Source organism: Dufourea novaeangliae, unplaced genomic scaffold (assembly GCF_001272555.1).
Source record: "Dufourea novaeangliae isolate 0120121106 unplaced genomic scaffold, ASM127255v1 scaffold110, whole genome shotgun sequence".
NCBI classification, from domain to species: domain Eukaryota; kingdom Metazoa; phylum Arthropoda; class Insecta; order Hymenoptera; family Halictidae; genus Dufourea; species Dufourea novaeangliae.
In genome coordinates, this window is record NW_015373985.1 from 539,480 (window position 1) to 605,544 (window position 66,065).

The window sequence follows — 66,065 nt, forward strand, 5'->3', positions numbered from 1 at the left end:
ACTGCTATAGTTGTTCAGGGTTAATATTTCATTACGTATGCATTCCGGTCAACTGTAGAACGTATTTCTAACTGAAGACGTGTATCGATCGCATCCAGTGTATCACTTTCTAAAATATAGGGAATTACATAGGAAAATAAAATTTCTACAAAATCTGCAGTGTAATGGAAAAAATATTTGCACAGTCAGCTCTTTTATAATATTCCATTATGGAAATAAGTTATTTAATAAAGTTATTTAACGTAAATGAAGCCATCATGTAGTTATAATACTTTTTTACGATGTAATATTTATTTGAAACATTTTTCTTCTTTTATAATTACAGAGATACCGAATGTAGTGACTTTTAGCGGTACACTCTGTATACACTAAATCCTGAAAGGAATGAACAATATAAAATGGTAAAAAATATAATTTATGAAAAAGCTTACAACAGGTAAGATAAAGTAAGACAATGTTTCTTTTTTAAAACATAGTTTAAGACATTGCAAAATTAAATGTAAAACAATGGGTCTGTGCAAATATTTATTTTAGATACAATTAGTTTATGTACGTAACGGCGAGTAAATATCGAAATAAATGTGAAATTTAATTGATTAAATGTTTTGCAGTTTGTACATTTGTCACGATCTCATATAACAATTGGAATATTGAGTCATAACTTGATGTTACATTCATGTCTTCTCGGTTATTGATCGTTATTACATCATTGTGCCAGCAAATGCGTTTTCATTATTCTATTTATGTAACAAAAATGATAGCATTGTTCAAGGTGAACAAGAAAGCTATCTGTGTAACACTATACAAGCATAATAAAAACATAAAAATCATAAAATCTGCTGAAGCGTTCGGTAACGTTTCTAACATGCACATTAAATACTAAACAATAATAACGTTGGTTTAATAATTTTCTTAAATAAAGATCGAAATTGGCGATTATTTCGTGGGAAAGAATGAATAGTACGACATTAGGTCAAGTTTTACACCTTTGATAATTTTAAAATATTTTACATAAAGAATAGATAAATTTGTACAATCAAATTCTCACAACTAGCCTGTAGAAATTTATGAAAATTCAAAATCTCAAATGCTAATATGCAAAAATTAAAACAGGACTAATTACTATTGTTAAAGACAACGCATATATAGTATTAAACATTAGTAAAATCTTAATTTTAGAATGCTATAAATGCATAAACATTCACAGTCTAATTATAATTAAGTAGTTTTGAACGTAATTTCACGTAAGCTTTCAATGATTTATTTTCGAACACTGTACAGTTCGTTTATATATTTCATTCAAGTAAGTTTACATTTCTTTGTAGATGCAGTATATATTATCTGAAAACTAATATTGTCGCACACTAAGACAAACCAGTCAACTGGTTGCTGGATCAAGGATTCGAACCCGGATCTTTCGCTCGACTGCTCTAACCAATTAGGCTACCCAGACCATCAACGAATTCTTCTCCAGTCTTCATACGCTCACAATGGCCATCTTCTAACATTCAGAATACAATTACTAGACTGCAGATTTTATGCACCTATAGTGGATATGACGGTTTAAACCTCAGTATACAAAAATATTGAATGAAGTTTGATGACTGTTTCCTTTGTTTCTGGATTTCGTGGAACTCATAATAGAATTAACAGAATTCTGTTAGATGCCAGTTTTTGTGAGATGGACAAGAAGAATCTGTATTCGAAGGAAGATTCTATACTGGAGAAAGTTTAGATACAAGTAACATATCAGTGTAGGTATGATTTAAATGTAAAGTTGGATGAAACAAAGCTATGGATGGATGAATGGAAAATCTTATTTTGTAGGCCAAACCCCATTTTGTAGCTAGCAGGCAAAAATTAATAATAAATAGTAACAATACATAGTTCTTTAAGTTGGTTATTACGATTTATACTGTCAGACTTACGCCAATGTTCATAAGTACAGTAAATCTTAGATTAATGCTCGAAACTCGGGACTGCGATAGCATAGTTATCGTAGAGGGACATTATTTCCGCATCTCATACATTTCAAGACAAGATTAAAAGTAGTAGTGGGAATGAAACAGAAAGCACTTAACGTAGAGATCTTTCCGGGCATTTATCGAGAATTTACTGTATTAGGACACCTGATCTGTAGAAAGAAAATGTGTTGTTTCGTAAAAATTATATATTTTCGGCCACTTTTGTTACTTCATAGTAGCATAACCATTGTCCATCGAGATTTAACCCTCTATAGCCTGAATGGTTCCTGTGACTATAAAAAAATTAGATAACGTGAAACTAATAAATATCAACCTCTGAATACAAATTAACAATGAATTTACAATTTTTAAACATTTAATTAGTACTCCGATATCTCAAGCTAGAGTGGTTGATAATCGCTACAAAGAATCTTATCAGTAACCAAAGAGAGGTTATAGAACACGATATGTATACCATACAGTGGCAAAAAATTTAATTAGACCAAAAAATATCGATATATCAGTATGTGACTTCAAAGTTACACGGGACTACAGAGGGTTCTGTAGTATCCTCTAAATAATATTTATTTCAAACTTAAGACCAGTAGTGTATACAGTAAATCATCGATGAGTGTTCGAAGGCTATTTGGTACTGACAATAGGAGGTCCCCACGTGTAACGCTGAGTTTTTCATGAGATGTAGCACGATGATACAGCTTAGAATTCCTAAGCCAATGATATTTGTTTCAGCCGCATATGACCATTAGTTTATGAAATATTTAATATTCAGCATCGAGGAGCTTTCGAATACTCATTGAGGATTTACTGTATGTCTCACACCTCGAACACATATAACAGGGTGGACGGACACTTCTATGAGAAACTGTACATAGTATTAAAAGTCACTAAAGTGCAAAGGATGAGATTCAAAGCCAAGAACCCACGGTAAATGAATAAACAGAATCACAGTTAAGAAACATCGTAAAGTCTTGATGCGAGTCGCGAGACCTTTCCCCCCTAAAATTTCTGCCTCGAGGCGTGAAGCAGAGACGCTTCTGTCTGCGCCAGCGGTGAAAAATTTCACGACTTCGATGTATCCCTTCCAGCTGAAGTCTATAGAGATCCAAGACAACGAGCGAAGCGTTGATAATCGATGAGATCACGAGCGCACGGTGTAATAAGAACAGCCGGCAAAGGTGCAGCAGCTTTTGGATGCTGAGCGTTCATCGCCTAGAACTCGACTTTCACTCGGCTGCGGCCAGGGCGAACGATGCGCCGTGCCAGATAAAAGCGACGCCGGGTCGACGTGGCAAAAGCCGCCAGTCTGTCCACCCCGTTTCAGAACATTCTATCCTCGCCGCCTAGCGATGGGATCAAATTCAATATTTACTCACGAATCCAAGTCAATGCAAGAGTTTCACTTCACAGGATTCGATTGCTACTCGTAAGAAGTGACGCATCATTTTCGGTGGTTAGAAAAGGCTCGGACTGTACCCAGATAGCACGTGACGCCTTAAAGACGCCTATTTTACGGCTATTCTTAGGTCTAAGGCGCCTTTAAGTCGTCTTTAAGGCGTCGTGTGTTATCTGAGTACCCATATAGCACATAACACGAGATATAGCGTTAGCAATAAACTTGACCGACCCTAAAGTTTATGTGTTTTGGGAGCCGGATTCTGTAACTATTGAGACTCTTGATTTGTAAAAACTGTGCTCGACCATCGTTCAAGAGCGTACAGCTTGAATTTAGGATCGTTTCTTCCGTTTTAATGTAATTGTTCACACAAATGATGTTTGGAATTTCAGATTTAAAATACTTTTGACCCTTTTATTCTTGATAAAAGCTTACGAAAACGGAAATTTCTTTGAAGTATTCCAATCTTTCTCGTTTTATTCCTTGGAACTCTATAGCTGAAAGTAGTATATGACTGTGAGTGCGGTGGAACACAAGAGACGCCCGTTTATCAAGGACTAATGGTTTAAGAGTCGGTCAAGTTCATGGCTAACGCTATATCTTTGAAGCAACTATACCTGTAGGGTTTGAGAATATACTTAGAAGTAGTTTGACTCTTGGAACAATAGTACTATAACTCATTCAACGAGACCAGTCGGTGACTATAAACAAAGGGAGATGATGACCATTTGGGTGGGACAAGAATAGAGACAGTAGCTAATGATTAGCTGACCTTAGCACGAGAAATATTGGTTATTCTACGGCAATATCGTTCGAGTTCTCTGTTATGGACAGAAAGCTACAGTAAATCCTCGATGAGTGTTCGCAGGCTCCTGGGCACTAACAAAGAAAGATCCCCAGATGTAACACTAACTTTTTAATGAGGTTTACCTTGGCGATAGATCTTGGAATTCTGAAGCCAATGATATTTGTTTCAGCCGCATATGGCCATTTCTTTATGAAATATTTAATGTTCGATATCCAGGAGCCGTCGAACACTCATCGAGGATTTACTGTATAGCGTAGATATCGATATGGAAGAAATAGATATTGAAACCAAAACTTGTCGATCAGGTATTATTTTTGAACAGTATTTCTCAAATAAAAGTAACTGTTCGGTAAGAGTAATGAAATTTTATTGCAAAGTAAATGTTCAGAATAATACAATTAAGTAAATGATATGTGTACTACTTGTTTCTATTTTTCACCGAAAACAAATCACAAAATTGTACGCGAATAAAAATCGTCTAATTAAAGTCCTCGTAAAAGGCTCAAAATTGCTTTCAGTCAAGATTCATTTATACTTTGAGATGCCTATTACTTATAAAAAGTTCAAACCTGTCTCATCTAGATTCGAGTCTACTTAAAAGTATTTTATTTTTTTCCTGAAGTATTCTTGAGGTGTTCGAAACCGTACAGTTAGATTCGAACCTACTTGCAATATTCCTGATCCCATCACTACTCGCCGCTCTCGGCAACGACGACCGTCGCGGCCTACCAAGCTCGACACCGCTGTCTCCTCGAGTTATGCAATTCGGCAGACGATGTTACCTCGACTCACCGTAAGTACCTAACCGTGGAAGCTAAAGTCAGAACGTCAAGAGTTGATATACGAATGTGTCATTTTTTTAGTTGATTATGTGTAGCTGGTATGGTATCTTCTCTTTATTTCCCTTATCCATATTAACTGCGTGAGGGTAATGTAGACGTATTAATAACCAAAAGCCCGCCCCGCTCCAGTAGCCCTTGCCATACAATTTTTTTTACGACTTCACTCTCAAGAATGACTTTGTCGTTAATATTTTCCCAGACAAAAAAGGAATTCTATTCTTCTGGCAAATGTTACATTTATTCTAAACCTTAAATATTAATACCAGCGAAACAATATTTCACGTCGACCTAAAAAAACGAATAATATATAAGTTTACTAAATTCACTTTGAAATCGTTATCATGTGTCTGACTCGATGTTGTAAGGCAGTGATGGACAAAGTTGGCCCCCGGGAGTTAAAACTTGTCCCCACCACTGTCCACCGTTACCATGGAGTGACAGAGACAAGAGTCTGGGCTTCTTTGTTTCTACGAAGGCACACAGTGGGAAAGAAAGGTTGGAAGGGGAAACAGACGCGTGAGGTGCCCCTACGCTGCCCAGCGCTATTGTAAGGCAAGAGGGTAAGGATGACCGTGGCTAATTGACTAGTAATGGGGTCAGTTGACTAGTTCGCTCTAACTATTGTATTATAGAATAAATACTCTTTTCATTTGGATATTGAAACATATAAATGACTATCTAAGGTGGCCATTTAATGTACCACCTTTAGTTTTTGAAATAAATTAAAGAATATCAGCAAAAAATGGTGCGTTTTCGGTATCCTTTCCACTTTAAACATTATTTAAACATATTTAGATGTCTATAATATAATAATAATAATTTATATCATTTTATTCGAAAGAGTCCAGAGAATTATATCGTGTCAAAACAAAATTGCATAACTATTACTGTAAAAGTACAACACAGTTCCGAAGTTGAAAATTTGCAATTTTTTGTAAAATTTATTTTTTCAAAAACTGAACGTGCTGGAAAGAAACGGTTTGCAGATTCGTATTCAGCTCATAAATGTCTATCAGAAACGCTTATTAGAAGTTACAAAAACGAAACAAAGTTCAATTTGTTGAACAGTGTAATCTACGATGTATTGTTTCCAAACATTAAAAATATAGCAAACGACGTTACCTCGACTCGCTGCGAATGGCTACCAAGCCATTATGACTAAAGTTGGGATGACCAGAGATGATTTGCAAATTTGTCACCTCTCTACTTGGTGGTACCCAGCAGTAAAAATTGGTTCACACCTTTGACCCTTTCCATGCATTAACAGAACCAAGCGAAAATGCTTTGATTGATAGGAGGAGTGACGTTCCCTCGATTAAACAGAAGATGATCGAGGCAAGAAGAATAATGACGTCACACGTAGCAGCCTATTTCCCATCCTTAGCGAATATAATGTCAGAAAATCGGAGTAAACACTATGGGATGGAAGGGGCGAATGTGTGGTACTTATCGAGGTGGGAGTAGACCAGCTCCCCCCCCCCCGCGCATAACAACTCTGGCCGTTACCATTTTTACGATAGGGCCAAGTTCAACACTTATTCGTGAATATTAATCCAACAAATTACTACTGAACCAGGTTCGTCGGTAACTCTTGAGGAATTGGCGCAAAATTGAAAATATATTATTCATTAATGAGTAACAAAAAGTTAAGGCTTATTTCACTGAATTCAATTGGCACTCACAAAAACAAATGATCTCCGAGTGCGTGGATACGTCTACTGTGGCCGATACTCGCTTCGACAAGACGAGTGCTGAAGAATTTTGTCACGTACCGCCTACTCTATGGAAATACTAATTACCAATGCAATACATAATTATATTCCATCTTTGATCGCGTGTCGTGTATAATTATGTAAGCATTATCGAATTTATTAGTGCTAGGCATAATAACAACGGCCACACCTACGTTGAACTCCGCCCTTTGAACCATGCTATAATTGCAAGTACACTGTTTGTTATTTTTTTTTTTCATTTTCATCTTCATGCTCTTTTTGTGTTCAATACATGTGAACTAATAATGGAACTTCGGTAATCTTAAAATTCTGATTTGCTTGCAACTTTGCATATGCTTGGGGGATCTCAATCGAAGCATCAGAACACTTTTTTGCTACTTTTTGATTCTACACTCTGAAAATATTCATTAACTCTTTGAGGCATAGTAGTATGAAAAACGTCCCACTTTTTTAGTGCTTGAACGTGTGTTAAGACGTTATTCATACCACATTTAAAATAAAACTATATGGTCACATTTTTTAAAAATAAAACTTCTATGCAATAATTTTTTGTTGTGAAATCCTGTGCTTCAAAAAGTTAAAGGTCAATGTGTTTTGGCGGCAAACTGTTGACTTGGAAATGTGAAAAGGAAAGGAGTGGGAGCGTTTCGTCCTGGGCCTGCTAGGGGACTCGTCAGTAAGGCTACCTAGCAGCCCCTGCCTTAGACGCGGGGATATACGATGGTCGGTTAAGGACGTATATATACGAACGAGGAAGGCTTCAGGTAGTTGCGGGAAAGGTGTCAACTCGGGAGACCTCTGATGGCGAATGTAGGAAGGTAGGTAGTGCCGCCACAGTCCCCCCTTGCCAGTGATGAACGATATCAGAGCGAGTTCTTCTTCCTAATGTCAGTTCGTGTCGAATCCTTTGAGTACCAGCGAAGACGGGGACGTTGTGATTGGTGCCCACTCGATGACGATCTGTATGAAACTGCGTTACTTGTAGCGCTCTGGTCATCCGCTGACTCTGCGTCATGTCGTAGCGGATATTGTTGAGGCGCTGTCGCTGTCGTCCAGCTGCAGGAAACCCTGAATGGCGAGCACGTTGCTCGTGCCGAGGATGCAGGATTGTCGTGGCCAGGCGCGTCGCCTTGGAAATTTATCGAGTCGTATATGCTGCTGTCCTAGAGTGGCCATTAGGAGGGTGAAAATTGTGGCGCCGCGTGCTCCTCCGTGCGTTGCTGATGGCCATCCTAGGAGAGGGATTACGTAGTCTCGGCACTTGTAAAGTGATGTCCGTCCATCTTTCTGGTAGGCGCGTCTCTTGCGTTGCAGGCTGCTCCTCGTTATCGGTCGGTCTCCTTCGTCTGCTGCGTATGCTCTTCTCGGGGTCACCAATTTGGCGGTAAACTGTTGACTTGGAAATGTGAAATGGAAAGGAGAGGGAGCGTTTCGTCCTGGGCCTGCTAGTGGACTCGTCAGTAAGGCTACCTAGCAGACCCTGCCTTAGTCGCGGGGATATACGACTAATGTAGGAAGGAAGGTAGTGCCGCCACAGTGTCTTTTCATATTGTTTCGTATATCGTAAAAACTACGGTTGATATGGAAAAATAGTTGCAATCAAAATTTAGTAGCTATTTATGCTCTGTAAAACTGTGAAATTAAATTGTTAAAAATTTATTGTATGAATAAATAAATAAACACATTTTTAAGAACTTTATGGTATAGTTTCACACAGCATAAACAGCCATTAAATTGTTGTGTCAATATTTTTCCATATCTACTATAGTTTTTAAGATACTCAAGGAAATACGAAAATTCACATTAACTATTAAGGGATATCTTCACCGTGAAGAACCAAAAAGTAACAAAAAATTGTGATACTTCAAATAAGATCCCCTACAGACATACAAAGCTTTAAAGAAATCGTAATTTTCGAGTTACCAAAGTTCCGTTGTTAGTGCAACTAACAGTAAAGACATTTTTGAGAACTTGGAAATGGGTCATTCCTTACGAAATCCAACACTTTTTGAAGTAACACTTCGGATTTTGTTGACACTTGGATATGTTGTAATCTTTATTGATGAAATTTTAAAAATTGTTAATTTTGTAGATGTTTGAAATGTAGTGTCAACGTTTTTTCAATAAACCATAATCGTTGAATGAACAAACTGATCAAAATGAGCTCTGTGGGTGCTCATAATGGAGACATAAGAGTACCTACTCAAAATTATTTAAATTAAATAAAATATTTCTTAACCATTTATTTTGCAATTGTTTTAAAGAAATGCAATTTTATAATAGTAGGACCCAAATGAGAAATTTGAAAAAAATCAGGATACAATCCTATTTGTCCTCTTTATAGATAATTTTCAAAAATATGAACATTTCAAAATTGATCAAATGAAAATTAATCGAAGTTAACGCTACGTCTAAGCACATCGACTCGACCGGCCGAATCGACTTCTGTCTCCACTATAAGCACCCACAAAACTCATTCTGATCAGTTTCTTATTTCAACAGTTATGATTTATTGAAAAAAACATTGACACTATATTTCAAACAGCTGTAGGATCAACAATTTTTAAAATTTTCAAAAACCTTCCGATATACATTTATATATCATTAATGACTACACATATCGAAGTGTCAACCAAATCCGAAATGTTACTCCAAGAAGTGTCCAATTACGCATGGAATAACCCAATTACGTTTTTCGATATACAGGGCGTAGCATAAATATTGGAGAATCCGGAAATGGGAGACTCGTGAGGTGATTTGAAACAAGTTTTTCCTTAGCAAAAATGTTATACGAGATTTTGTTAACGAGATATTAACAAAAAAAACCCCGACCAATCAGAGCGCGAGTCTGCCGGCCGAGTTCCCGCGGTAATGTTGGCTACGCGCAGCGATTGGTAGCCGACGTTACCGCGGAAACTCGACGGGCAGACTCGCGCTCTGATTGCCGGGAGTTTTTTGTTAATATCTCGTTAACAAAGCCCCGAATAACATTTTTTCTAAGGAAAAACTTGTTCCAAATTACCTCACGAGTCACCCATTTCCGGGTCCTCCAACATTTATGTTACAACCTGTATGTATTTACATGATATTTTAAGATATCCGTCAAGTCTCGATGCTACTTGCGACGAACTTGGTCCCATCACTAGTAACGGCGGCGACGATGGTGACTCAAGTCTACCGGACCGCAACGTCGCGTGCCGGTCGCAAACGGATGCGCGTCGCCGCACGTGTTGCACGTGCTTGCGATGCAACGAGCTTTTCGAGCATCGAAATCACCCGCTTCTGCTCCTACAGCGCACGCATTTACATCAATCTTCCTACAGTACAGTACCTCAGATAGTAAAACCGAGTGAGAGATCCTAGAATTACCCATAAGAAGATGTGGAAAGACGTTTGTGAAAATTTTATTGTACTACAGTGAGCGAGGATTGCATTCAAATGATAAGGTCTTACAAGATTCACTATAGTTTAACAATTTTTTTTGTATATATATATATGCAACAAAAATTCTTCAAATATTATGTTAAACTGTACAGAATTGTACTTATGATAGCGGATTTGCATTGAATATGTAGAAATTTGAGAAAAGAAATTCTATACATATAATAAAACGTAGACAAATTATTACAAAACTGATTATTATGATGTAAATTTGGAAATTTGTTGTTTCAATATTTTCGTTACTTACTGTATTTGTTCATATACCCTGAAATACGAAATAGAAATAGTCGAGTACAGTAAATCATCAATGAGTGTTTGAAGACTCCTGGGCACTGAACATTAAATATTTCATGAACTAAGGGCCATATGCGACTGAAACAAAGATCATTGGCTTCAGAATTCCGAGGTCTATCTATGTGCTAAATCTCATTGGAGAGTCAGCGTTACGAGTTAATTTCATTTTTCCATTAATTTTTGTACAACGATTCAAAATTTCAACGATTCAAACGAGTCAAAACGACGACTTTCTTACTAGGTGGTAGAAGATAGTAGATTATTGATAATAGAGAAGAAGGCACTAAAGAAAAGACTATAATAGTAATATTTGAGCTAGTAACATAATAAAATATAATGTTTTAGATAATATATCCGGTAAGTTTTGTTAGTTAAATATTTGGGTGACAGTGATTGATACAAGCGTTTCAATAATTTTTTAACTACTGTCATTGCTTACGAAAGCAAAGCATTACGCTATTAGTGTCACCAATATAGTCTGCAGTCACATGCAACCTAATCTAAAAGAATGACAGTATGTAGGTATATGAGGTGACAGTATTTGGTTAGGTGGCAATAACTCGATCGAACTCGTTTTACGGGTCACAGTAGTAGCTTTCGAGATGTATTTTTTGACGACTTGAAGACGGCTTAAAGGCGCCTCAGACGTAAAAGAGCCGTGAAATGAGCGTCTTCAAGGCGTCGTACAGTGGTACGAATCGCAGAAAACGCGATGAAAAATCCTTACGTCTACATTTCACCGTTTATCGTTACAAAAATAGTCATTCGGGGGTTTTTGGGGTCGCAGAATCTGATTTTGAGCTCAAAAATGTTGTTATACTAAAGTTAAGCCCAGTAGGGGGGAGGAAAGGTCGATAAAATAATTTTATAATTTGTTTAACAGTGCTGTCTGATTTGTTTGTAATATTTTAAGTTGATTACAGCATAAAATTTTAAAAAAGTTAACAGAGGTAGCGATTGTATGAGAGAGAAAGCTATTGAGCGCGCGGATCCTAAGAAGTCAATAGTTTTGTATAAATTCACACTTCAGATATTGAACAATTTTTTATTTACTTATAGAATGAAGTGATGCATTCATTTTATGCTATTAAAGTATATAAATAGTTGTAGATAACAGAAATATAAGAAATTATGTGACTATTGTACTTAATCGCATGTTACATTTTTCGGAATCGAGGTGAATCCTTGAAACTTATAGTATTCGATAGCCTATAATATAAGGAATGTAACTGTAAGAGCTGAACTTGCGCATCCTTGCGACTTTGGAGTAATAACCAATTATATTGGTAACAATCACGCGGCTGGGCGCGGCGCTATCTGGGTAATGAATTTATAAACCGAAATAGAGATTTATAAAGTTACAATAAATTTTTCCTTCGATTAATCATATCAAATAATAATAAATACAAATTCAAACTTGTGTTTTTGGTCAGTTAATACAAAAATTACGCAATAATGTCAGTGTCATTTCTTATAGTGTCAGTAATTGGGTCTTTTACCCTATTTACGAACAGAAACAAATTGAAGACTCGCGAGGAATGTCGAGTGGTAATGTTCCACGTACATTGAACTCGCTAAACTCGTGCCCGTAACGAGATCGTCGGCCACGATAAAGGATGGAATCACGACTTTAAATCATACGTAATCTTTCGTAAGTTTCTAAAGCGTTTAGAGGTATGATTTATCGGCAGCACGGTGTCACTGACCATAAATCAAACACTGTGCATGTACCCACACGGTTACGTCGATTACGAATATAATTACGTTGCGCCGCGTACATAATTCTCTGAATCGAGCTTTGATACACCTTCGTAGGTTCCGGTGACGCGAACTGGTATCACCTTGCATACAAAAGACCCACACGTGTAACGGTAACTTTAAAAAAACAGGCGGCTTCTGTTAGCCTTTGTCTGCTAAAAATGTCGTAGACTATTTGCAATGGTAACTCGGTTCACGACATGGTCGGGGCAAGTGTAACGACCTTACTACAAAGATTTGTTGGTTACCAATTGCTTCAAAACGTGACTAATAAACAAGACAAACTAATGCATAGGTACCAATCTTATTGTTAGATAGTTTCTATAAAAGTAAGGTTAAGAGTTCAGATTTAACTTGTCATTAGAGGGTTCAGTAATCGATGCATAATGGGAAAATGTGTCCAGTTACTGCACACGGTAATAAAAACGAAACAAAATTTTGTTTCAACTACTGGATTATTATAAATGAACAAAATATTTTCATCAAATCGATTGTATTATAGACTTTTCCGTTATCTAAACGAGTTTTACGTTTTACGGAGCGATAGTATATTTTTTTGGTTTTGGGATGTATTATTCTTTGTATTTTGTAGCTTCATTTACACGATGTCCCATAAGCTTTTCAGTAAGATTTGTGACGAATCGTCACCACATAATTTCAGTAATTATTATTACTATTCTATAAGTGTTAATAATTTACACTTTCAGTCAATTTTGTTAATTGATAATTATATTTCAATAACAAATTTTAATAAATTCAATTTAATGATTATGTAATTTACTGTACATAAAGATAATGTAAGGGCACAGTAACTTACTATATTAGATACTACCCTATATAGATTACAACCATTTTTCTAATATTAGGGAATACAATTTAGGGAAATTGACTGCCAAGTTGTATACGAAAGTCAAAATAGGCACTTTGGGAACCGTGAATCTGTAAATATCTGGCAAAAATGGTCCAACAAATCTGGCCTTAAATTTTCATCTCAAAAAGTAGAATATTTCTTCCAGCGATCTTTACTCACGTAGAAAATCACTGGAACTATTCCGTCTTTATATTCCTTGGCGTAGAAACCACGAAAAACCCGCGACGAATACAAACTCTACAGTTAATCATACAAACTGTACGTTGCGGCTATTTTCTCTCTATCCATCCTCTGGCCCGGCATTCATGTCTCCAGCTTTCCTAGGTAAAAGACCTTTTCGAGTGAGCGACACCAGCAGCGTGCACGCAGATATACGAGATCTATCAGAAAAGTAACAGAACTGATAGCGTAGAAATTTGTATTGTCAAATTATTTACAAATCAACTTTGTCCCCAATTGAAGTTAAATCGTTCCCGCTTCTGGAAACAGTGCTAGAAGTCTTCACCTGGAATTGGTTTCAGTTAGCCTGCCACAGCCTATTGGATGTCGTCCACAGTTCCAAGATGACAACCTTTGAGATAGTTTTTTATTTTTCAGAACAGGAAGACAGTGTTACCACAGAAATACCCTTTTTGGCCAAAAATTCGTTTGCAGAGAGTTTTCTTGCATGTAGCATCGTGACAAGACTCTTTTCTTGGATATAGCATCCTCGCAACGTCCATTGTTACACTGCACTGTGTGCGAGATCATTGTCAAGAACGTGAACAAGATTTTTGTGTTTGTGTGGTTCCTGTGAATGAAATTTCCTACGACTCCATAGACTCCTTATCTAAGCGTCCGAGATTTTTGTCGAGAAGAATCTTCGTGTGGTTCCACAGCCCCCTTATTCCAATAGCCTGAGTCCATGTGACTTCGTCCTGTTCCTAGAAATATGAAATTATCTCAAAGGATTTTATCGTGGAACTGTGGACAACATTTAATAGCTTCTTACTCCCCTGGTCTGAGTCCGTGTCACTATTTCCTTTTTCCAAAAACAAAAAAACCAATTTCGAGGTCGCCATCTTGGAACTGTGGACAACATCCAGTAGGTTCTGACAGACTAACCAAAGGCAGTTCCAGATGAAAACTTTCAGCACCGTTTCAAGAAGTAGGTGCACGTCTCAAGCGGTCTGTGGCTTTCCAAGAAAACTATCTTGAATGGGATATGGGAACAATCTTGAAGGGGAAATGTTGTCTTGCAGATGACTCGGCAATCGAAATTTCTACGCTTTCAATCTCGTTACTTTTCTGATAGATCCCGTGCACTCAACCAAGCGTTTAATGAACGATTTTTTCCCGTGGAAATGGATTACGCCAATTGACGTCGAGACAAGGGAAATTGTAATAACATCGTAGGAACAGGCCACGCCTGAAAACACAAGCCATGAATATGGAAAGGCAAGTCGGATGAAGGAATTCGGGGCAAGGTGAGAGAAGAGGTCCCAAGGAGGAGGACGACCAGTTGTCCTGCTCGAATCAATCGACATAAGGAGATCGACGAGCCGAATATTAATCGCCAAGAGGCGCGGCATCTGCATCCTTGGGCACGTTGCAGCACGTAACGCACAGACTACCGCCGTCTCGTGCGCGCGCGCGCACGCGGTTCAGTCGTACCGTTATCCGGAAGGTGTTTGTGCATTAGCCATCCGGTGCAATACTTCCTCTTTCATCATCGAGCCGCGTATTCGACTGTCGTCGACGTGCGCGTTCTGATTGTGCCACCAAGATGGGCGTGTATGCCATCCTGATAATTATTTTTTCTTTTTCATTGAACAACGTAACCATTTCCTTCGACTAAAATGAACTTGAATTAGAGAAAATAAAGAAATACGTTTGTGGAATCTTTGTTTCGTAATTTTAGAATCGTCTTTCTTTCTCTACCGTTACATTGTTGTAATAAATTCATTGATGGCGGTACACAATTTCGAGAAATGTTATCTGAAACTGTTACTTGGATTGACCGCGACATTTGTCGTGCTGTTGTGACAATTTTAGAGTATTTGCGAATTAAATAAATGGATTTTAGAGTGAAAATATCGGAGAATATGGACATATTCTTTTCAAATTTTTCAATTTGTAACCTAGGGGTCCAATTTCCATAACAAGAATATTTTTAATATTTTTGCATTGCAAAAATAACTTTCCGTGTAAAACAAGAAATTAGTTTCAAAGAACGATCCTTTACGATCAAAATGAAAAAAGAATCAAGTTCGTGTCTTTAATAGTTACGGAGATAAACATTCTTCTGTAATGGTCGTTTACATGAAAATCGATGAAAGTTGCCATTTCTGAGGTTTGTATTTTTGAAGCCATTTCAAAATCAGCAAAATGATGACCTAACCCGCCCCTATTTTCACATAAAGTATAACATTAGACCAAAGTTTTAGTAACCTTTTGTTTTTCATTATTACTGAGAGTTTGAAATATAAAAATTTATTAGTTTCCCTATGACATTATGCAGTTTCATTTATTCCCATCCTTTACCACAATTTTTTGTTTATCTTAAACAAACTGGTATTCTAAATATGCTGCACTTCCTTTACTCTATTATGAACTTATACCAAATAATCAGACGATTAATCAAAAAATACTGTTTACAACTGAATCACTTAAAATCAGCAATCAAAAAAACGGCCATCACTTCTATGTAGGAAAGGAGTTTAATGACACAACATACAATATTGCAACTTAGTTGAGATGTTTTACTCCACGTACCATATTCATCAGACCTTGTTCCATCTGATTTTCATTCATTTCGTAGATTGTAAAATTTTCTGAATGGAAAATCGTTCAAGAACACCGAAGAAATAAACCTACACGTATCTGAATTTTTTAATAAAAACTATATTTATAGTGAAGGAATACTTAAGTTACCCAAAAAATGGCAGAAAATCATAGAATAAAATTGTACATACATCATACATTAGGTAAGTTTTATATAAAATTAGTTGTACAGTAAATCATCGTAAGTTCTGATTGTTAATTATTAAACATTTATATTATTGATGTTTCAATTTTAAAATTGCTATAACTTATAGACAAAATTATGGAAGACAATTGTATAAGTTTTTCTCTCTATTCCTGGAGACGTGATTTATACTTGAAATTGTGTATATATTACGAAACACCCTGTATATCTGTAATTAGTCTCTATGTAATAGCTTACTCTTTTCGTGACAACTGCGAGCTTCCTATAGCAGTCTAATATATTTCGTAACAGATTTTCTAATAGAGAAGGAGACACTCCGAGATTTCCCAATAGGAAAAAGAAATACACTTAGATTTTCTGATACAAAATTGTCAAAACACCTACATTTCCAAACAAAAAACTGAAATATTCCTAGATTTCCTAATAAAAAGTTAAAATACGATAGAACATAGATTGTCCAGTCACTGATTATCTGAATTTCTTATTATCCTGCAATTATTTTCAGAATTGTTTTGAAATTTACCTGTAAACATATTTGAAGAAACACATTCCCCTTATTTAAATATACTGATTAAACTGCGAATTTTATGCATTTATAGCCTTTGGGGCTTTGTGAAATACAATAAAAGCAAATATTATCATCAGAGGCAACGTAATAAGATGTTTAAGAGAAGAAAGAAATTCCTACTTTTACTCTTGTCTTTATGACTTACTTTACAAAATGTTATTTTGCATAAAAATCCACAGTCTAATGGTGATAAATAGATATGCAATATATCCGTTGTTGAACGCGTATTATACATGCATTTATTATATTGGAAGATGGTACCTAAACCGCAAATGTTTATGCAAATATACAATAACTCTTGTAGATCAATTTATAAAAATTGGAAGCAAGTAGAAATTTGTTTGCCTTATTAAGATTTGTATAAGATTCGACAGAAAATAATAACCTCGCTAAACTTTATTAAAAATTTAATTGCACCGAGTTGTAAACAATCATAATTGCATAAAATCAGCAGTCTAATGATAACCAACCCAATAAAACTTAGAAAAGCCAAAATGTGAATAAAATGAAATTTATAAGGAATAGCAAACAATCTTGAAACAGAACGCAAAGGAGATGAATGTTGAATATGACAAATCGTGTCATTATTGTAACGTAAAGAAGAAAAATACGATGAAAGTTATACCGGAAACTGGGGTAATTTGACAAAAATATACGTTAAACGTTAATCTACCGTGTTCACCTTAGTGATGCATAAACACGCGATCCCTTCATCGTCGATGAGCTAGAAAAATGTTATTTCTATCTCGTGATTGCATCGCTCGAACGTGAGACTCCGTTCCCTCGGTGGAACGGGAATTAATTAACAAGTTCATAAGCGTATTATAGGTTTTGATTTCTATCCGCTTTCATGGCCCTAGCTGATTCATAGAGCCACGACCTTCATTATCACCTTTCTGCGCAAAGACTACGCAATTAATTCTCCCTTCAGAAGTTTCAAGCTTATTATCATTATACCGTTTAAGGAAAAGAAAGGAGTTAATATGAAAAAAAAGAAGCGTCATTTGATTTCTTTAAAATGTTGTACGTCTGTTTACATGCTTGCATTCATTGTATTTAAAATATAGAAGCTCTATTAATTGTATAACGGAGAAATTGTTTTCAATAATATTCCGTGTAATATGAACGAAAAAATCAAAATTTTGCGATTGTTTTCTAATAGTGATAGAAACTTATGGAAGACAATTGTATAAGTTTTTTTTTAAGCCTTTAATCTTCAGGATTAAGCCTGCAAAAGCTAGTTTCTGGCAAAATAATTGTTCAGGTACAAGTACTTGGAAATTCTAAGTTTTTGTTTCATTCATTTATTTAAAAAAATTGTTTATAGTTTTATAGTAAAAAATTATATTTTCCTTTTTAATATAGGAATTAGCATAAGGAGAAAGTTATAATTTTTTAAAGAACATGTAATATACTGATGTAATCACAATATACATGAGAAAATAAAGAAACCTTGTGAAATGATTTTATTACTGTACTTTCAAATCCCATTCATAAAAAATTGTTGTTACATAGTAGGAAAACTACTGTACTAAATTACTGTAAATTGTGAAAAATCACAACAAAATCATAATATCAATAAACATAATGAGTTTTGAGTGGTTCGCAGTATCTTAAAAAATTAATTGATCAAGTTCAGACTCAGACACTTTAAACACGATTATAGAAGGTTTATAGGTTAGAAGGACACTTTAATCACGGATATAGAAAGAATTTCTTCCCGTAATGAGACGTCATCAGTGATAAAAAAAGATGCTGCCCGTAACTACATATAAGCTAACGTGTCGTTCTATTATCAACGATTTCTATTTATTGTATGCAGGAACATATCAGTATTAGAAAAATTTTCATAGTCGATTGTCTCGAAAACGAAGCTCTAAATTTTCTCATAGAAAAATGAAACACTCCGAGATTATCTAACAGGAAAATGGAATACACGTAGATTGTCTAATAGAAAAATGAAATATACGTAGATTTCACAACAGGTAAGAGAAATACACTTAAATTTTCTAATAAAAATTTAAAATACACTTTGTCTCGATGGTGAATCGTTAAGGTTTTTCAACAAAACAACACTACACCGCACTATGATTAATACTTATACGATGATTACTTGAACACTGGTCAACGAATAATTATGGAATAATTGCCCACGTTTTCGTCGCCTGCTTTTATATGCTTCATTTGGCGGTGCGTTTTCATTGGGTTATGGTTTAATTGGGGGATTGTTTAGTCTACCTTAATGTAAGTACACGATCCTAGTTACAACACTTACAACCAGGTTTGGGCATTATCCGAATAAACTATTTTAAAAATAATCGTTAACATAATACAGGGTGAACCGCGAATCGTGATCAGTAGAGATTACTCTGTTATTAGCAGTCCGATCGAAAATGTTTTTATCAGGTATAGCATGGTTTCAAAATAGCTTTAACGTGATTATAGCAAATTTTTTGTCAACTCTTTTTTTTCATGATTTTTCAGGGTCACCTACAATTTTCTTTCAAAAATTCAATTTAAAAAAAAGTAACACATGTTATGTTATGATATTTACCGAATTTCTCTTGAAATCTTCTAACAGATAGGCGTAAAAAAATTATAGGTGTATTTGCAAAAAATTGAAGGTGACCTGGAATAATCATGTTAAAGCTCTCTTGAAACCATTGTTACACCTGTTAAAAATATTTTCGATCGGACTGCTAATAATAGAGTAAACTCTACTGATCACGATTCGTGGTTCACCTTGTATATTATCTTCACTCGCTGCATGTTATTTGAAATCATCATGTGTTAGTTAAATAGCTGGCAATACTCTACAGAAGGGCATTCATTTGTTTACGTTCATTGGTTTTCATCTAAATGCGATGCGTCGACGTTATGTATCATCAATGAAATCGGGAATTGTGCAAATACTGTGGCGACAGATACGTCACGATTTCTCAGTTCAAGATCATCTTAAGGTCATAGTATACTAGGTCATTGAATTCGACTCAACCTACAATGCTACAGTCAAATATAGACAGCGCCATTTGAAAAAAATCAAGATGACCTTGACTTTTCATTAAAATCCAAATTCTTTGGATTCGTAATATTGCAATTCGTAGTTGATACAAATCTGATTAACTTTTGTTCGAACCATCTCTTTGTCCGACCATCAGAAATGCCTGAAAAATCGTGGGGACTGATCTTTGAACACAATAAATACTCACTAAACTGGATTTTTAGATTCAAATTCGTGAACGTTAGTAATTTTTTTAGAGATACTTCTGTATTCCAATTTATCAACAGTATTCGAAATACGTTGTACTTCCTCTACATATCACGAATAATAATAAAAATTCTGTCCCTATATTTCGTTCCAGTCTAACGTGCAACGATTACTTCGATCGAATTCCGTCATTTTCTAGTCTTCGTTTACTTTGAATTACTCCGCCCAAGGTCGATCAACCTCCGACACCTTTTTTTGCTCCTCGTTAGGTACGCGGAGTGGTGGGACGTGTGCACGTAAGCGGCGAACGCCGTGCTCCGACCGATACGATTTATTCGAGAAACTGGATTAAGCCGAGCGAGAAAGTTCCGTTGTCCGTCGAAAGCGTCCGGCATTAACATGCGCCTGTCCGTCCTGATTGAAATCGTCTCCCCCGGAACACGATGAATTAGAATACGTCCCTATTCGTCGTTAAACGCGTACCCGATACACATGTTTTCAGTGGGAACGTTGTGAAACGTTAAAGGTTTCTACAGTTTTATTCTGCTACCAGTGTACAATCCACTTTTACTTGCTATGTTTCAGGTTTTAACGAGAAGAGGTGAAAAAGAATGGATGAAAAAGAAAAATTAGAATACGTCCTTATTCATCGTTGCCTTAAAGTCGTGCCTAATAAGTACCCTTTTTGCTTTGGGAATGTTGCCGTTTCATTTTATTTCCAGTGCATTTTCATTTTTAGTTACAGTTTTTTAGGTATTAACAAACAGAGGAAAAAATATTGGTAAAAGTCGTGCCTGATAAATACCCTTTTTGCTTTAGGAATATTTCCGTTTTATTTTGTTTTCAGTGCATTTCCATTTTTAGTTACAGTTTTTTAGATATTAACAAAGAGAAGTAAAAATATTGGTAGAAAAGAGAAATTCGAAAACGTTCACTATATGTCGTAGCCCGAAATCTCGATTACATTTTCCTTTAGGGACATTATCGTTTTATTCTGGTACCAGTGTACAATTCACTTTTACTTGTAATGTTCCAGGTTTTAACGAGAGGAGGTGAAAAAGAATGGATGGAAAAGAAAAATTAAAATACGTCCCTATTCATTGTTGCCATAAAGTCGTGCATAAGTACCCTTTTTGCTTAGAGAATATTGCCGTTTCATTTTGTTTTCAGTGCATTTCTGTTTTTAGTTACAGTTTTTTAGGTTTTAACAAAAAGAGGTAAAAATATTGGTAGAAAAGAAAATTTCGAAAACGTTCATTATTCGTTGTAACCTTAAACCCCAATACCATTTTCCTTTAGGAACATTATCGTTTTATTGTGCATCCAGTATATTTCTCACGTTTACTTGCAATGTTTCAAGTTTTGGCAAAAAGAGATAAAATATATTGATAGAAAAGAAAAATTAGAACACATATGTCCCTACTCGTCATTTGTTTGAAATTCGTGCCCTATAGGTATCTTTTTTCCTTGGACATAGTAGCGTTTCATTCCGCTTCCAGTGTACTTTCCACTTCTACTTGCGTATTCCAGATTCTGACTGGAAGAATGACGTATATTGATAAAAAATAGAAAAAGGGAAGAAAAATAAAATCTAATATAATATTAGGAAATAATTGCTACAACACCATTGACTGAAAATTCGTGACGTTTTTCTGAGAAAAAGTCGAATTTCACCACGATAAAGTGAAATAAAGCCAAAGTACCAACATAAACGTCCTTTTTTGTTGCATGTACTTGATAGTAAGGAAGAAATAATACTGATCATAGTTACTTTTGTTTGGTAGAAATGTATATTAGTATATGTTTTCTTGGTCAAGCATCCAGTGGAAAGCGTTTATCCGGACGCCTAGAATCGTTTTTGAGCGAAACGATTGATTTCGTTGAAGGAACGCTCTCGCCTCGACAGAACCAGACCTCACCGCAAGATGTAAGAGAAATGTGACGAAACAATTGCAAAATCCTTGGAACTTTCTTGTACAAGAAACACGACAAGTGCCAGAAATGCGAATGGATGATGTAAGGAAGTAAATGTCAATCGATCAACGATGCCATAAAACGACTACCGAAATCGTTCGAACAGATTCACCAAAATCGGCGGAGTACCTTTATTGTTTCAAATCAATTGGATATACGAGGCATTTAATTCAATGTATGTTAATTGGACAGCATCTATAGGCGGGCACTGTTAACACATACGTGATACACGGGGGACCAGTCTACGCCTGATATAATCGACTTTCTACGGTTGAACCCAAAAAGATATTACAGAAACAAACCATCCTGCTCTATATGTATGCTAACAGAATCTTCAAATATTGATAAAAATTTCGTTGAAGTTTGAATTTTTTCGTAATCAGTGTAATGTGTAATCATTATATGTTATAGTATATTAATGTGTTATACTAACAAATTTAATAGGATTATTATTTTATTTAGAACTCGAAAGAACCTTTAATACGGTAAATAAATTTCTGATTTTAACGCCTGTATTAATTAAACCTTAAAGATCAATGTTTGCAGTAATTGTAGTCCATGTTGCAATATTCCATGCAGAGTAACACGTGAACTTTATTAATGTTAGATGTTATTCATTATTTTTTGGTAAATTCTGTGTAGCTGTTTCAAAGGAACTCAAATACTCACGCTACGTTAATAACATTTGTTGATTCTTTTCATAATCCCACGCGATTTTGACTGAACAAAACATTTCTCAAGTATTGTGAATTTAAATTTGATCAGAACCTTATTGCAAACATAGTGGATTATGTACTTACTGGTACACCTAATATTCAGAGTTTCGTATTAAGAAACAATAATGTTGAAGGTTTGATAATGTTTCACACAGGTTTGTTGAAGTAAAACTACTTACTACAGTACTACATTCGTATTTAGTTAGTAGCTTTTATCAGTTAGTTCCACCATTCTCATGGTACAAAAAGTTCTTTAACCCTAGTATACTACTCAAGTACATTGTTACATTAATTGGGGGCGTATTAAATTCCAGGCAATTTGACGTCGAATTATGGGAAACAATGTATTAGCCACAGATTGCACTTGACACAAACTATCGTTACTAAAATAATTTAAGGATTCATTCAACACAGAATAAAACTAAAAATTTAGATTTGCGTCTGGGACAAATTGACCTAATCAGTACAAAAGAGTTAAACGAAGTTATGCTGTATCTCCTAAATGTTAAATTTCCATAAATATCTACAATATTTTGTTTGTGTTTACTCAAAACCATAATTTGCTTCGATAAAAGCTTACTGTTTGTATCTCTACAACAAACACGTGGTATTACTCATGATACATATTTACATAGCGTTCTGGCAACATTGTTTTCTGTCGTGGCAACCCAGTTGGTCGTTATTCAAAATGGCGGATAGTAAACCCAGCGTGGCTAGTGCGCAACGTATCATTATTTCTTTATTTGTGAACGAAGATGTTAAGTCTGCTGAAATTTCGCGAAGACTAACAGCATAGCATGGAGAACAAACGTTGAAGAAGAATCAGGTGTAAGAATACTGTGCACGATTTGAAGAAAGCCGTGAATCGGTTCGTGACAACGCTAGAAGAGGAGGCTCAAATGCCAGAGTAGCAAATAATGTCAATATTCAACGCGTATAGAACTCTATCCTGAGTGATAGGTAAGTAACTGTTCCTGAAACAGCGAAACAAACGTCCATAAATATTGGAAGTATTGAAAAAATTATCCACGATCACCCACACTGTCGTAAGGTCTCCGTTTTCAGTCAACAGATGGCCTTAAGCGTATGTGTTAAAGTGATTCAGGCATCAAGACAAATCCATCTATTAACCGGTATTAACGTATCTGTACGTAGATGAGAAAAATGCTGTACCGTGAATGGAGATTAAGTTGAAATATAAAAATGTCTACCTAACATAACGATTGAATTTCGGTTTTTGACACGAACATCCCCCGTAAATGCCCGATTACACATTCAAATAATTTACGCTAATTGACTTGTGCGTTCACATGTGCGCAAGCAAATCTTTGCGCCTAAACGGAAGCATACAAGTTGAAATAATTTTCTCAAAGTGACTTTTGCTTTCACATGTGCGCAAGCAAATATTAAATTTATCCATTTTTTTTTTTCATTTTCATCAATATTTTCCATTTTATGGCAATATACAATACACTGCTTTTAATCAAAAACCACTAGCCACCACAGACTTCTACCCAAATAACACATGACGCCCAATGACGCCTTGAAGACGGCTTAAAGATGACTTAGACCTAAAATAGCCGTAAAATGGGCGTCTTTAATGCGCCATGTACCATCGGGGTATATTCTATACTAGACAGCTAGCTCCCCAAATTTCGTTTATATAAAATGTCTAAGGCGTCTTTAAGCCATCTATAAGGCGTCATTGGACATCATGTGCTATCTGGGTCTGCACATTCGCAGAAACAATGATAATATTATTCTACCTATAATTCTAATCTTTCTCACTTGACCCTCATCATAATATTATTCTAACCTATAATTCTAATCTTTCTCACTTGACCCTCATCATAATATTATTCTAACCTATAATTCTAATCCTTCTCACTTGACCCTCTGGTTAGAAGAGAGAATGCCATTTAGATGTGCATTCATCAAGTGCGAAAGCACAGCTGCAAACAAAGAATTATAGGTTAGAATAGCTGCATTGTGAGGAATGTATTAACTATATCTATCACGTTGCTTCTGCGCACGTGCAGAATGAGACTTCAGTATATATGTGCTTTTTGAGGCCATTTTATATTTTGTATGCACAAGGAAGTTAACAGTCTAAACTCCGTTCCATGTATGAATAAGCTCACGCTCGGACGAGTTTTAGACCGATCTGCGCAGCCCCCACTACTGCCAACCGAATCGGACGCATGCAATTGCTTGTAGCTCGCTATCTCTGCCGATCTTCTACCAATGAACGGTCTTAGAACCCGTTCTATGCGCGAAACGGGGTTATTCTTAAGTGGAATGGAATTTAGTATAGAATATAGAAGTCTGTGCTAGCTATACAATGTGATGGCAATGAAGAAAATTTAAATAACTGTGCAAGGTGGACTGAACGTATAAGACACAAGTCAGTTTACAGAAATTATTTGATCGTGTCAACAGGCCTCGAATAGAATACAATTCAATTAATTTTCGCCCCAATTTTTTTTTAGCATTCAGAAACGGCTCCGGTGGCATTTGGTAAATCCTCACTTACTAAATAAAGAAGTATATTGCGACAAACCTGTAAAATTTGAGGGCTTCGAGATATTGACCTTTCTATTTTCCCAAATGTGAATTTGTATGACTTCTTAATGTTTCAACTTATTGATCTCAATTTTTTTTAATATTGTTGCTTTGACATGGTCTTTTTTGGATGACAGTAATTCTTAGCTTTCCACGCCTTATAGTGGGGGTACATTTTTAACAACTTTTAGAAAGCAATGTTTTGCATATTTGGCACAAAATACATAGAGTTGGAAATGCTTAGCTAGCTATTTTATAATGCTTTAATACAGGGGTGTTGCAAAAATCATTTTTGCAACATTTAATTAAGTTTAATTCAATAAGATATATCTTAACCCAGATAGCACATAAGGCTTTAAAGACGCGTATTTTATGGCTATTTTAGGTCTAAGGCGTCTTTAAGCCGTCTTCAAGACGCCATGTGCTATCTGGGAAAAGTTCTTAAAAATGTATCCCGACCACAAGGCGTAAAGGACTAAAAATCATTGTGACCTAAAAGAGGCCATGTCAAGGTAATAATACTAAAAAATGTTTGATATCAATAAGTTGAAGCATTAAAACGTTATAAAAATTCACATTTGGGAGAATAAAAATGTAAATCCCCAAATTTTACAGATTTGTCGCAATGTATTTTTTTATTCAGTAAGTGACACTCTATCAAACGCCACTGGAATTGATGAACGGCAGAAAAAGATTTGAGCCGAAGCGTCCAAATGACCATTCTCGTTTGCACGCGCAATTCAGTTTGCGGTAGTGATGGGCACCATCGACTAAATTAAACTATCGACTAATGACTATTTAGTCGCAACATACTATCGACTATTTAGTCGATAGTTTTTAGTCGACTGAAATTTTGCTTTATAGGTTATGTATAGATTATGTCGTCAACTTTTCAGCAGCATTGGTGTATTTACCTTTTAGAAATGTATTAGTTCATAGATAAAATTTCAAAAATATAACTGGTAAACAAGTTTTTTTAAACAATTACTAATATTCGACTTTTTGTAAGCTATTTAATATTGGCACTTTAAAAACTAACTGCTCTAAATTTTTTATGAAAATCAATTAGGTTATAAGCAATAATTTTCACAGTTCTTGGTAATGCATAAAAAAATATATGAAAAAATTGCAATTGGTTTGCATCGCGAAGAAAATAATCAAGATCCAGTCAATAGCGATCAATAGCTCGGAAGTTCGAGCGAGTCGCTTGAAGCGACTAAATTTAATCGACTATAGTAGTCGCTTCAAGCGACTAATATTAGTCGCCTGAAAGTAATCGCTTTAAGGGACTAAAGTAGTCGACGATTGAAAAAATTAGTCGACTGAAAGTAGTCGTTGGTTACTATCGACTAAGTCGATAGTTTTAGTCGATGGTGCCCATCACTAGTTTGCGGAAATTATTTGATCGTGTAAACGGGCCTTAAGAACATATCGAGTTTCGAATAATTTTCCGCGTTGGGTATATCTGGATTCGAGATATCCTGGCGGATCCTGCTCGCGGGATCTATTTCTGGCCGATTGCGAACCGAAACTAAAGTAACAGCCGGGGCGAACAGCGGTTGTCGGAGAACCTAACCTCTGTCGGAATGTTGAACAGGGTGGTGTTGTATCGGACCTGGGTGTCACGGTGAGTCACATTGATCGTGCACGACCTTCGTCCCCTTCCAGACCTAACCCGTTATTTTATGTCGCGTAGTCTCGGGCCGGTCTTTAGCGATTATTATTTTAATCGCGTCGCGATCGGTCAATATTCTGCAAATCGTGCGACCATGCCGGTCAGGTACGCCGGCTGTGTACGAAACCAGTCGCACCTGCACAGATTCGACGAATTTCGATGGCCACACGAGCCGCGTAGGACAGATCACTCTGATTAACTGCTCGAAACGATTTTACAGTCGAATAAAAATCTTCAATGTAATAGACACTACCGTCCAAAAGTTTCGAAGCGGTTAAACGAAATCTTAAAAAGTCAAGTTAAAGATTTTTCGTTGCAAGCAAATCTGTAACTTGATTTTTTAAGTCGTTTATCTTTACCTTTAATTGCAATGAGAAATCTGTAACTTGACTTCTTAAGATTTTAGTTAACCGCTTCCAAACTTTTCAATGTACTAGGAACCAAATAATTAATAATAATTGAAAAAGTCAATTATTTCAAATAAAAAAGGACTTATGATAAGTAACCTGATTTTACATTACCATAATCAATTATTTATGATGTAAGATGAATAATATATATGAACTGTTTATTTTTAAACTAGTGTAGTCTAATATCAATAACAACGATAATACGATCGCTACAATTACAAATAAATACGAATAAACTACAAATAAACAAGCAAGAGAGAGTGTATTTACACCATTTTAAAAATCAATGCCTCATATATCATAAATAATGGATCATTATTATGATTATGAAATCATTTAAGTTGTCTACTAACATTACATAGAGTTATCTAAAAATCAGTTCTGATCAAATCAAATAATTAAGTTTCTTAAACATATAATATTTACTTTTATTTAATCTACAACTGATAGTGCAAAACATCATTTTAAACAATTCACCAATTGAATTATCGTACTTCTAAATAAATTGTAAAATTTAAATAAATAACTTGAAATTAAGGAGTATTTTTAAATAATTGTCTTCAGAAAGATTCTAAATTCGTTTAAAACATCAAGTGATTGCTCTTCTGTATAATTTGTACATAGTAATGGAAAATGTTTGCAGAATACGTTAACAAAAAATTTATATTCTTGCATATACTATACGCGGAGACAGTAATTCAACGAAAAGAAATTTCGAAAATCTGATTCATTAGATTGTCTCATATTGATATTTTATTGTGCTGCAATTCTGGAAATCAATTCCACTTTCTTGTAAGATTATGTAGGAAGCTGATCTTTTATTAATGCAGCATAATTTATTTTTTGCGAACACTTCTTACGTCATAGAACAGGATTTTTTCGAAATCGAAAGGAAGTCAATACACTCGTAAAAGGATCACCAAAAACGAAAAAACATTAGGAGTTCCATCACGGTAAAATTTCTTTTTATAAAATATTAACATTATTTATAGTCATATTTAATACAAAAAATACATTTAACATTTAAAAATGTAATTAAGAATTGTATAATTGAAAATAAATCTACTATTCTACCATTTTTTATTGGCCATGAATTAAATATTCCTTGCATTTGTACAAGTTTCGAAAATACTACCAAGACAAACAAATTATGAAATTCTAAACTTCTTTAACATTTTCTTACATATTCTGACATTATATAAATATAAAATAATAAACCAATTTATTTTAATACATATTATTAACACTTCCACCAAAGAAATATTAACTTCTTTTTGTATTAAATTTTAATTTCAAAATTTGCCACAAAAATTAACGAAATCTGCCTGCTTTGCGCCTCTTATTATATAAAAACAGCTTCTTTTTAAAAACTCGAGACTTTTGTACGCGATAAAAAAACCTGCTTGATCAAATGTACATATATGAACGGTAAATAATTTGAATGCAAGTCCCATCGAACTGATCAGTTTTAACGATCACAACTATCTATTTCATATAAATCACCGCCATGTTGATCGAATTGTAACACTGCTAAAACTTCAAAACACATACATAGATTATACTCGCAACACTTTCGAACAATCTTATAATACGTTTATTACACTGCCCTAAATTCTTCTTATGTATATTCAATAAAGTTTAACAAAATCATAAGTTTCGTATAAAATTGATGAATGAAATTGAACAAAACCATAAATTTCGTTTGAAATTGACAAAACATCCGACCAAGAAAAGTAAATTTCTATCTGGTTCCTGCTTTTAAAAACTGGCCCACAAAGATTTGAATTTTTACAAATATCAAATATTAAGTCTTCTAACCAATTTTTTTCTTAACCAAAGGATCTAGACTCGCCCACAAAGTATCATTATTCTATTGAAACTCCGGTCTCTATCTTAGGAACAGAAGAAGCAGGGTCCTGATCGCCTCCAAAACCAAAAAGCGAATTTCTCATGTGTGTGTGTCCAGGAACAAACGTCGTCGAGGATCGAAAGAAAGCAAAAAAACCAAAAATCATTAGAGAAACCAAAAAAAAGACCGGACCATCCTCGATGCAGAAGATATCGACGTGGAGAATACAAAAAAAAAACTTACTCGAGTATTTAAGCCAGTGGCGACAGGGCGAACGGAAACAAAGACACAGAGAGGGAAAAAGAGGGGACAAGGCGCGGAGAAGAGGAACGAACGGAGACGGGACACGTTATTACCAGACCTACTGTTAAGTCGTCTTTGGATGGCATTTTCAGTGGAGAAGAATAAAGGAAAAAGAAAGGGAGATCGGGCGACGGGACGAAAAAGAGAAAGACAGAGAAACAGAGAGAGAAAGAGAGGGGCATGTGTAACGTAGTAATGTACATAGTACCTCTTCTTGAAGTGACGAGGAGAAGAGAAGGAGGTTCCGTGAAAGAGGTGGAAGAGGAACAACACGTGACCGTATCACTTATATAAAGGTGGAGGAACGACAGGGCGCAAACACAGAGTTCTCTCTCTGCGCAGTGGATCCTGGTGCCCCCCGCCGAAAAAAAACAGTGATTTAATTTCCCTTCTTTTTTTTTGTTGTTTTTAATCTTCGTTTTTCGATCCACCGTATACACCGTAACCGAACACCGGGGGAGTAAAAGTAACGGACACGTTCGCAACGGGTATACACACGCGAGAGGACTCGTAAACCATGAGGACGTACTACGTGATAGCCGCCATTCTGATCGCCGGTACGTACCCCGACAAATAAACGTGATACACACGATCGCGAGAGGATTGAGAAAGATAATTGATTGACAAAAGATAGGGGGCGGGGGTGGGACATTGGGGGTTTGGAGGGTCTGAATTATGGTCGAGGAGAACGGAACAGAAGGGGCGGGAAAGTGTTATTTCGAGGACGTACGCTTCTTCTACGGAAGTGGAGAACCATAAGTGTGTGACATACGCGTGTGGATCACGATAATAGTGTGCACCTCGTCCATATTGTAGTTCGAAAATGGGAAAAGAATAGCTGGACCCCCGGAGCCAGAGTGTACTAAGTCACACTTTTCAAACATTAGGGGAGAGAAAATCGAAGGTACAAAATCGTTGTAATTTTGAATGAATTCTACGAGGAACAATCGCTACTTTCCAACTGTTGAATGGATTTATGAAAGGTCTGGATAAGTAGAAAATGGTGGACACTGCATTAAGTCCCTTATGTGATGGACTTTACATTGTTTTAAAAATATGAACTTAATATCATTTTTAGACTATTATGTACCTATATTAAAAACTAGACGGCTGAGAACGAAATCATTTTCACTATCGGAGAGAGTGAAAAATTTGTTACGGAACACATGTAAAATGTCATTTCGTTTAAAAAGTGGACTTAATACACTCCGGCTTTGGGGTCCAGATATAAGATTACACTATCGTTCGAAAGTATGGGACCAGATCTGATAATTAAAGAAAGAGAAAAATATTATTATTCCACAAAGATTTGGTAAAAGTAATGTGCTACATTCAAAATAATTTGTAATATGTACATTGATTCTGTAATTTTTATCGTTATCGTGACAGAATAATGACAAAGTGACTGGACTCCATTTCTGGAATTTTTTCGAATTTTAGTACCAGAACACTCAATTGGTGCTTATTCTTGCAAAAGAATTTTAAATTGTCAATTTTGTACAAATTATTCGGTATTTCAAATTAGATATAGTGATGAATAAACCATGGGATGTTCGTGCATTTACATGCCTATGCAAGACGCGAATGTGAAAGGCGCGTAGGACATACGAACGTTTCCTTGCCGTTTGATTCGAACAGACCGCTTGGAGAAAGAAAATACACAACTGTTTGATAATAGTTTTTACGAATTGACCGGAAATTATGTGAACTTTCAATAACATCCGCAGGCCAGCAATCAGTAATCCATTATCTTTTTTTAATCGTGTGTCGCAATACAGTTTAAAGTGAAAGTTTTTTTTTTATTACTTTTAAAGTGAAAGTATCTTTCTTTTATTTTCTGAGATTTTTTACTTCTTCGGGCGTGTACACTAGTAGTGGATTATTCATTGATACAACTGATAAACCTTGGAATTGTCGAGGAATTAATTATGCAGTTACTTACAATTAGAAAATACACAGATGCCATATCAATTGAATTTAATTGCAATTACTGTTATAGATACTCTAAAATTGTACACAAATTTAGGAGTATAAAAAATATTCCTTTTTTGACAGCAATTTACACACAAACTATTTCGAATTGATTTCAAAGCTTTCTGTTGCCTGATTTGTTCCTCAAACTGTAAAGTGGAACATTTTATTATTCCATATCTGACTCCATGTTTTATAATACTTTATTAATTAGACATTAGATACCTGAAAATTTACTCACCATACGGTATCCTGTAGCGAAATAACAATTGTCTTCCAGAGAATTAAACCATAACAGATTTACTTTCTCATGTTCACTTCGAAACTTTTAAATTATAATTCCAAAAGTTAATAAAACTTTTAAATTTTAATTTTAAAAGATTTAGTTCGTCTACCATGGATAAATAAATTAGTGTAAAATATTGAATATCGAGATGGAATATTTAGAAGTATCTAGAAATCCACAATAGCCAGCCATTACGACGATTTTATTTAGAACAATTATTTAACTACGCCGAGCCTCGTTATTATTTATTTCTCCGAACGATCTACCATTAAAACGAGATCGAAAGGCGGATTCAGTTTCCGCGCAAAGAGAAACCGTCCCGACCTGCATTTGCATTCTTTTTCCTCCCCTTCCACGGGACTTTCCTCGTCGGAACAGGGTAACCTTGGCCCAGATCTTGACCCCCCTTATCATCGTCCACCACTACCAAAAGACAAAAATTCATCAAACTTTGCATTGGAGAAATCATCCTGCCCAACCGAAAATTCCAACATTTCATGGGAAAAAATTGCTAACTCAGTAAGAAATGAACGAACAAACTCATTAATTGAAAATAAGAAACTAATTTAGCCTACTTTTCGTTGGAGAAACATAAGAATTTCAATTCGCCATCTTGTTCCTTCTTATTATCGCCCACCATCACTAAAAGGCAAAAATCCATCAAACTTTGCATTGGATAAATCGTCTTACTTACCCGAAAATTTCAATATTTCAGGAAAAAGAATTGCTAAATTAATCAGAAAGTTTTGTAAACAGGGATGGGCAATCTTGTTAATTGGGTGAAGAAAATCGACTGACGGCTAGAAACTAATATAGCCTAGCTAAGAAACTGATTTAGCCTGTTTTTCGTTGGATAAACACGAGATTTTCAATTGCAAAATGAAGCAACGATTCTTTCAGTATAAGTAAACACGTGTCTAAATCGCAATTAAATTGGATTAACTGATAGATCTTGCTTCGTTACATTATTGAAATGAAATTGTATCCATACATATCATCAAACATGCTAACTGATGTTAATTGAGGTATGCGCATTAAAGAGAAACGTTATTTCCTTTATGAATGATTCAATTAAATACCGACGAGCCTGAAGATATCGTCAGAATTTTATGTACTTCCTTCATTTTATTTTCCACATTCACATATGCTATAAATATAAAGGATCCACGATCCAGAGGTAACAGTGAAAGGGGAGATTCAGTCACTCTCATTTTTAGCTACGAAGACATCCAAAGAATTTCGTGTAAACATCGATCGATAGCTTGCAGGATCTTTCATTGAATTACACAAAAGTGAAATAGAAATTGTTGGAAATCTACGAATTTATTCACAATGAAAAAACAAAAATTGCAATGCTTCCTGTACACAGAAAACCGTGCCTATTCGTAATTCATATTAACTTTGGGATAGACAATGAGTAATAAAGGTTCTCGAACGGTAGAGAATTATATATTGCACAAATATTACGTTATTACTACGAAGTTAGTTATAATTGTGAAAATATCTGTGAACGACAAATTACGTTTGACTGTAGGAATTAAATTTTCCACACAAGTGTTAACATAATTTTTACTATCGTTATGTGGAGGAATTTGAGAAAGAAACAAAACTATACTTAGATGAGTTATAAATAATTTACTATTACACCGTTAAATACTAATTGAATACTTTCAATTTTAGTAAATTATCGAAACGACGGTTTCCTCATGAAACAGTTACATTTAAAAAAAACTACAGCTAATTGTATTTACAAAAAGCAGCCCTAAAGTGAAAAATTCCAACAAATATCGCTGAAACTTTTAATTAAGATTTTTTAATAGGAAATTCCATAGGAAACTTCAAAGAAGTGATTATACAATTTTTATTGTAAGTTTTTATACAAGTTCTTATTAGGATTTTAATTAGAGTTTTAATTGTTAATTGAAATCAGCAAGAAAGTAAGATGTTACTTTATTAAAATTTTCAAGTGTTTCCGAATTTTTTCCCAACAGAATATAAAAATGAAAATTACTGAACTATACCTTTTTTCAGTAGTAGTCTCTCTACGTTGAATTTACTGAACATTCCAAATGTTTCTAACTTATGGTATTTTCCATACTAATATATACATATACTCTGTCTGCAACAATTTACTTATTTCTATAGACAAGTCCACTGAATCATAAGATTAAACATAAATAAGCCTGTGTACGAAAAACAACGAAGGGGAAAGAAAACGAACGAAAGAAGGAAAAGCGGCACAAACGACCAGTCAGCCGTATATTGTCACAATTAACGAAGCAGAAAAACATGATTCTACCAAGATTTAACGAAACTAACATACCAAAACCGACCACAAACAGTGCATAATACCTACTGATACCACAACTTGGATCAAATCGTTACAAAATAACGTTTCACTGGTTCCAGAATTATAAAATCCTGCACTGATAACTTCTAATAGGCGGTAGTGTAGCTACAATAAGCAACTACCATAAAATTCGCTGCTTGTTCTGGACAATATTGTACAATAAAGTTTCGGTTATTTAAACTGATAAAAACAACAAATCGCTATTTATCGTACAATATTCACATGTATAGAGAATGTTAACAAAAATCCACTTAAAAAGTATTTCTGACGTTACGTAGAAGTTCAGATAATGGAACGCTAGATTAAACCGTGTGCCAATAATCGAGGTGTTACTGTACACTTTTAACACACTGTCAACCGATAACATTTCGTTCAAAATTTACTGCACCCATTTATTGACCGAACTCAGGCACCAAATTGAAAATATCTTTTGCAACAAAGTCAATGATATTCGAATGGAAGAAAAGTCTTGTGATCTAGGACTGTTACACTATTTAAAGATTTAGTACTATTAGACAAACTTACTATTTAAAAAATGATAATGCAGTCATGCAACCTCCAGTGGCCAACTCGTTTCCTATGAAAACGAGAGTGTCTGTTAAAAAGCATAAATCAAGGCTTCTCTCGAACCACAATGGAACCTCGATTATCCGAATCCATTCTGATAAACGGTTTTCCAGGTATTTCATCTAGAACAGCGATTTCCAACCTAGGGTACGTTATTGGGGTATTAAAGGTACGCGATAACAATTGGAATAACAGCAATTATATAAATTACAACCATTTTTCTCGTATTAGGTGGTACAAAATTTAGGGAAATCAACTGCCAAATAGAACGCAAAATAGGTTAGGAACCGCTGGTCTAGAAGGTCCAATATTATCTTCGTTCACTCGATCTGTATTTGATTTGTACTTTTGGGGTATCTGATAATCGCGATTCTACTGTACTCTGCACAATTGCAGGGAGTAGTTTCAGCAGATTCGACACCCGGAGTTTGGTAATGGGACCGGTCCCGAGAAAAATGAAAGTGAATATAACGTACACTACAAGAACGTGTCGCTCACGTATGCGAAATGACGCTCGAAGAAGGTGTGTGCGTGGTCTTGCGAGAGATGCATAGGTAAAAAGAGAGAGAGAGAGAGAGAGAGAGAGAGAGAGAGAGAGAGGGCACACACGATGGAAAACGTGTTGAGGAGAGCCGGAGTGAACGGGATGCTGGGAGAGCCCAGTCACGAGCCGTGTTGGTGTTGCGGCTGTTGTTGGTGGTGGCCAGGGCCTGGCTCTAGGCCCAAAGTGAAAGCGCCTGGCGAAAGTCAGTTTGTGTCCTTACATAAGACGTTTAGGTTATTCAGACATCATACACCGCGAAAAAAGAATAACAGATTATTAGGCGTAATTAGCAGGCACGGGGACAATGCACGGGGTATCTAGCGACGCTGCTAGTGGTTCAGAACGCTATTTTAAGAGTCCAAACGTTTAATTTTAAGTGGAATAGAACCTCCCGTATTTGAACACACATTATCCAAATACCCTAAGATTCGAACGTTCTACCATTCAAATATTCTACTGTCCGAACGTTCTACCATCGGAACTCGTACCATTCGAACGTTCTGCTATCTGAACCTTCTACCATCTGAACTTTTTACCATTCAAATTTTACTACCAATCGAACATTCTGCTATCCGAACCTTCTATCATTGTAACGTTCTACCATCTGAACTTTCTACCATTCGAACATTCTACCATCTGAACGTTCTGCCACCTGAACCTTTTACCATTCGAATCTTCTACCATTCGAACCTTCCATCATTCAAACGTTCTACCATCAGAACCTTCTACCATTGTAACGTTCTACCACCTGAACTTTCTACCATCCGATCGTTCTACTATCGGAACCTTTTATCATTCATACGTTCAAGCGCTCAAACCATCTACCATTCGAACGTTCTACCATCCGAAACTTGTACCATTCGAACGTTCTTCTATCTGAACCTTCTACCATCTGAACTTTTTACCATTCGAACATTCTGCTATCCGAACGTTTTACCATCTGAACTTTCTACGATCCGAACGTTCTGCCATCTGAACCTATTTTACCATTCGAACATACTACCATCAGAACCTTCTACCATTCGAACGATCTACCATCCGAACGTTCTATCATGTGAACCTTCTATCATTCATACGTTCTACCATCAGAACCTTCCACCATTCGAACGTTCCACCATCCGAACCTTTTACCATTCGAACCTTCTACCATCCGTATCTTCTACTATCCAAACGGAGTGTATCCTAGCAGCAGATACTTTCCCCTGTTGCAAACACGTAGTACTTACATAGAACACTATCTTCTGTTCGATTCAATTCTGTGCCAGTTACTTATGTTGGAAGTTTTCTGTAATTCAGCAGCCAAAGAGATATGCGATCTATAAATATTCAAGTAAACTATCAACTTTCTTGGTCTCTATTTAAATTAACGAAAAAAATATGCGAAGTGGAAAACGAAGGTGTTGTTTCGATTCGTGCAACGCGGAAGTGGTTCAGGAGGTTCAAAGACGGAGAGACCAATCTTGAAAATTAACCTCCGGTGATCAGGCGTCAATTTTGTGTGGCAATCACGACAGCTTTTGTTGACCGTGTCTAGCACATGAAAATGCGGAATAATTGATATCCGTAGAATTTAGTGTTTATCGGACATTTCAGGAATGCTAGTTGATGGATTCGCCTCGATAGTAGTGCGAATGCGTTCAAAATTTACTGTGACAGGGTGACCAGAGCGTGGTTGGTCTTCAAGATTGATCTCGTCTTTGAACTTTCCGAACCACTTCTAAGCTGTACGAATTGAAACAACACTTTCGCCTTGCACTTCGCGTATTTTCTTCGCCTCTTTTACCGCTTTGAACTAGTGACGCAAAAGTACACAATTTTCCTATTTTTTCATATTTCTCTCTAAACAAATAATAACATGGAATATAATTACTCAATGAAGTAAAATATACGACATCAAAGAGCACTTGAAGTGCTTCAAAATGATATTATGATACATATAAATTAAATAACTTTACATTCTAAAGAATAGTACAAAAGAATATATTTAAAAAACGCACGAAATTATGGACCGTCCTAGTAAATTCCTATTTTCATCTTTTATTAGGTAAGATTGTATAAACAATATTTAGTTTACGTATCTGGTTCTTGGTGGGATAAATATTATCGTACAGCAAAATTTTATTGGAGGTATATCTGGCATACATTGCATGTGATCATTGAATAATATTAATAAAAGAATTAAAAGGTTAAATAGTAAATTAAATGCTTATAATGTAACTATAATCTTGCGACTGACGTTTTGAAAGCTGTTTTTAGAAGGGAAAATATTCGGGTATGTTATCCCCATGTCAATAATAAGAAAAAATCCGGTTTTAGTTATAACACAGAAAATAAAAAAATCGTTACGGAAATTAACAAGAGGGAGAAACAAAAATGTTTCCACAAAGTGGAATCATATGGAATAATGATTTTCTACGAAACAGTTACTGTTACTATAATCTGATTTAACAAAAAATTTATGAAAAAATCGATAAATTAATGTTATCAAACAATAGGAAACTACATTAGTAAAAGATAAAACGTTGATCACGAAATCTAATTTAATAATTTACATAGACAGTTAATAAAAACTTATTGTTGGTCAATATATTTCAGGTTTTATTGTTATTTAATATATTACAAGTAAATGTATCGTTAATCAATATATTTCAGACAATATTATGTTTAAGTTTACCTTGTTTGTTTCGGTAATATCGCAGTTCAAATTAATCGCATCACTGCACCGAATGTAAATTAGCAACACCATAAAAATGGCCGCACTTAATTATGTTGGTACCTCTTAATATTTTTAATATTCAGATCATCACACTTCAATTAGCTCACTAAACACGCGTTGTACTGAACTAATTGATTTTTAAATATGCTCAGTGTTTCACAATTGTATGATCAAACTTTGTCAGTATATTCTATGAACAGAATTTAAAAAAAATATATTTTATAAATATACCTACCAAAACATTGTATTGAAAAGTTATAACAAAAATATTCAGTATAACCTAATGAACTATTTGACTGATTTCAAATTAATTAATTTAAGCACATTTACAGTACCTTAAATTAATGGGATGAACAAGCAAATCTCAATTGTCTTCAATTCGCAACGTAATTCCAAATGTTTGGTCTACAGTGTTGTTTAATAAACACAAAGATATTCAATAAATTACTATCTTCTCGTTTTTATTTGTTATAAGTTTTTAATAAAGTGTTTCTAAAACTTATGTTTATATGATATTTCTTTTCTTGTACCTAAAAAATGAACACAGCTGGACCACTGAATTGAGAGAGATAGAAATACTGTAGAAATTTAATCAAATCTATGTTTTAAGGAATAATTTATAAAAACGAAAAATTAGTCGTAACATGAAGTCATGTAATTATTTAAAAATATTGATTCAAATTTAACAAACATAATTTTGTAAATTAATGCAGAAATGTTACACAATGATCGCAAGATAAATAGTTAATTATATTTTATTTGTATTACATTCATATGAATCCCGATTCTCATGGACTAATTCATAAAGTTATTACATCAATAAATGGTTTTACAAAATAATGAAAAACTGCCGTCTATTTTAAACTACACGAATGTTTCTATTTTATTTTTATTATCTCCATTGTATCTACTACAAATGGATATAATCTGCCGTCTCTTAATAACTAACAAAGTTATTATATTCTTTAATCCCGGAATTATTCCAAACAACAAGTAATCTCAAAATTAAACTTCGAAAAACCTAAACCAAATTTAAATGGCGATTACGATCGATGAAACAACCGATCTACAGATTAACGAAACCCGTTGTTCTTCTTGAAAAATCATTTCTCTTCCTGCCTAAATGCGAAATAAAGAAGGAAGTGCTATTTTGTAGGCAACAATCAGTTTTATTATTTAATTTTCCCATCAAGATAAATATTCCCAGAGCGGTAAAATTGTCCACGATTACCTGGATCCCTGGCACGATTAAATGTTGCACCGGGCGTAACCGCAGAACAGATTTTTACCCGCGGATCGTTCTCAACTTGGAGAATATCTGACCACGTTTAGATCAATTCAACGGAGAAATATGTACTTCAATTTATTCCCCATTAAAATAATAAACAGCCTCCAAACTGAAATCTTCGAAGTCGTGACCACAATGAGGATCCTTCCTTTCATTTCTATTCTAACGAACGAGTGTATAATCAGCTTAAATTACAATACCTATTCCGATTGCTTCGTCTATAAAGTCTTATTCAACAGTTTCTTTAGCTAATTTTCTCAAACTATGACTATTATTCAAGTTGTAATGCTGCGGTTTTAATGTAAATTCACAATGAAACATAATTTTTTGGTTCTTTATTACGAATGTTTTTATTCGAAACAAATTGACTGCAGATCTTTGTATTAGGCCTACCGATAAGTAATCTACTATTTTGTATTAATAAAGTGGTAAAATAAATTATATTCGGAACATCTCAATAACAGAGGATGTTAGAGGACGACGGTGGACTTTATTGCAACAATATAGCCTTGTCATTTCCTAAATATAAATATCAAGTTGGTAAAACATAGTGGATTACTTATTGATACATTTAAATATAAATAATTATATTAGTATAAATTCCGACTTTTTTCTTCTAGAAAATTTAATGTTATACATCTTTGGAATTTGCAATATAATGATCGTACCACTGCAATGTTACACGTTCAAACGAAGAGAAAGAAATATATGTATATTACCGTATTCTTCCTACTAATGCTACTAATATAATTGTGAAATTGATTTATTTGAACTGATTGTTTTTAGTATATTTATTTTTAATAAGACTTTGTTAATCAGTGGGACTGTGAAGCCTACTGAAGACAGAAACTAACTGAATAAGATTCTCGATAGTAAACTCTTTTTAGCTGTCCTTTCGTTGCGGAAATGCTTCCTTTTTTGGACGTTCAATAAACTTTCTCAATCATCTTGCTCCTATAAATAAGCCTTTATCGGAAGTAAACTTTCTTGTTTATGTTCTTCTATTAATATCATGTCAGTTACGTTGTTAAACACGCTGCAACTATTGAACTTTTTTATTTCTAGTGTTATATAGCAAACATGACTTTTACAGCATGATACCAGAAAAGAGATACGATCTTCATTTTCTTGTTCGAAAGAAAAATTGTTCCTTTTCTTATTGTAATTAAGCTCCTTTATCGATCTTATAAATTAACGTTGAGTTGTTTTCTTTTTATACCTAATTAAACTTCATTAATTTATTGGTATACTGATTGCGAGATCTAAATGATCGTGTATACTATAAATACATAAAATCCGCAGTCTAGTGATTAGTGATCATTTTTGCATACGAAATTTTAGCTTATTTGTAATAAGGTGATGTTAAGAATTTTTACTTGGTGTCATTTATGAAAACAGAATCAAAATTGGCAGCTTTGTAGACTACTTTATACAAATGATTTTGTTTTATAAATCATTGTATTTGTCATAAAATAAACAAGAATTTACTTTACTTAAAATCTGTGAGGATTTAAAATAAAAAGAAATAAAACATTCAAAGTTTTTAATCTTCTGCCTTCTATGATATAATTGCATAAAATTTTCAATGTATCTTCTTTGTATTAATATTATGTTTTTCCCCTCATTTTATTCATTATCACGAGAAAGTTCATGGATTTATCTATTATCTGTAATTAAGACATACCTACATCTAAAATAAATGTATCTATGATTAATATTATTATATTGTCGATTATTAAGAAAATATTTAGCTCATTTCAATATACAAATTAATTTTGTTAGTTAGATTAATGTAAAAAAATTTATATTTCCACTTTAATGAAATCAGTAATAAATTATCAGTATCTTGCCAATGAGATCATCATTTTTTTAGAGCAGTTCGGTATAGAAAATGTAATAGAAAGTAACACTTTCATTTTCCCTTTTTTCCTTCTATTGTTATCGTGAGTTTAAATTTATTATCAGATGAGGAACACAATGGTATCTTGTTTATCTCGCCATTGAACTTCCTTGCGTACTAGACATTATCTTAACATTATTATCGTGTTCACTCTGCCTTGACTAATATATGGAACAGGGCGGTTTTGATTCACGAACCAGTGAAACAAAAGTCCGTGAATCAAATCTGATTCAGAGCAATAAATGCTATACGCATTAAAATTATGTGATTTCTTTTAGAATCAAGGAAATGATAAACAATTTAATCCTGCTTGCTTTTCTGTAATTATATCACAAAGTTGCAGAATTTTTGTTTCAATAAATGTCAGTCCAAGAACTACTTGTTTTTTAAGACACTTTTTTCATAACAGCAAGCATTACAATCGATAGTATTTTTCACTAATTTTAAATAATTCAATTAAATTTAAATTATTCTATATATCCGAACATTACGAGTTGTTTTAATCGATAAGTCTATCGATAATGAAAAAATTTGTTCTGTTCAGCGCTTTCTTCGGGTAAACCAACTCTATTATCAAAATTTCCACGTGTAATTGTCTGTGTAATCTAAAATGTTAAAAAGTCAGATTGAAAATAAAGAAAATAAAACAAGGGAAAGTTGTCGAATTTGGACCATCGCCTAGGTTGGATCACTACTGTAACTTGTCATGTGTTGCTTATTATTTGTAAGTTAGTTAATGCAATCACCACTATCCTAAACATATTGTCTATCATACAGCGCAAATCACTTACACATGACAAGTACTATAATGGTCCAACCTGGACGATGGTCCAAATTTGGTAACCATCCACTAACTAGAACGCTTCTCCAGATGTGATCAGCGCCCACTGCGGGAATCTATGATCTAACCCTTCGATTGGTCAAAGTGTTAAAATCAATACAGTAAAATCTCGTTAATCCGACCCTTCGATAGTACATCCCGCCAAGTAATCCGACAGCGAGGCTCGCGTATTTTGTTTTCTGTATCACCTCGGCAGAAGAAAATTCAATACCCACTGAGGAAATCATAACTTTGCGGAGACTACGTGAGAAGGTGTTTAAAGGAAAAATAGTTGCAAAAAGGCAAACATCTATTAAAGACTATAATTTCTAACACAGAATAGTAGTGTACCAATAGTATCGTGCAATACATAATTATATGTATTTTTTTAATTTAATATATCCAATGAGTTTAATCATATAGTATGATAATTTCACATATTATTTACCTCCTGTATTTCGTATATTCCAATAATCCAGCCCCACCTAGTTTTTAATAGTATCGAATTAGCGGGATTTCACTGTATTCCTCGTCCGTCCTCGTGCAACATCCAATCGAACAATGAAGCTAAATCATTATTGTTACGTTTACAGGCGCGACCGCCCAAGAATCATTCAAATGCCCAGACGACTTCGGTTTCTACCCTCACCACATATCCTGCGACAAATACTGGAAATGCGATAACAACGTCGCCGAATTGAAGACCTGCGGCAACGGTCTTGCGTTCGACGCCAGCGACAGCAAGTTCCTCACCGAGAACTGCGACTACCTCCACAACGTCGACTGCGGCGACAGAACGCAACTGGAGCCAGCGGTCAGCACGTCCCATTGTCCCCGACTGTACGGTATCTTCGCCGACGACAAGAAATGCGACGTGTTCTGGAACTGCTGGAACGGCGAATCGTCCAGGTACCAGTGCAGCCCCGGACTAGCATACGACCGTGAGGCCAGAGTCTGCATGTGGGCTGATCAAGTGCCCGAATGCAAGAACGAAGGTAAGTCCGAATGTCTCGACATACTTGCATTTAAATGGATCCTTGCTACTTAACCTTTTTAGGTTCAGCGATTTTTAGAGAGCAATTTGTCGCTCTGGTTCTTAAGTGTTATATCTCCACTAGTTTCTAAACTGACAGGAGAAGGACCCCAACTGTACCACTTCGATTTTACCATTCTTTTGTACGGTGATAGAATATACAGGGTGAACCACGAATCGTGATCAGTAGAGATTACTCTGTTATTAACAGTCCGATCGAAAATGTTTTCATCAAATATAGCATGATTTCAAGAGAGCTTTAATGTGATTATAGCAAATTTTTTGTCAACTCTTTTTTTTTTTTTCATGATTTTTTAAGGTCACCTTCAATTTTTTGCAAATGCACCTATAATTTTTTTACGCCTATCTGTTAGAGGATTTCAAGACGAATTTGGTTAGTATCATAACATGACATGTGTTACTTTTTTTTCATCTGGGTCGAGAAAAGATTAAAGAAATATGTATCGTATGCTACGCTATTGTACGCGTTCCGATATTGAACTCTTGTCTACTGTTTGTAAACATTTCGTTCTGTACATTGGAACACATCTAATGATATCTACTGATCACGATTCGTGATTCACCCTGTATATTTCTAATGAAATTTGTGCAAATATTAGCCGTCGTTACTTGATAGTTTTGAATGTATAATTAATGAAAGTTACAAAAAGATGGGACAGTCCGCAACACGCATACTCCTCATGCGAATATAAATCAAAAAGTCCTTTACCGTCTTGTAATCCGAAGATCCATTTCCGTGATATTAGCAGTTAAACGAACTCCAATCAGCTGAGCGGTGGGCCACGACCCAAGTCACTGGCATCTGCTTCTTGACTGCGTCTGCGCGTACGGGTGGCCCACCGTTCAGCTGATTGGAGTTCGTTTAACTACTAATATGTCGGAAATAGAGCTTCAGATTATAAAAACCGGTAAACGACTTTTCGATTTGTATTTGCATGAGGAATATAAATGTTGCGAATTGTCCCATATTTTTGGGTCACCCTGTATACGTATTATAAATATAGATGTCTGTTTGTGAAATCCACGATGGCGAAGTGACTTATTGCGTGAAAATTAATTAGTACAAAAAATTAAATCATTTTTCACAATAATATCATGAGCAGACACCTATATTCTTAATACCTGTATAACTAGGTATGTAATTTTAATTAATTATACCTTCAAAACTATCAAGTAACTACAGCAAATATTTCATGCATATCATTAGAAATATGTACTCTATCATCCTACGAAAGATCGATAAAATCGAAATGGTACAGTTGGGGTGATTCTCTTGTGAGAAAACTGAGTGTAAAGTTTCCGAAGTTTAATGCTATACAAGCAGGAAAGTAAGGAAATAATCAAACACACTATACTATCATCTACTGAGTAGCTACGTATTACAATATTTTACACAATTTTATCTTATTGTCAACATAACTTTTTAATTGTTGTTAGTATTTGGAGATACAATCATTAGAAAAAAATACTTTCAAAGTTTCAGAGTTAGGATTTAAAAGAATATTTGTTGTTTTCTAGGTTGAATATTCTTTATATTGTGGTGAATATGTATTCTTTGGACCATTGAGACGAATGTAGATTGATTAACCTTTATTTTCAAACTGGCATTAGAACAGTTAAGAACTTGGGCGACGTCTTGCTAAACAGCTTAGAGAATTTTTGTAACAAAAACTCTGGAAAACATTTGAAATTCCATGAAACATTTGTTAAAGACAATTAACATTGTAAACACCCTAAAGCCTTGAGTCTAAAAGGGTTAATTGTACATTGTCCAGCTATACAGAATGAGCCAGGACAGGTAGTTAAACCGAACGGGAGGTTATTCTACATACAAAAATGAGTCGAATATGTAAAATACACAGTTTTTTCGTAGCTTGCTTCGTTTCCGAGATAATCCAATTTGGATCTGAATAGACTGATTTGACTGACGCGTCTATTCATTACATTCCGTTTTTACTTATTGTCAGCACGGAACATCAGGGTGTTAATAAAAATATGGGACCCTTTCACAGCGTAGACAAAATTGCGTTCGAGACCTCGTTTCCCAGTCATTAGTTATTAAAAATATGAGCAAATGTTGTTACATGAATTTACAAATTTAATTATCTTGGAAACAAAACATTGTACGGAAAAATGTTCTTCCACATTTTTGTATATTTTTGTATATAGAATAATGTCTTCTTGTTTTTCTTGTTGTATCATCCTTAAGCGATAAAATTTATTGCAGTAGGTGTACCAATAAGTAATCCACCATATAATTTCTTAAAAATTGACAATATAATTTAAAATGTAGTGTGCTTGTATATTTATACATTTTAGAACTGAAATTACATTATTGCATACAAAATGGTAATTTTTGTAAACTGTAAATATTTATGGAAATTTCGATTTTTATAGTCTACAGAAACCAGAGTGAAAAAAATATTTCTCATTTATTATTTAATAAAATAACAAAATGGTTTTAATTCACCATCTCGTATTATTGTATTATCTTGTATTACTGTTTCTTTTTAATCTAATTTAGAAAAAATTGTGAATTACTGATTGACTCACGTAAAAGCATCGCATCTTACACATGATACCAAATATATGTATACACACTACACCTGAGTATCTTAAGGTCAAAGTGAACAAAAAATTATTAGAGCAGCTTGAATGAACATGTTTTGAAGTTTATAAAGCCGAACAAAAAATTCAAACTGAAATCTGGTGCATAACTGAAGTGAAATCAGCATTCCATAACTTTCGATTTTCTTTTACTGTGCTGCATGTGCTATAGCGTGGATGATCAACGTCCGAGAAAAGGTATCAAAGAAGTGCGGTGTTGCACTATGTTTTCAGCACTTTCATGTTTTCTCTTCGATTATTATGTTACATTATCCCTATGCTCGATGTGACTTGTTAATCCACTTCAGTTACGTTACAAATCGGTAAAATAATCCTGTTTTGCCCATTTCTAAAAAAAAGTGTTCTTTCCTGATTATTCAAAGAATCCTTCAGTTTTTACCATTTTATAATATTCTTTTCGTTCTTATTTTTACAATGCACGTAACGTTTACTGTATATTCCAACAGACTGGATCACAAAAACCACGTATTCATTTAATAGTCGTAACCTTTTCGTAAAGGAATGTGTCGCGATCACAAAAATTTGCACTTTGCAAACATTCGTAACATCGATACTAATCAACGAAAGCAAAGATTCTCATAAAATTCACAAGAAGAAACGAAACGAATGTAGCTTTGAAAAGCTCCACCTGTCGATTTTGATGAAACTTATAAAGAACGTTATTCGAGTCTAACACACCGATTTTAATGCCGTTTGATACAGAGGTAGTATTTTGAAAAATATTTAACGGGTATTATTTTGTTGAACTGCTCACGTTCACATCTAGAGGGTGAAAGCAACCCTCGAAGTCGTAGATGAAAAATAGATTTTCCTTAATATCTCACAAACTATTTAAATTAGAAAAGATATTTGTTAACAAAAATTCTGTAATTTTTAACAATAAAAGTAACTACTTAAGTTGTATTTCAAAATACTAAAATATAAAAAGTAATTGTTTAAACAAACTGATATTTCGAAAAACTACTGAAGCAGTTATATTTATTATTAAAAAACATTTTTCTTAACAATTGTCTTACCTAATTCGAATAGTCTACGAGATATTAAAAAAAATCTATTTTGTACCCACGAAATTGAGGGCTGTTCTCACCTCGTTGGATGTGAATGTCAGCAGCTACAAATACTATCTTTGTACCAAACGGCATTAAAATCGGCGTGTTATATTTGAGTGATATCACTTGTTAATAAAAGTGTCTTAAATACTCCCAAATGAACGTATATAAAAGGTTTTTATATAAATAAATATATATAGAGGGTGGCCCATTTAAATTGACCCATTCGAATGTCTCCGAAACTGTTGAGCATATTAAAAAATGTTTCAGACAAAAGTTAAATGGTATCAGGGGGCAAACTTCCTGATGTAATTAACTTTTTTCTATGTGGACGCGTAGAGCTCATATGAACGTTAACTTTGTTTCTTAAATAGAATCGTATATTTTCTAATGCATTAATTCGCCGTAAGTAACTTAATACTTCTTGTAGGGAATAACACGTACCATCAAATAGTGCATTCAAATATACACAATTTCATTTGCAAAAACAAAGTTGACCTTCATATGACCTTTACGCGTACACATAGAAAAAAGTTAAGAGTATCAGGGAGGTAGCCCCCTGATACCATTTAATTTTTGTCTAAAACATTTTTTAATATCCTCAACAGTTTCGGAGACATTCGAATGGGTCGATTTAAATCTAACACGCTGTTTATACAGGGTGTTCGACAACTAGTGGGAAAAAATTTAAGGGGTTATTCTTTGAGGCAAAATAAGACGAAAGTCAAGAATAACAAAATTGCGAAAAATGCTTCGTTCGTCAGTTGTAAGCGTTTAAAAATTGACCCAAATCATGGCAATCCGCGCGCATGGAGTGTAAGCGGATCACGGCTCATCAGGGGCGTACAGTCACTTTAAACACTCAACGACGTGCAGGAAAAGTCGGTAGAACAGCTGTTTACTTACCCCGTAGAAGATGTCGATAACTTGTGCCCGCGGTATTTGAGTCGAATCCACCCGTATCGCATTAACTCTGATTACTCGATAAAATTCGCAAGAAATGTAAATATCTGCTTACGAATATTATCGAGTAGAGAGGGTTAATGCCCCCTCTAGTTGTCACGTATCACAATTGTCCTGTCCACGAGTATCCATGAAATTAATCCGCACACGCACGTACACCTCAGAAGTCCGCGAAAAGTGTCCACACTCACTGAGCCATTGTCCCGTCCGCGAAAAATGTCCATACACACTGCGCGATTGTCCCGACCGCGAAAAATGTTCACACACTGCGCGATTAAGTAGACCCGCGCGGGCTGTTCCTCGGTTGGGTTTAACACTCTATAGGTTACACAAAACTAACACTCAAAATAATTAATTTAAAACTATTTAACACTAACTTTTATACTAATTTTTAACACGCTATAATTAATAAAACCTACAATATTTAATAAAACCTGCAATAATGAATAAAACCTACAATATTTAATAAAACCTGCAATAATGAATAAAATCTACAATATTTAATGAAACTTGCAATAAGTAATAAAATCTACAATACTTAATAAAACCTACAATAATTAATAAAACAGACAATAATTAATTTGCACTATTTATAACGACGACATACGCGACACTACTAAATAATCACTACGTAATCGTTAAATAAACTAAAACTTAGTTTTCCGAAGATGAACTCTATTTGCTCGTAGAATGCAAAGGGCACCGTTCGGAAAGGACGACTGATATTGTTGAACTGATCCTCCCTCGTTAGGATCGATGTGGCGTAATAGGTCGATCCCCACTCTTTCATGGTCAATACTTTTTGGGAAGGAAAAACTGCATGGGAAAGTGTCTTGGAGGTCGCGTTTCTTTTCGTATATTCTTAGAGCAACATCTGTATTTTTTTCTCATACACCACTCGGGGCCTCGAGGCTACTTGGCCACGATGCCGAGGGAGCGCGCGTCTGGACATTATAAAACTGCCTCTTGTCTTCTGCAGGACGACCACCCGCCGATTTCCTGTAACGTCTTACTGCCATCGACGAAGACCTTGCCTATTGTGTTTTCGGCCGTCCCTCTAGACATTAACTTGTAAAAAGAACTTTCAACCTCGAATTCCAATTCCATGTTAGAAATGGTTCATATTACACCGAATGTATGTGTTTAACAATTTTATTTATTTTAGTTTCTTAGTTTCTTCATGCATCGTAATGAAGGTGCGGCAAATTTCATCTTAGTTTCATTCTAATATCATTATACGTTTTGTATGATCCATGTTAATTGCATATTATTTTTTTGCGGAAACAAGAACCTCAAACACTTGGAGTAAGATCGAAGTGGTAATAAAATGTGCAATGCGCGTAAAACATACAGTAAGTCAATATACAGATGTTGCTCTAAGAATATACGAAAAGAAACGTGACCACCAAGACACTTTCCCATGCAGTTTTTCCTTCCCAAAAAGTATTGACCACGAAAGAGTGGGGATCGACCTATTACGCCACATCGATCCTAACGAGGGAGGATCAGTGCAACAATATCAGTTGTCCTTTCCGAACGCTGCCCTTTGCATTCTACGAGCAAATAGAGTTCATGTTCGGAAAACTAAGTTTTAGTTTATTTAGCGATTACGTAGTGATTATTTAGTAGTGTTGCGTATGTCGTCGTTATAAAAAGTGCAAATTAATTATTGTCTGTTTTATTAATTATTGTAGGTTTTATTAAGTATTGTAGATTTTATTAATTATTGTAGGTTTTATTAAATACTGTAGATTTTATTAATTATTGCAAGCTTTATTAAATATTGTAGATTTTATTCATTATTGCAGGTTTTATTAATTATAGCGTGTTAAAAATTAGTATAAATAGTTGTTATAAATTAATTAGTGTAGATTAAAAATTAGTGTTAAATAGTTTTAAATTAATTATTTTGAGTGTTAGTTTTGTGTAACCTGTAGAGTGTTAAACAGGAGGAACAGCTCGCGGGTCTACTTAATCGCGCAGTGTGTCAACATTTTTCGCGGTCGGGACAATCACGCAGTGTGTACGGACATTTTTCGCGGACGTGACAATCGCGCAGTGTGTATGGACATTTTTCGCGGACATGACAAACGCTCAGTGTGTGTGGACACTTTTCGCGGACGTCTGTGATGTACGTGCATGTGCGGATTAATTTCATGAATACTCGTGGACAGGACAATTCTGATACGTGACAACTAGAGGGGGCATTAACCCTCTCTACTCGATAATATTCGTAAGAAGATATTTACATTTCTTGCGAATTTTATCGAGTAATCAGAGTTAATGCGATACAGGTGGATTCGACTCAAATACCGCGGGCACAAGTTATCGACATCTTCTACGGGGTAAGTAAACAGCTGTTCTACCGACTTTTCCTGCACGTCGTTGAGTCTTTAAAGTGACTGTACGCCCCTGATGAGCCGTAATCCGCTTACACTCTGTGCGCGCGGATTGCCATGATTTGGGTCAATTTTTAAACGCTTATAACTAACTAACGAAGCATGTTTCGCAATTTCTTTATTCTTGACTTTCGTCTTATATTGCCTCAAAGAATAACCCCTTAACTTTTTTCCCACTAGTTGTCGAACACCCTGTATTAATTTTCAAATGCGCTAGGAAACCTGTTACATATATTCAATCAGGAGTATTCAAGACAATTTTACCAAGTCTCATCAAAATCGAAAGGTGGACCTTTTCAGAACCGCAGCCAATAAAACTCTCAGTTACACGCTGCAATTATGTCACTGATACGAACCATCATTTTCAGAAATTAATAGAACGTATTTGCATCACTCCGATACCAATCGACCAACCCACATCTCGCGATAAATACTTTTCATTCGTCTCAACGGCGACTATCGACGCGCCATCTAGCATTTCACTAATTCTTACATCATGGTTCACTGTATGCCGGTTCCGCGCTCGATCGACGCGCCATCTTGCAATCCCATCGTTCACTGTCTGCCTGTTCCGTGTTCGATCAACGATCCGTGACAATAGCTCCTCCCCCACGCACATCCTGTACGATTTCATCACGCTGAATCCTCGTTCGGTGGAATTTAAAAGGCGGCGGCCCAGACATCACCGTTCACCGACTTCCACCGTCGAGCGATCGTAAACTCTTCCCGCCTTTCACTGTCCGTTCCATCCACTGTTGTATATACAGGTCCGGAAGCTCCCGTGGAGGGGGTGACCCGTTAAAGAAACAAAGTGTACTTTCGAACTTTACTACGAAGCGAGGGCACTACAGTCTTTACATCCCTAGTCATGGACCTAGGAATGGGACCTTGTGCTCCGTCTTCTAATTCCTATGTCCATGGGTTCAGTCGCGGTATACATTCCCTGTGGCGCATGCGCCTATTATTGCTGTTAAAACATGATGAATGAATAAACGACAACTAAACGCTTTGACAGTAGAACCTTCTTAACTTTTAGTTAAAGAAAATAATATCTGAGGGACAAAAGTCAAACATTCCAAAGAAAAATATTTGTATATTTTGAATAAAAGTCAAAATCATATTATTACGTGGCACGCTCTCTAGTGGCAGCGCGCACAACTTGTATTACGCGTGCACACGATGTACACGACTGAGTATACGACCGTGCGCTGCATCAACATGCGTTCTTGTATGAACACAACGATTGCAGCGCTGTGTGGCTAGCGAAAGATTCATAAAACTTTTGGTCTTCATTAAAGGATCACCCCCACCACGGGAGTTTCCGGACCTTATATACGACCGTGGTTCCATCCACGGGGGTACATCTCACAGGTTTTTTTTTGGTCAATTTGCAACGCCATAGGTGACAAGGGCCAGTACTAAAACGAGTGCCGGAAATCCGGGACGCGTTTGAATTTCGAAACGATTTATAATGGACAAGACAGTGAATGACTGGCGGCTACTGTATGAGATCGTGTATGATAAATTCGAGTTATAATACATGTGATATTAGGTGTTCACAATTTTAAATATGTTTATTAAATTTATTACACAATATACATACAGCATGCAATAAATTTAATAAATATTAATAAATATCCCTCCAACGCCAACATGTGTTTTATTCGCCGACTACATAACACTACATAGAGGTATACTATATGTGTTGAAAAATGTGACATTAGCGCCATTGGTGACAAAGGCCAGTAGCTTATGACTGACTATACTATTCTAATGAGAATTATTCGGTCCTGGTTCCATCGGTTCCATCTCATCGTGTTCTCTATTTGTTTTATCGCAGAGGTTGCGGGAGGTTTCACGTGTCCGGCCGCAGGCGAAGTGTTAGGAGCATCCGGCAGCTTCAGCAGACACGCCCATCCCGAGGACTGCAGAAAGTATTACATATGCCTCGAGGGTATCGCCAGGGAGTACGGTTGCCCGATCGGCACCGTTTTCAAGATCGGCGACTCTGACGGCAGCGGCGCCTGCGAGGACCCCGAGGACGTTCCCGGATGGTGAGTTCAATTTTGCTTCAGCTATTTTATGTTACCGATTAGTTTCCCGCGCTACTAGTGCCCAACGTGACAACGCACCTGATGGAAGAGACACTAGGGTCATTCAATAAGTAAAGAGACCAACGGCTGGTGTTTTAGCCTTTGGGGAAAAATCTATCTCCCATACGATCTCACGAATGCAATTGTATTCCGAACAGGCGTCGGGTACCTGTCTTTTCATATGTGATGTTTTCCATTATAAAGGGTTTTCAAATAAGAATGATATGATTTTGAAATGAAATGGCAATCATGTTTGAAATGTTATAACTGTCACTAGTTGTCATTTCTCTTTAGTATACTCTGATAATTTATCATGACTAAATACACGCTTCAAGAACGTTATTTGTGGCTAATGCCACTATCGACGTATTGCAAAAACAGTTTGGTGAAAGGATAATTTTAAGAAATGCAACTCTTGGTTGGCCTCCAAGAAGTTGTGATTTAGCTCCTTTAGATTACTTTTTGTGGAGTTATTTGAACTCTATTGATGCATTAAGATTGAACATCCAACACTGCATCCGTGATATTAGGCCTGAGGTATTGCACAAAGTCATCGAAAATTGGGTTCATCGAATTCGCTCGTGTGCACGAAGTCGAAGTAGACACTTAAATGATGTGTTATTCAAAACATAATGTAAGAAACTGTACTTTAAAATAATATAAAATGTTTGGTTGTATCTAATATAGTTTTTATTTTATTTCATTATAAAATCATATCGTTCTTATTGGAAAACCCTTTACATATCGGGACCCCAGCGCCAGGGTGTATTAAGTCACACTTCTCGAACTTTAGAGAGCAAGTCAAAGATGCAAAAACCTTCCCAGTCAGCCATAATAGACTTTAGTCAAAGTAGTTTTATATGTCATTTTTGTACCACTACTCGTATACAAGAATGAATTATCTTTATGGACAGCCCAAGATAGCATATGATATTTATCAACATTTACCGAATTAAATTCGCGTAGGTAATTAATGGTCGTTATTCATCAACCATAACATCATTATTACAAATATTGTACATTAGTTTTGTGCTTATATGTGCAAAGCATTCTTTATTTTATCAGAGCCAGTTTTGCACATTGGTTCTCACTTCTTCGCTAACGCTAAGATTAAAGTTTTCTGCGATTTGTACCAGCGTAGCTCGTCCGTCGCTTTGAATAAGCTCGTGAAGTCGAGATTCTAGAGCTGAAGTTGAAACCTCAATTGGTCTTCCCTCACGTTACCTATGGGAAACAACTTTTCGGCCATCTTTAATTAGATGGAACTATTTGTAAAAATTTGCACTATTTATACCGTATTGTTTACACATTCTGGAGTAAATTTCAGGTGGTTTTACACCATCAAAACATAAAAAATCTTATCACTGAGCGCTGTTCTACGAAAATGCACTTTTCGAATGACTTATTATTGTTAAATGAGTGGTAGAGGTTATGTATACTGAAATAATTGTCAAGCAACTATTTTAAACTAAAAACAGGGATATCAACTTACGATTCTTAAAGTATCATACTTCATACTCAGATATTATTTGAACTAAAGCTTTTGCCTCTTTATTTATTGAATGATCCTCGTATATGAAGCTACAACACTACTGAAGTTGCAAATGCATAGGAGCTGATTCTTCGAGCAACAAACAATGAAATTTTAATGTTCATGACTTCGTTTCTGGGACAATGGTGTTCCTGAGATCGCTAGTTTTTGACTAACAATAAGTTCACGAAAGCTTCGAAACTTTGAACGCAATTTTATTATTCATGTTTTTGCTTAGTAACCTATAATTTTATCCTTTCTTACTTAACCTCACAGACTTCTATATAGATTATGATACTGAGGTATCCATAAAAAAATATGCACTTGAATCCATTAAAACAACAATATATAGCCATAATCATGACTTTATTAACCTTTATTAACTAATCATAACATATACATATTCATTAACGATATCTACACATTGCTTCTGCGCATGTGCAGAGTGAGATATTTTTGTATGTTCTTTTTGGGTACATTTTATATAAGCGATATATAAGACAGATACCAGTCTAATATAGAGGATGGTCCACGCAACTTGTTCACCCTGAATAACTTCTAAAGTATGCATTGTATGAAAAATTTTTTTATAGAAAAGTTGTATGGTTTGGAGGGATATATTATGTAATGTATCTATTTTTTTTGTACGTGGAGGCGTTTCGAAGATTTGGAGGTCAACTTCATTTTTGTAATTAGAATGCTATATTTTTTATGCCAAAATATCAAAGAGAGTTAAATTTTGAGTAAAAAAGTACTGACCTCTATTAACCGTAAACCTAATAATTAACGAATAATTTCACTTTGTTTCTTGAAAATGGTCTGTGCGTAATATCAAGTTGATTGATAATAACTTCTCAAGACTGATCAACAATGATGATAACTTCGATGCTAAATCACGGACAGAATAGGCGATTACGATTCCATACGCAGAATCGATTACATTGACAAACATTGTCACGTAAACTTCGCGGTTTTACGGAAATCTTTACTGGTATTGAATCTCCAACTTTGTATTACGTACAGACCATTTTCTAGAAACAAAGTGAAATTATTCGTTAATTATTAGGTTTAAGGCTAATAGAGGTCAGTACTTTTTTACCCAGAATTTAACGCTCTTCGATATTTAGGCATAAAAAATCTACATTCCATTTAAAAAAAACGAAGTTGACTTTCAAATTTCCAAAATGCCTCCACTTACAAAAGAAATGTATGCATTATATAATGTATCCCTCCAAACCATACAACTTTTTTATAACAAATTTTGTCATACAATGTATATTTTTGAAGTTATTGAGGGTGAACAAGTTGCGTGGACCACCCTGTATATGTATAGAAATCTGTGGGTGATAGAGGGGTTCGATCGATGATCTAGTGAAACTAACAAATAAAATAAAATGAAACGAATGAGACCAACTCGTGAAACAGTTGAAGAACACGCCTCTCAAGTAGAATAACCCGTCGCATCAGACATAATTCCCGCGTATTTTGCCCATATCTGCAACATTTAATAACTTGGAAACGAAGCTTCTAACGTAATTTCGTCATTCTTGATTGTCGTCTTACTTTTTCATGTAGAATCCACCAGAAATAATTTGTTTATTATAGAATATAGCAACACAAGTCTAGAAGGGTAAACGGATAGGTACTATATTCGTATCCAAATACTAAAATGAGAGTAAAATCGTTATAAAACAATATATTAACTTGAAAACTTAGTAGGAACTGTCATGCGTAGACTGCGGATTTTTATGCAAAATAATATTTTCCAAAGTAATTCATGAAGACAAGAACGAAAGTAAGAATTTCTTTTTTCTGTTAAGTATCATATTAGGTGAAGAATAAAATAAAAAATTCGTTGCATTTAAGGAAACATTTATCCTTCATTGTATTGCACAGAGCCCTATGGGCTATAAATGCATAAAATCCGCAGTCTAGTCATGAGTGAAGTAAACTTATCACCGGCTCTCTGTCCTTTACTCGACTAACCAGAAATTTCTACTTACCTCCGTTTAAAAGAAAAAAAAAATAACACACTCGAAACTTCCTTGTAGCATGTTCACCCGTACTGAATGATAATTAATAACGTTGAAACGAGAAAATAAAGGGAGAGACAGTCGTGTAAATTTAAATATATCGAGAAAGTTTGCGTCCAGACGTTACGTAAACACGAATTCTGGACAGACCAGGTATTATATATAGTCCGACTTTGATTACAGTACTTAAAAACTCAGAACGCAGACACATACAGACACACGTTCGTTCGCGAAACTGGAAGTACGTGAGGTGTTTCGTCTTTTTCGGGTGACGCAATTAAACGGATATTCCCGATACACCTTGGCTACCGTACCAGGTCGATCGGTTTTGCGTAACAACGTCCAAATGTTGGTAACCACAATATTTATATAATGGCTTTACGAGGACGGGGAATATAACGCTCGTGAAAGCTTGCACGCGAGACGTGATTTCAATAAATATGAGAATCTTTCTATTTTGTAATTACCTTTCTCGATGTGATAGCGAACAGGATTGAATAAGAATGATGAAAGTGGAAAGTTACGTTTAATATTTATCATTCGGTGATACTGATGAGGATGGAATCGTCGTTTCACTGTAGAACTACCAAACCCATCAAAATGACGGATTGTAGATTTCTTGTTTTACCATTACTGAAATTATAATAGTGCTTTCGACGGGATTAATGTTGACTTTTAGTTTACTATACATTTTATATTGCTGAATTGTACTATGTATTATGTATTGGACCAGTGCAAACGTTTTGATGGGTTTTGCTCTATACGAATAGACTAATAATAAAAATAATAATTTATTGAGATACATAATGATTCTTTTATAACATATTAATATTCAAATATTTCCGTACCTTCAATAATACTTTTTTATTGTAATAAATAAATTTGTGGAATATTATAATTCAGTTATAATCTAATTCTATTAATAAATTAACAGTTTACGACTGGGTGGGATAAATGTAACAGCTTCTCCAAACAGATCGCAAATGTTCTTCGCAGTGTTTGAAACATTTCTTCATTTCGTTTTTTAATTTCTTTTCAGAAGCTCAATTTCAATTTTGTTTTAAACAATAAAACACACTTAATCGTGTCAATTTTTTTGTTCTAAACAACAATTCACTGTGTTACATTGACATCGACACATAATATGTTAACACATTTGTTTATTAGTTCCACAAAACCGTGGCGATCCAGACGTGGACGCTATGTCCAGTTTTACCATCTGTCTTCAGCCACCCTGTACGATAAAACTAGATACAGTAAATTCTTGATAACTGCTCAGAAAGCGCTCGAGGTTAAATACTCGTGCGTCATCCTCAATAGTGAGCAGGTCCTCATTAGAACCAATCCAGTCCACCGAGAAATGTAACACGCCAGCGGCTTTTCTTTCATGAGCCAACGACATATATTGAGAGTCAAAAAAGATTAATAATCGATAAATGGAACAATAAAACCTTTTTATTTCCGGTTATTTTGTTATGAAAATTTTATTACCATATCGGTGAGATTTTTCTGACTAAAATACTACCAAATACGATATGATTTTAATTATTTGCAATTTATTAAAAGTGATAATAAAAGAAAATGTGTTGACACGAAATAAACAAATATAATCCAGATTATATCGTGTTTGGTATCATTTTAATCAAAAAAATCTCACCATTATGTTAATAAAAATTTTCTAAAAGAAATTTCTGTGGAACAGAAATCGTATCAGACTGTTATAAGTGCTCGCATGTGGTCTGGGTTAGGTAATTTCGAGCGTTTATGAAGGACTTATTGTACTACACCCCGATTGCCAAAATGCTTCACTATTGTTCTATTGATAATCAAAATTTCTGTGTATTTTTCGAAAGAACGTAATAATGACACATATACTTTAAGTGGGTTTATGTTAGAGGTGTAACTATCGGTGAAATTATCGATAAATAGCGAGAATATCGAAGTGTTATCGATATTTTGATACATCAATAATGTCGCTAATGTATCGTTAAGGCGAATAGAAATGACTGAGGTAAACTGCAATGCATTAATTGTAATAAAATCATTCGAAATCTATTTATTTTTATTTGAACTTATTGCAGACAACATATTCGATTCGTCGTAACGATATCTTAACGATATTATCGATACACTGTTAAGCAACAATAAGATATCGATAATTTATCAATAATCGTTAGTCGCACCTCTAATTTACGCACGATGGAGGTAGGTTCGAACACGTCGTTTGCAACGGTATATCCTTGCTTATTTGTCTGTAAAATGAATAGTAAAGCGTTTTGTCAACCAGGGCATGTCACCTATACCTCATCCAACGAGACGAGTCAGGAAAAAAACCAAAACATTCGCGTGCTAAGCCCAACTATTGGCTGGCAACTAGGGATAAACCGTTACCGTCAAGGTATCGATACTTTTATTCATAACTCGTATCGAAAAAAAGTATCGATATCTACTTAGTATCGTATCAAACGTATCGATACCTACTTGTATCGAAAGAAACTGAATACAAAGTTTTTTTTTATTATGATAATATATTTTAACTAAAGTTCAACAGAATTTTATTCAAACAATACATAGTAAAAAACTGCAGTACCTAAAGGCGTCATCCTGAACTTAAACAGTTAATTAGATCAAATGATTACTTGCCAAATATCGACTCATTCAGGAAGAAGTATTATTTTGTTATAAAGATTGGAATTTCCACGTTTAAACGATTAAAAACGACGATGTACTTTTTTATCTTTTATTTGTTACATTGACATCAGCACATAATATGTTAACACAATTATTTATTGCTTCCACAAAACCATGGCGATCACATCATCTGCAGAAAATCCATCAGAACTTTTGCAGTGATCCAGTATTCTATTAGAAATCCACCTAAAAATTCATTCAATACTAGTAAAATTACAAATTTTAATTAGCATTTACAATATGGAATTTCTTTCTGCATTTACACAATCATCGACATTGAACTTGTCGAATTACTTTTTTATCTTTTATTCGTTATACGAAACTTTTTATCTAGATAATGAATTTTTCCATCTCTCATTTCAATCAAGATATATTTCAATCATTTATTAACGAAATAATATAACTGGCCAACAACCACCTTCACATTCATATACTCGCTCCGTTCGATATGAGTCCTTTCTTTCGATACCGAGTATATATCACAACCGAAAGTATCGATACTGAAAATCTATATCGGTATCGAAACGAAGGTATCGATTATTTATTTGTATTTACTTGAATCGGTTCATCACTACTGGCAACAGTCTCTGTTCCTGTCCCACCTAAATGGTCATGACCTCCCTTTGTCTATAGTAGAGATGCGACTATCGGTACAGTTATTGATAAATATCGACAATATCGAAGTGTTATCGATATTTTCATACATCGATAATGTCGAAACGATTGAGGTAGATTGCAATGCATTAATTGTAATATAATCATTCGAAATCTATTTATTTTTATTTAAACTTATTGCAGACAACATATTAGTGTATTTTTTGGTCTAATCTTGTTCTCCTGTCCGAAAGAATTTGTATATTTATATATATATGTATATATATATATATATAGTGTAAATTGTATATTATCAATATAAATATAACAGACACATTCTTATCATAATTCGCCCATATACTCTCATTTGTATCTATGAACATTTTAATATTTTTTAAGTAGCTACATACGTAATGTCAAGAAAAATACATGTGTGTGTTATTTTTATATTAAAAATATATAATTTACACTACATACATAAATATGTATACAAATTCCTTAAAACAGAAGAAGATTATAGTCAAAGATACACTAATAATTGTCTGTAATAAGTTGCATAAATAATTTTGTTACAGATAATAATGCCTTGCATTCTATCCCAGTCATTTCTATTGGCCTTAACGATATCTTAACGACATTATTCATATATCGTTAAGCATCAATAAGATATCGATAATTTATCGATAATCGATAGTCGTACCTCTAGTCTGCAGGATGTAACAAAAATGTTGCAGTACCCGGAATTGAAAGACTCGTGAGGTGATTTGGAACAAGTTTTTTCTTAGCAAAAATGTTATCTAAGGCATTGTTAACGAGATATTAACGAAAAACCTCGACCAATCAGAGCGTCAGTCTGCCGGCCGAGTTCCAGCGGTAACGTTGGCTACGCGCTACGATTGGTAGTCAACGTTACCGCGGGAACTCGGCCGGCAGACTGGCGCTCTGATTGGTCGGGGTTTTTCGTTAATATCTCGTTAACAAAGCCTCAGATAACATTTTTGCTAAGGAAAAACTTATTTCAAATCACCTCACGAGTCTCCCATGTCCGGGTCCTCCAACATTTTTGTTACACCCTGTATAGTTACTTATGATTCGACCCGTTGGACGAGGTATAGTTTTACACGGTGCATCTCTTCCATCAAAGGTATGTACGTAATTAACTGAACACGGAGAAACGCACGCAACGGAGATGGCACACGGTCACATGCATGTCCTAACCCCGGGATTTCGCCCGGTTTTGCTTCGCAGTGAGGATTACTACGGTGACCTGGACTTAAAGAGCATCAGGAAGAGCGAGCTGCTTGCCGGAATACAGAATTCGGGTGAGACCAGGAAGCCCCAGGGTCAAAGCAAACCGAGGCCCCCATTGACACCTGCGAGGCCCAACGCACCCCTTCAAGAATAATTTCTAATCTTTCCTCCCGCCCCCACCCCACCCACCCCACCCCCTTTTCTCGCGTCTTCACACATCCACCTTCTCCCCATCTCTCCATCTTTCTTTACGAAGCTCTCTCTACCTACCCCTCTCTAAACACCTATAAACACACATACGCTCGCATGGAACAAACAAACACACACACATGTACACAACACAAAACCAGCTCATACACTCTCGAGGGAACAATCCTGATGTTCGATACCTCGATATATATGTAAAATCGAGAGTCAAGAAGTGCACATCCGTTTGTTACGGGATATGGTCTAAATATGGGCTAGCACTTTTACTTCCGAACTTATTGCCGAACCTGTTGAAGATCCTTCTAAGATGTGACACTTTAACGTGTCTAAAACATGTTTGCTTTATGGTATGGAGTGGAAATAAACCTCTTTTATTCTTGAATACTAGTTTCACACTATTCCCTATACGTTCAACTAGCCTATATTTAGACCTTAGCCTGTATTTGGACCACATCCTCTACTTTGTTTATCCCGTCCCGTTCGTAATCGCGAACCGTTAGACCTGTATTCGAGTGAACGTTTCTTCCTCTTGTTCGATGAATCCGGGACGGAGTTTCGGCAGAAAATTTATGAGATCGCGAATCTTGTATTTCGAGAAAGTGAATTTTCATTTGGGTATCAATGAAATGTAACTCGAACGGAAAAAATGGACTCGTTCGTACGGGGTTTAAATACTCCCTGGCCGCGTTTCTTGTCTTTTTGTTTTTAATTAATCCAATTAGTCGGAGAAGTGAAACCCGTATGAAATTATTATGAGACTGATCGTAGCTTGTCGATGAACGCGGGGAAAATGATTGAAATCTGCGAACAGAGTCCGATTATTTCTTCTCTAAGCAATTTATTCTCGATTCGACTGATCTTCGTTGTCGCTGATTATCCTGTTAGAACTATCGAGCAGGATATTAAAATTGACGTCGTCTCGTCGATAACTTTTTTTCAATCTTTTCTTGCCTTGTACCCATGCCCTTTTTTATTTCGTCTTTGGTCTAGCTATTTGCACTTACACCCTCTTCGTTGTCGCAAGACGTTCACAAAACAAAAAAAGATTCTGTGAACAGATGATACATGAATCGTGCGCGAAGACGAATCTTTTTTAATGAATGTCGTAGAGGAATCTGTGTGAAAATTTTGTTTATTTTCTCGAATTTGAGCCTCCCTAGCACTTCTTGGCCTCGGTTGAGCATGCTTGCGTAAGCTAGACTCATCCGTGTATTTGTAAGTAATGTGAATGATTCGTATAATAAAAGAAACAAAAAATTCGTGAAATGATCGTATGCTTTTCAAATTCACCCTCTCCCTCTGTTCTATAATATTTTATGTTATCTATATATGTGTGTTTCTTATGTACGCTTTTACGTTGATTTTACCCATTTTACCCTTGGTGACCGTCGTGAATGTAACTGCTTGCATGGTCGTTCAAACCGACTTCAGTAACTCACAAAATTTGTTCACATGCTATTCAATAACAATTAGGTCTATAAGCACTTCAATGAGATTCTTGTGATCCTCATTACTATGTAGATTGTGGATGTTCATGCAAAAATACAGATTTCTGTGAACTAATTTCTAAAGATTGGAGTTAAATTCGCTTGCCTTGTTAAGGTTCCCTTAAGTCTAATTATTACATTCGCTTTTACTATCTTTCTATGATAAGTTTTTCTTAATTTCAAAATATAATTCACGACTTGCTACGTACTTTGGTCCAATAAATATGGCATTGCCCCGTGAACAAATTTGTGATCCTATTGTAAGTAACAGGCGTATTTTTTTACTTAGGTGTACGCTGTATCCGTCGAGTAATGTAACATACATAAAAATAAAATTACACGCCAGCAATAAATGTACTTTTCCTAAAATGTCATTTGAAGAATTCTATGTTCTCTCGCATGTTGAATGTTTCCAGAAGAAAAATTCGACCACGAAATGAATTATCTCAGACTAGTTTTATTAGACGGAATTTGAAAATAAAAAATTAATCTGTGTTATTAATTTTATACCACAATTTTTAAATTTATTTTTATACATATATTCTTTACGTTTATTATATTTAAAGCATTTCTGATTTAAGTTTTATTTTTTACCTCGTGTTATACTTACTGGTTTTTATATGATTTTATGGAAAGTTGATAAAATCAAGTTATACAGAATTGATATGCGACAATTTTATGTCTTCGCGAGAACATCAAGATACAAAAATTCCAGGACCAGATAATTTGACCATATCATATAAGCAATACTGCTACAATTAACTTTACTTTTATTTTACCGTATTTTTATTTATGTTATATCTATACAAATTTATGTTTGAGAATAATAAATTTGAATTAATTGAATAGCGAAAAGTATTACGGCGATGTGGACCTGAAGGCTCTACGTAAACTGGGATACAGGAAAAAGTAACGAGAAGACAGCGAGAACTCAAAGACTTCAAAATTCAACAGATAACGAAGATTAATGAGAAAATTCCGGACCGATTAAAAATGATCGATTGCTCTTAGTCTTTTGCCATTAAAGCAAAGAAAATTCAGGTAAACAATTGAATGTAACAGTAAATATCAGATAGTACTGACTGAAAATAAATTATGTGCAAAACTATTAATTTGATTTAATCAAAATTCAGCACGATAAATTATAATGAGTAGCATTAAAAATATAATCTTTTTAAGACTTTCCGAAATGTAGAATAATTTGAAGAATATTTAAATGACTTACGATTAAATTTGAAACAACAGACCTGCTTCTAATTAAAAATCAAAAGAAAATGTATGTATATAATTTTTTTTATTATTATAATATGTCACACTGATGGAAACAAATCATCCCATTTTTCTTTCTTCGTAATATCCAGTATCATCGTTCATAATCACTCATGATTGTATACGTCACTACTGTACTATAGGCTATTGTAAATATTACGAAAATAAATTACTATTACAAAATACAAAACGCTTATTGTTATTTTATTGAAGTGCGTTTCTCAAAAGAAGTCTGGCGAGACGGCACCTAAAGTCGTTCGTCACGGTGCTGTATGGTCTGATTGGTCGGTCATCACGTCGGCCACTGAAGACAATACATGTGCCCAATATCTTAGGGTTGTGTTAGAAAAGGTAAGCTTAGGGGGATATAACCAATCGGACTCGTATACCCTTCGTTAAACTTCTTTTGAGCAACACACTTTACCTACTTCCTTTTAGGTACTTCTCTAAGTATCATAAACGTATTTTCAAAAAACGTAAGCTATGCTTTTGAGGATTGATCCTTCGACATAGGTTTTTTCTACTTGTATGTTCAAAAAAGATCAAATTAAATGTGGATGAATTGAATATCCTTTTGGAACATTGAAGTCTCCCAGATCGATAATTAATTTCTAATAATGAAAAATGTGATTATGTACTTAATACTTAATTATTGTAATTGATCATATCTATCCATTTTAATAATTGAATAATGATATCTTGTATTGGAACTATATATGATCAGATTTGTAAACATTGCCAAATTGAATGAGACTCTAAATATGTATCGCGATATTTACAAAAATTGGAAACTCAATGGATGTAATTGTACGTCGGAGATAGTAAATAATTCGTGAGAAATATGCCATACAACTGGAACAACAAATGTTTCCAATTTTCAGTTACTTCCCAAATAGCACATGACGCCTTAAAGACGCCCATTTTATAACCATTTTAGGACTGAACGACTGAATGTCCTGATTGGTAACAAAGGCGCCTTTAGGACGCATTCTGGGCGTCTTGAAGACGTATTCTAGGCGTCTTTAAGCGCCATTAAGGGGGGAGACTCCTTTGGGACCAACTCCGAATCGATCGAAACGCGGATGTAAACAATCGGATGCCAGCGGAAACACAAAATCGATATTTGGGACGGCTTGATAATACGACATCTAGCGGCAGTACCCACAAATAAATTTTGTTCCCCGTTACCATCAAGCTGGGTTTGTGTATTTCCTACGCGAAGACAGTGTTGCCGGACAGTATCGTTTTTCTTACGCTGTTGCCTCATGTCCCGCATGCAATTCTACCCGTGAGGAGAACGATGGAATAGCTACGGCCTACGGCTCGTGGCGAGATTTCGATTCTCGCCGAACGTCCAAGGCCAGCGACCGACCCATCGGCATACAATGTAAACAGACGTAGATGAGATAAGGAATGACGCACGAATGAAAATTTAAACTTTTACAATTTGCAAATATATTTTAATGAAAATGTCATGAATGAATTGAAGAAATTCTCCCGATTAAAATGCGTCCAAATTCGAGTGTAATTGGACAATTGTTACTCATACGTAATGTTGCGGATGAAAATGATATATTATTGAAAATAATCCGAATGATGTCGTATTTGGACTCATTTCCACCGACAGAATCTCCTCAGTTCATTCGTGACACTTTAATGAATGTATACTGAAAACTATAAAAGATTAAATTTGCATTCATGCGTTTCATTCCTTATCTGTTTACATTGTATTTCGATCGTCAGTCGCTGGCCTCTCGCCCGGCGCTCAACAGCCCATTTATTCCTGCTGGCCAAAGTTAGTCGAAGGAACAGTCAAGCGACAATGTTCTTTAGCTAACGATGAGCTGAGGCAGACAAAAAAGTTTAAAAAGCCGCAAATCGATGTGATTCATATTGCACTATCCAAAATTCTATGCTGCTTATTTATTCACGGTATATTACAGTCTAGTCTGTATATACGAACTAAAATATGATTTGCAATATGAAACTGCCCGCGCGAGAGCGGGTACGTCAGCTAGTTATCCATAAAATGATTTGAATGTTTATGAGAATGAAGGATACTATGTTGCGTATAAATGATCTACACAATGATTCGGCTAAGTCTTTATTTGTGTTATGAACAGACAAGATTCGTTCACGAACTGCTCTCGCTGTCGTCGGTAAAACAAGTCTCCTCCTCGACGCTTCGTCTTTTCGAGGAGCTCGTCAAAAACCCGGAAGTTATCCTAATTGGTTAATGTAGCGCGTCGTCATTAACCAATCAGGCGCTTTCTAATCGTCCAATCACGCCACCTATTCCTTGCGCCATTAGCGCGCTTCCTTCGGAACAGGGGTGTGACTTGGCGGGAGTGAGACCCATGGCGGAAGTTTGGCAACGCAGCGGAATATCCACCGGACCCCCAAGGCGCATGACGTGGTCGATCGCCGGCCATCTGGCCCCGCTTCGCAACCCTTCGGAAACTCGTGGTTTATGACACCCGCATAGCTATTGAGGCCCCTAACGAAAGTCTCTAAAGGCAAAAATGTGCGTCGTCTACAACTGCAATTGAAAGCGGAAAGAAAACGGCTTTCTCAAAAATAGCTCTGCTGGTGCTGGTATCATAAAACTCGCCAACCATTTACACGCCAAATGTTCTTTCTTTGTACGTGCCGTTGGCCGCTACAAGAAGTTAAAGATTAGTCTAGATAATTAAGTTTTAATGATTTAATTGTAATTAGTTGTTTCACAATGTACAAGGGAATGTTTGACAAAACACGCACAAAAATAGTAACAGACACTTTTTTCAACTTTTTTATCTTAGCCTATAATGAACATTTGAAATATGCCTCTTGTACACTTATATAACTAAGAAAAAGAAAAGTGAAGCTGAGATGTTACAGTTTCTTTATTGCCATGACTAAGTATATCATTACTATCTATGTATATATATCAATAATTCTGCTTAATAACAATAGTGAAATCGAAAGCTGGTTTTATGACCATTCTAGTCGACGTCCAACGAAACAGTATTCCTGT

The 66,065-nt window shown here is 35.2% G+C and overlaps 1 protein-coding gene across 1 annotated transcript; it reads left to right on the forward strand.

Moving 5' to 3' along the window:
- Nucleotides 1-29,875: 29,875 nt before the first annotated feature.
- Nucleotides 29,876-60,273, forward strand: LOC107187321. Its single transcript, XM_015575394.1, has 4 exons — nt 29,876-29,915; nt 42,394-42,795; nt 51,734-51,947; nt 60,084-60,273. Exons 1-4 carry the CDS (start codon nt 29,876-29,878, stop codon nt 60,238-60,240), a joined length of 813 nt encoding a protein of 270 aa, XP_015430880.1. The 3' UTR covers nt 60,241-60,273.
- Nucleotides 60,274-66,065: the final 5,792 nt, after the last annotated feature.

Coding starts and splice junctions, on each gene's coding strand:
- LOC107187321 (XM_015575394.1), top strand. CDS start 29,876: ATGAGGACGTACTACGTGATAGCCGCCATTCTGATCGCCG. Junction 29,916..42,393: donor AGCCGCCATTCTGATCGCCG/GTACGTACCCCG, acceptor TTACGTTTACAG/GCGCGACCGCCCAAGAATCA. Junction 42,796..51,733: donor GCCCGAATGCAAGAACGAAG/GTAAGTCCGAAT, acceptor GTTTTATCGCAG/AGGTTGCGGGAGGTTTCACG.